This window comes from Solanum stenotomum, chromosome 5, assembly GCF_019186545.1.
Source record: "Solanum stenotomum isolate F172 chromosome 5, ASM1918654v1, whole genome shotgun sequence".
NCBI classification, from domain to species: Eukaryota; Viridiplantae; Streptophyta; class Magnoliopsida; order Solanales; family Solanaceae; genus Solanum; species Solanum stenotomum.
Window position 1 is genome coordinate 13152632 of NC_064286.1, and position 67338 is coordinate 13219969.

The 67338-nt window shown below is 36.4% G+C and overlaps 1 protein-coding gene, 1 long non-coding RNA gene and 5 pseudogenes across 3 annotated transcripts; 4 read left to right on the forward strand and 3 right to left on the reverse strand.

The window, feature by feature from the left end:
• Nucleotides 1–36245: 36245 nt before the first annotated feature.
• Nucleotides 36246–37419, reverse strand: LOC125863695 (F-box protein At3g07870-like; annotated as a pseudogene).
• A 1563-nt stretch (nucleotides 37420–38982) lies between these two features.
• On the forward strand, nucleotides 38983–40161 carry LOC125863696 (F-box/kelch-repeat protein At3g23880-like; annotated as a pseudogene).
• Nucleotides 40162–42793: 2632 nt separating this feature from the next.
• On the reverse strand, nucleotides 42794–43968 carry LOC125863697 (F-box/kelch-repeat protein At3g23880-like; annotated as a pseudogene).
• Nucleotides 43969–44474: 506 nt separating this feature from the next.
• On the forward strand, nucleotides 44475–45733 carry LOC125863698 (F-box/kelch-repeat protein At3g23880-like; annotated as a pseudogene).
• A 1278-nt stretch (nucleotides 45734–47011) lies between these two features.
• On the reverse strand, nucleotides 47012–53922 carry LOC125865847 (uncharacterized). 2 transcript variants are annotated; one of them, XM_049546109.1, is made up of 6 exons: nucleotides 53773–53922; nucleotides 53395–53693; nucleotides 48121–48267; nucleotides 47891–47996; nucleotides 47694–47808; nucleotides 47012–47262 (listed from the first exon to the last, which is right to left on the reverse strand). In XM_049546109.1, exons 2-6 carry the CDS (start codon nucleotides 53690–53692, stop codon nucleotides 47224–47226), a joined length of 705 nt encoding a protein of 234 aa, XP_049402066.1. In that variant the 5' UTR covers nucleotide 53693; nucleotides 53773–53922; the 3' UTR covers nucleotides 47012–47223. The 2 variants fall into 2 exon arrangements, with proteins under 2 accessions (XP_049402066.1, XP_049402065.1); XM_049546108.1 differs by having other exon boundaries at nucleotides 48121–48273.
• On the forward strand, nucleotides 48283–50916 carry LOC125865839 (uncharacterized; annotated as a pseudogene).
• On the forward strand, nucleotides 51159–51674 carry LOC125865854 (uncharacterized). The gene is made up of 3 exons (XR_007446407.1): nucleotides 51159–51267; nucleotides 51348–51452; nucleotides 51568–51674. It is a non-coding gene; the product is annotated as an uncharacterized LOC125865854 (long non-coding RNA).
• Nucleotides 53923–67338: the final 13416 nt, after the last annotated feature.

The following is a 67338-nucleotide window of genomic DNA, read 5'->3' on the forward strand; positions in this document are numbered from 1 at the left end:
ATGATAGAAAGGAATTGGTTCGAGATGTTCATAGATTGGCCCGGTTGGGTGTTTAATTAGTAGACTCTACCAAAGGTGGGTTATGGTTCACAATGGCTCAGAATCGTCTTTTGTGGAGGATGTGAAGGCCAAGCAAGGTCTTGATCTGACTTTGGTGGAATTAAAACAAGCAATGCTTAAGAAGTCCGTCGACGCTTTCTCCCAAGGGGCATATGAAGTACTTAGATATCAAGGTCGTTTGTGTGTTCCTAATGTTGATGACTTGAGAGAGCAGATCTTGTCATAAACCCATAGTCTCGGTATTCCATTCACCCGGGAGCCACCAAGATGTACCGTGATTTATGGGAGATCTATTGGTGGAATGGGATGAATAAGGATATTGCGGAATTTGTGGTTAAGTGTCCTAATTTTCAACAAGTGAAATTCGAGCATAAAAAATCGGGAGGTTTATCCCAAGATATTAGCATTCCTACTTAGAAGTGGGAAGATTTGAATATGGACTTTATTGTCGGGTTGCCTCTCACTCGGCGACAACATGACTCGATTTGGGTTATAGTAGATCGAAATACGAAATCGGCTCATTTCATTCCTGTCAAGGTTTCTTATTCGGCGGAGGACTATGCTAAGTTGAAGTTGAGAGATGGTTAAGTTGCATGGAGTGCCTTTATCCATTACCTATCGTGGTACCCAGTTCACTTCTCAGTTTTGGAAATCCTTCCAAAAGGGTCTTGGTACTCGTGTTAAGCTTAGTATGGTCTTTCACCCACAAATCGATGGACAAGCGAAGCGTACTATCTAAACTTTGGTAGATATGTTGAGATCTTGTATGATTGATTTCAAAGGTAATTGGGATGATCACTTGCCTTTGATTGAGTTTGCACATAACAATAGTTATCACTCAAGTATCGGTATGGCTCCATTTGAGGCATTGTATGATAGGAGGTGTAGATCTCCTATAGGTTGGTTTGAAGTGGGCGAAGTTGCTTTGATAGGCCCAGAGTTGGTACATGAGGCTATGGAGAAAGTTTAACTTATTAGAGAAGGGTTAAAAATGGCTCAAAGTCAGAAAAAGTCATATACCGATGTGAGAAGAAGGGATCTTGAGTTTGATGTTAATGATTGAGTCTATTAGAAAATCTCACCCATGAAGGGTGTAATGCGGTTTGGCAAGAAATTGAAGTACTATTTTCACCTATCGGTATAACACTTTAACATATATCAAAGTTTAACAAGTTTTATTGATGAAAAATTCATGAAATATCATAACGTCATCTATTTGATAAACAAAAATAGAGGATTGCAAGTGAAAAAGTCATGTGGGTAAATAAACACACAATAACAACCTAATTTCGTCGTTAGGGAAAAGTCAATGGGGAAAGAATTGGGGATAGAAAACTTTTGAGTAGTAACTTGGGAATTCCCATACGACTTTATGGAATCAAATTCGGGTGAGTAGAACTCCCAAAACCGATCTTAGCATGAAGGAGTTGTTTTTTAATGTCATGGGTTGAAGGTGTATTATGAAATGGAGGTTTGAAACTCTAATTTCGACGTTATGTCTTTGCGCAAGCCGCCAGGGCGGGGCCACTGTAGCGAGATGAGGTCCGCTGTAGCGGGCCAATCGCGATTTAAGTTAGGGAAAACCCCAATTTTGTTATTATTCTGCAAACTTCATTCTTAAGAGTTAGGAGACGACCCCAAGCGATTTCTTCACAGTTTTCCATGACTTTTAGTGCTAAAGGTAAGGATTTTACTCCCCTAATCCGTTTTACGATCCTTAGAACTTATATTCATGGGTAATTCTCGTTGGGGAAGGGTTTTGGCATGTAGTTGATGGTGGGTAAAAGCCCTAGCTGCACCTTAGGATCATGGGTTTGGTCTTGGGTTATTGGGTTTGTTATAATTCGGGTAAATTAGACTTAATTATTGATCCTTGCATTAAATTATCCGTTTGTAGACCAAGAACAAGCAAAAAGAATCTGGAAAGGGAAGGCCCATGTGTATTAGGAGGATTCAAGCTTAGTTTCGAGGTAGGTGATGGTTTGATTTCATGTTTGTGTGATGTATGTTAGTATTCGTTTCATTGTAATGCATGTATGTATGTGAATGAAGCACTATAGATCAAACCTAATGTAAATGAGTTTGAATCAACAATTGTTTGCAATGAATCAACACTTGATTGTATGATTATGAGAATGTACATTGTTATTGTGATTGTGGTATATTGATTAGATCGGGTGTCACATTCCGACACACAAATTAAGATCGGGTGTCACGTACCGTCACATATATTGGAACAGGTGTCACATTCCGACTCAGTAATTGGGATCAGGTGTCACATTCCGACACACTAACAGTTTGGTTACAGGTTCCATGAGAGGACCATTGGATTGAGTTATTTACGTGTATTGAGAATTTGGAATTGTTCATTGCTCGTAAAATGATAACCAATGTGTTTATATATTATGTGCATGTCATGTTTACTATGTTGTGACTACTTATATATATTTCGATTATTGGAATAGCCGTGTGATCCTAGTAATACATTGTGGTTGTGTACTGATACTGCACTTGTTCGTTCTTTGTTGAGTACATGCATCTTCAAGCAGCTACAGGCAGACCTCATTTAGGAGATCACTGATCGAGATCGAATTCAAAGGTAAGCCAGTTCTTCTGGGCTGCCATGAGTTCTCATTCTGTTTAGTCCATTTATGTCCGGACTTAGACTAGTACTTTAGATATTCGTTTGTTTAGTTTCGGGGTTGTACCCCTTATTCTTAGACTTGTCGTTTGTAGAGTTTTGGTACATTAACTTTCAAGTTCTAGGTGTTGTTTTATGCAATGTTTGGTAATTTTTTTGTCGAACTTCGGAGTTTATGGGAACTCCATTTTATTTCTGCATTTAAACTTGCTTTTGTATCTTTAAATGTATAGCTTTGGGGTTAGTTGGTTAGTAGTAATGGTTTTCACACCGGAGGGTTAGTGTAGGTGTCAATCACGATGGTCTGGGTCGTGACAAAGTTGGTATCAGAGCCTTAGGTTCGTTGATCTCATTGTACCAAAACAAGTCTAGTAGAGTCTTGCGAAACGGTACAGAGATGTTTGTACTTTTCTTCGAGAGGCAATAGGACTTTAGGAAATTTCTCTGTTTTCTCTTGTCTTCTGTCGTGCTATAACTCGATTCCAATTGGTATCTGGTGATCCAAATTGGTATCTAATCTCCTTCATTCTTCTGTTCGTAAATAGTTAACACTAGGTTTAAAGACGTCAGGCCCGTTGCTCCCATCAATGATCCACCTGAGGAATCCGCAATGAGAGGTCACGGTCGAGGTAGGGGTAGAGAAAGAGCAAGGGGCACATGCTGAGAAAAGGTAGCACCCACTAGGGGTGGATTACCAGTCGAGAATGCTTCTAGATATAAGGTTCCTCCCGCACATCAAGAAGAGGTAGATGAGAATGTGGAAATCGAGGATGAGAAGGATGTTGGACAGGAATAGGATGCACCGGTTAGGAATACCGACATTCCTCCCTTAGACCCAGTGTTAGCTCATCAGATCATGTCTTTTCTGAAAGGATTGGTTGGTCCTGGAATCCTTCTAGCAGTGCAAACTACTCAAAGTCCAATCAACCCCTATTATTGTTACTAGCGTACCTAATGCCTTTTTTCGTTGTTGGGTCCCGTTATGACTGGTAATGAGCATGAGATGTTGACTAAGTTTCTGAAGTTGAAGTCGCCTATGTTATATGGTTCTGAGAGCGAGGACGCCTATGAATTCATCTTGGATTGTTATGAGAGATTGCACAAGTTACATATTGTACACCATCATGGGGTAGAGTTCGTGACCTTCTAGCTTCAGGGTGAGGCTAAGCAGTGGTGGAGGGCCTTTGTGGACTGCAGATCATCAGTTTTACGTCCACTCAGTTGGACACAGTTTCATGGTCTGTTTCTAGAAAAGTATGTGCCCCGGACTTAGAGAGATCGTAAGAAGGATAAGTTTATGGCTTTGGAGCAGGGTGGTATGCATGTGGCTACTTGTGAGGCTAAGTTTCATGTTTTGTCTAGATATGCAACGTAATTGGTGACTACCGAGTAGGAGAGGATACATCTATTCGTCAAGGGACTAAACTCCGAGTTACAGGTATTGTGTGTTCACATGACCTCTTCGGGGAAATGTTTTAATGAGGTAACGGATTTTGTGAAGAATGTGGAAGAAGTTAGGCGTGATGGGCATGCTAAGGCATTGGCTAAGAATGCTAAGAGCACATGCAACTTTCAGGGTTCCTACTCCAGAGGTTCAGGGAGGCCGACACTTGTAGCCTGGTCAATTCAGTCTACCAGGTAGTTACTCAGGAACTCCACATCAGAAATTTATTCAGGATAGCCAGGTTGCCGTACCTTTGGTAGGCATCAGGCCGTCTTTTGACCGCACTTGTTATAATTGTGGAGAACCTAGTCATATGAGGAGAGATTGTCCCCACCCACATATATTTGACCCCACGCAGCAGCAAACTAGAGCAGTGGTACCCGCAGGCAACAATAATAATGGTAAAGGGCGTCCACAAGGTGGTCAAGGGGAAATTAGTGAGGCGTGGAGTCTGGGGAAATTGGAACACAGGAAGAGGAGCAGTGCAACTAGGCAAGGAGGTCACTCGTCAAGATGACATGACTCAGTGTTATGCCTTCCCAGGCAAGACCAAGGTTGAGGTGTCTGATGCAGTGATCACAGGTATTATTCTTGTCTGTGACCGGATGGCTTCTGTCTTGTTTGATCTAGGTTCTACTTATTCATATGTGTCAGTTCAGTTTACCTTGGGATTTGATATGGTTTGTGATATATTTGATGCCCCCATCCATGTTTCTACCCTAGTTGGAGAGTCTGTCATAGTCACCCATGTGTATCATGTTTGTCCTATCTTGTTTATGGGTTTTCAAACTTGGGTTGATTTGGTTATTTTGGATATGACTGAATTTGATATAATCTTAGGCATGACTTGGTTGTCCCCCTATTATCTTGTGTTAAATTGTAATGCTAAGTCTGTGACTCTAGAGATCATGGGTAGGGAAAAGTTAGAGTGGGAAGGGGTGTACAAGCCTAATCCAGCTAAGGTCATATCCTCCATTCGGCCTAGGTAACTGGTGGAGCAGGGGTGTTTGGCTTATTTGGCTCATATTCGAGATGTTGAGGTCGAGGTTCCCTCTATTGAGTATATTCCTCTGGTTTCAAAATTTAGAGAAATGTTTCCTACTGATTTGCCTGGTATGCCTCTGGATAGAGATATAGATTTTTGACTTGGAACCTGGTACTCGCCCCATCTCTATTCCTCTTTATCGCATGGCTCCGACGGAGTTGAAAAAGCTTAAGGCTCAAATTTAGGAACTTTTTGATAAAGGTTTCATCCGTCCTAGTGCTTCCCCATGGGGTGCTCCTGTCTTGTTTGTTAAGAAAAAAGATGGTAGTATGGGGATGTGCGTAGACTATCGCCAATTAAATAGGGTCACCATTCGGAACAAGTATCCACTGCCTCAGATAGATGATCTTTTTGACCAGTTACAGGGGGCATCAGTTTTCTCTAAGATTGATCTAAGGTCTGGTTATCATCAGTTAAAGATTAGGCCTGAGGATATACCAAAAATGACATTCAGGATCTGATATGGGCACTACGAGTTTCTAGTGATGTCGTTTGGGTTGACAAATGCGCCTACAGCTTTCATGAGTTTGATGAATGGTGTGTTCAAACCATTTTTGGATTCGTTTGTTATTGTTTTTATTGATGACATTTTGGTTTATTCGAAGAGTGAGGAAGCACATGTTGACCATCTTCGTATAGTTTTGGGTGTCATTGGGAGACAAAAGTTATATGCTAAATTTTCCAAGTGTGAGTTTTGGTTGACTTCAATTACCTTTTTTGGACATGTAGTTTCATGGGAAGGGGTAATGGTAGATCCCCAAAAGATTGAAGCAGTTAAGAATTGAGTCTGGCCTAGTTCTGTGACTGAAATTAGGAGTTTTATGGGGTTCGCTAGCTACTATCGTCGATTTGTGAAGAACTTTTCTTCCATTGCCATACATCTAACAAGGTTGATAAAAAAGGAGGTACCTTTCGAGTGGACTGACGAGTGTGAATAGAGCTTTCCAAAGCTCAAGACTCTTCTGACCACAACACTTATTTTGGCACTACCGGTGGAAGGTAAGGATTTTATTGTTTATTGTGATGCTTCATATGTGGGTTTGGGTGTTGTGTTGATGCATGATAAAAATGTCATAGCTTATGCATCGCGGCAGTTGAAAGTAACATGAGCGAAATTACCCGACACATGATTTGGAATTGGCAGCTTTAGTGTTTGCTCTCAAGATCTGGAGGAACTATCTTTATGAAGTCAAGTGTGAGGTATTTACTAATCACTATAGCCTGCAACATGTATCCACTCAAAAGGATCTAAATCTGAGACAACAAAGGTGGATGGAGTTACTCAAGGATTATGATGTAACCATCTGTATCATCCGGGTAAGGCTAACGTGGTGGCAGACGCGTTAAGCCGAAAGGCGGTGAGTATGGGTAGTCTAGCTTGCTTGGGTGTATCCAAGCAACCTCTGGCTAAGGAAATTCAAACCTTGGAGTCTAAGTTCATGTAGTTGGGCATTTCAGAAAGAGGTGGGGTGTTAGCTAGCATTAAGGTTAGGGCCACCTTCATTGAGGAGATCAAGGCCAAACAATTTGAGGATGAGAATTTGAATGAGCTTAGAAAGAAGGCAGTTTCTGGTAAGGCACAAGATATGGTTCTTGATGCGGGTGGGGGGGGGGGCGTGCTTAAAGGAAGAATTTGTGTTCTTCAAGTGGACGACTTAATTTAAAATTTATTAATAGAATCACATGGTTCAGGATATTCCATTCATCCAGGTGTGACCAAGATGTACCAAGACTTGAAGCGACTTTATTGGTGGTCTGGCATGAAGAAAGATATAGCAGAGTTTGTGGCTAAGTGCCAACAAGTAAAATATGAGCATCAAAGGCCTGCAGGTTTGCTTAAGAGAATGTCAATTCCGAAATGGAAGTGGGAAAGGATAGCCATGGATTTCGTGATTGGTCTCCCCAAGACTTTGGTGAAATTTAATTCTATTTGGGTAGTGGTTAACAGATTAACTAAGTTAGCCCATTTTATTCCGGTCAGAATAGACTATAATGCTCTGCAATTGGCTAAGGTTTATGTGAAAGAGATAGTGAGGTTGCACGAGGTTCCCCTTTCTATCATCTCAGACGGTGGTACGTTGTTCACATCCAAGTTTTGGAGGAAATTACACGATGAGTTGGGCATTCAACCCATCTTTAGCACCACCTTCCATCCGCAAACGGACGGGAAGTCATAGAGGACTATTCAAGTGCTAGAGGACATGTTGAGGGCATGTGTGATCGACTTTGGAGGACATTGGGATAAGTTCCTACCCTTATGTGAGTTCTCCTATAATAACAATTACCATTCCAACATTGCTATGGCACCATTTAAGGCACTTTATGGGAGGGGATGTAGATCAACCATAAGATGGTTTGAGGCTGGAGATGTGAAACCTTTAGGGGTTGACTTGGTGAAGGATGCTCAGTATAAGGTAAGAAGCATCCAAGCTAAGCTCCTAGTAGCCCAAAGTCCACAGAAATAGTATGCAGACCATAAGATAAGAGACATGACATTTCAGACTCGTGAGAAAGTTCTTCTTAAAGTGTTATCCATAAAGGGGTGATGAGATTCGGCAAGAAGGGCAAGTTTATTCCTTGGTATACTGGACCATTCGAAGTTCTTGATTGTGTAGGGCCAGTGGGCTATAGATTGGCTCTACCTCCAAACTTATCTGGAGTTCATCCAGTATTTCATGTGTCCATGGTGAAGAAGTATCATGGGGCCGGGGATTACATCATAAAATGGGACTCAGTTTTGCTAGATAAAGACATTCATTATGAAGAGGAATCGGTGGAAATACTTGATCGCGACATCCAAAAGTTGAGGACCAAGGAGATAAAGTCTGTGAATGTTCAATGGAAACATCGTCCGGTGGGAGAAGTTACTTGGAAAACCGAGAGGGACATGCGAGACAAGTATCCCTAATTGTTCAATGATTCAGTTACTACTCAACCCTTACTTTAGTCAGTCTTTCCTAGTTGATCACTCGAGGGTGAGTGATGGATAAATTGTATCTATTGTAACGACATGATTTCGTCGTTTGGGAAAAGTCAATGGAGAATGAATTGGGGCTAGAAAACTTTTGAGTAGTAACTTAGGAATTCCCAGCCTAGTCTAGATTTGGATGAAATCAGAGTCAGTGAGGTCTAGGGAAATCTGGTAATGAATGAGAGATTTAATAATTAATTTGATCATATGAATAGATAACTAAGACGCTAAGGAAACCGTATGACTTTACGAAATCGAATTCAGGTGAGTAGAACACCCGAAACTGATCTTAGCGTGAAGAGGCTATTTTTGAATGCCATGGGTTGAAGGTGCATTGTGAAATGGGGGTTTGAAACTCTAATTCCGACGTTCTTTCTCCGCTCAAGCTGCCAGGGCAAGATTCATTCCGCTAGGGCGGGATGGGGTCCGCTATAGTGGGCCAATCCCAACTTCAGTCGAGAAAAAACCCTAATTTTGTTATTTTTCCGCAAACTTTGTTCTTAAGAGTTAGGAGATGACCCCAGGCGATTTCTTGACAGTTTTCCATGACTTTTGGTGCTAAAGGTAAGGATTTTACTCCCCTAATTCATTTTTCGATCCGTAGAACTTAGATTCTTGGGTAATTATCGTTAGAGGAGGATTTTGGCCTATTGATGGTAGGAAAAATCCTTAGACGCACCTTAGGATCATGGTTTTGGTCTTGGGTTATTGGGTTTGTTATAATTCGGGTAAATTAGATTAATTATTGATCCTTGCGTTAAATTATTTGTTTGTAGACTAAGAACAAGCAGAAAGAATCCGAAAAGGGAAGGATCAAGTGTCTTAGGAGGATTCAAGCTTAGTTTCAAGGTTGGTGATGGTTTGATTTCATGTTTGTGTTATGTATGTTAGTATTCGCTTCATTGTAATGCATGTATGTATGTGAATGAAGTACTATTGATCAAACCTAATGTAAATGAGTATGATGAACGATTGTATGCCATGAATCAACACTTGATTGTATGATTATGAGAATGTATATTGTGATTGTAATTGTGATTGTGGTATGTTTATTGGATCGGGTGTCACGTTCCGACACACTAATTGGGATCGGGTATCACATTTCGACAGACTAACAGTTTGGGTACGGGTTCCATGAGAAGACCATTGAATTGTCTTATTAACTTGTATTGAGAATGTGGAATTGTACATTACTCCTGAAATGATAACCAATGTATTTATATATTTTGTGCATGTCATGTTTACTATGTTGTGACTGCTTGTATATGTTTCTTGAAATGACCCAAAAAGTTCTTAAAAATGTGCTTCGGAAGTTACCGGAAACTTGTTTAGCTATATAAAAAAAAATTTATTTCGTTTTTCGAAAATCCGACTTCATATTCTTGTTTAGGGGGTCAAATTGAGTGGGAAATGGGTCTAACCCAAATTTTAGAGCAACCGTATCAAAATCCGAAATTTCCAAGTGAAGCCTTTTTCGAGGGTCTACTTTGGAGGGTCATATCTCCTAGCACACAAATAATTGGGTGGCCCATAACATATCCATGGAAAGCCCTTTGAGTTAGCTACCTAACGCACTTCGTTTCACCTCATTCGGAGTTCGGACGAAGAAGTTATGCCCATTTTCGTAAAATCTGTCCGGCAGGAAATGCAATTTCCAGTGAGCGTTTTTACTGTTCACCCGCCTCATTTTTTTTTCTAAGTGTTGGACCATTTTTCCAAAGGGCATATGTTATTTCCTATATACCATTAGTTCAATTCCCATCTCTAAAACATTTCCCAAAACACCTCTCCCATACTTAGACACATTTTCTCTCAAGTTCTCTCAAGAACCCTAATCCAAAACCTTCCTCAAGATTGAAGAGACTCTTGCTCCAAGTTCCAAGCTTCCATTGAAGACACTCTCAAGACCTTCATAAGAACTCAAGGTATGTGGTGTTGAACTCATGGGTCCTTCCACCCATAGTGCCTAGACTCTATTCTACTCACTAATTCATGGTTTAAGTTAAGATTCATAAATTAGTCTTGTTCTTTGTAATAATTTCCTGCACATTGAATTTTAAACATGAAAAGTGATTGTTTTGAGCATGTTGTGACTCTAGAACTTGAATCTAAATTTGGAATGGATGTGGAGATTTTCATGTGGTATTGTGGGTGTTAAAAGGTGTTGTTGTAGGTTGTTCACTGGTTTGGCTGCATAATTACTACCCTATTTTCCATGCTCTTTGATTCCATTACATGCCTTCAAGGTGTTTGACAAAATGTCCAACTATGGAGAATTGATGAATCGATGCTTTAAAGCTTGAGTTATGAGATGTATGGCAATCCAGAGATGTGTTGATGACAAACTAAGCTTGTGTATATGTTCATTCCATACGTGAGATTGCATTAGAGCCTAATGGGAATTTCCTATATAAAGTGTTGCATGACCATGCCCGGTCCGGGGGAAAAGAACCGGACAACCATGTGAGAGGTTTATATCTCACCACCTAGGATGCTTGGGGTGTGACCAACATCAACCATGTGAGAGGTTTATATCTCACCACCTAGGATGCTTGGGGTGTGACCAACATCAACCATGTGAGGGGTTTATACCTTGCCACCAGGGTGTCCGGGTGTGAACGGCATCCCTCATCCTAAGTTGGGGTTATAGATTGGTTGGATCATGCATACACATATGATATCTACTATTAGTATAGATTTACTTAAACATGTTTTGACTTCACTTTGATCATGCATCCTCATATTGTTATTCATAATGCCTATGAAACTATTTCTTGTATTTCGATTGTGTCCTTGTCTATTGTTGTGTTGCACCCCGCATGCTTAGTGCATTCCAAGTACTAACACATATTTTGCCTACATGATGTCACCATGTAGGGACCGGAGCTACTCTTGATCCTTCTCTCCATTCACGTGGCTAGTACGGTGCTTATCCGAGTTTGTTGGTGAGTCCTCAATGATTCGAGGGTTGTGTTATGTTTCCTACTCCTATGTTTTGAGACTTTAGCTTGCAAATGTATTTTGACTATGAGGGGAGCCGGTAGTATGTCATGGCCCCCGTCCTATCTATGTATGTAGAGGTGTGCGTTGGACAAGAATTTTGTAAATGATCTTGACTCTTGTTCTATGATGTCATTTTGAAATGGTTTGCCCTTAGTCCCTATTTCCCGTTAATTAATGTTGAATGTGCTTCCGCGACCGATGAAGTGTGATGACAAGTTTGAGAGATTTGTTTGGGGTTCTTTCGGGTTCCTCATTCGCCATGTCATGTCTAGGCCCTAGGCTTGGGTCGTGACATTTCTCTTACTGGAATAGTCATGTGATCCTACCAGTACATTGTGGTTGTGTACTGATACTGCACTTGCTCCTTCTTTGTTGAGTACAAGGCATCTTCAAGCGGCTACAAGCAGACCTCATTTAGGAGATTGTTGATCGAGATCGAATTCAAGGGTAAGTCAATTATTCCAGGCTACCATGAGTTCTCATTCTGTTTAGTCCATTTCTGTCCGGACTTAGGCTAGTACTTTAGATATTCGTTTGTTTAGTTTCGGGGTTGTACCCCTTGTTCTTAGACTTGTCGTTAGTAGAGTTTTGGTACATTGACTTTCAGGTTCTAGGCGTTGTTTTCCGCAATTTTTGGTAATTGTTTTGTCTAACATCGGAGTTTATGGGAACTCCATTTTATTTCTGCATTTAAATTTGCTTCCGTATCTTTAAATGTCTATCTTTGGGGTTAGTTGGTTAGTAGTAATGGTTTTTCCACCGGAGGGTTAGTGTGGGTGCCAGTCACGATGATCTGGGTCGTAACACACACAACCAATAATTTAAAGTTCAAAACTTGAGTTAAAACGGTTACTGTTATTGCGAGTACAATTGAAAACAAAATCTTGAACAATAAATTGTACTTTAGAACTTAGAAATATTTTCTATGAAAAGGAAAATAAACAACCAAACTCTAAAGCAGCTGAAAATCCCGCAAAAGTATACCGAAGAAACAAGCATGGTAATTTCGTTAACTGAGGAAACAAAATCCTAAACTAATGGGTAAAATAAATTTAGAATCCTAATTGCCATATATTACTATATTTCATATTTATATTTTATAAAATAAATAATGAGAAAAGAAATCTACCTTAAAAGTATGTGCCAATGTAAAAGTATGTGCGGCGAGTTAATCTCAAAAATAATAATACCCAATTGGTAATGCTCTTTATTATTTAAGAAGAATATATTTTTCCTACTTTCCATTTTTATAACCTAAAACTAACTTTTACGAACTAAAAACCTTAATTAAAACCCAAAAAACCGATGCCTTTTTCTAAAATCCTCAATCACATAGTAAACACGTAAGTTATATTAAACCAAGAAACATTAACATAGGAGAGAATTCTATCAAAAAAAAATTAACAAATAAAAACATTCTTATTTATTCAAATGGTACCAATTTAGCATGTCAAAATCAAATATTAAGTACTAGCATCTTCACTAATGACTTGGGAAACTTTGACAAGAAATAAGTCATGATTTCAATACCCTTTACCCACAAAACCCATTATTCTTGGTTATCACTACCTTAACAGATTCAAATGCAACTTTCACCCCACCTTTCCTAATAATCACACTGAAACCAAATTGGTTCGGATACTAGGAACATTCAACACTTCAGTTAATGGCAACATTTTTTCAGGTGTAAGCTTAAGAAGAACTTTTTCATTTTCAAGGACTTGAGTGGTTGTGGAATCACCAAGATACACAACTTCTTCTCCTTCATTAACTAGGGTATAAGACACAAAATCTATTTTATTGGCACAAATATGTATAGTAGCACCTGAATCTATCATCCAGTCACTCACATTGACCACAATGTTCACTTGGGAAATGACCGTCACAATGATATCATCTGCTTCTGCCAGATTTACTCTTAGCTTAACAGGATTGTCATTTTTCCCAACTTTGTTTCTACATTGAGCTGCATGGTGGCCTGGTTTGCCACACACAAAACAATTGCCTTTTTTCTTGAAATTTTGATTGTTGACCCTTAGTTTGTAATCAAGTCTTTTCCATACATGTTATCTTTATTGCGAGACTTATTGTCTTCCACAAGATTGACTTTTGTAGTGATTTCTTTTTCTTTGGCAGAACTTGATTGTTTTCAATTGGTATCCTTAGTGATGATGTGTTTCACCAAATCATCAAGAGATAATTGTTTTTTTGTGCTGCAATTTTTTTTTGTAGTCATTCCAAGATTGTGGTAATTTTTCAATCAGCATACCAGCCACGAATTGCTCCGGTAAAATGTTTTTTTCCGACTCAAGATCTTCAACTAGTTTGTGAAACTTATTGATTTGTACCTTCACATCTTTTTCCTCGGTCATCTCCCATTTGTAAAAATTATCAATAACAAACTTTTTCTTAGTAGCATCGACAATATATTTAGCATGTAGCAATTCTCAAATCTCCTTTGATTCCTTATTAGAACAATACACATCGAACAATTAATTAGGAAAGAGTATTTAATATTGTGTGCTTACATACCTTACTTGCATATATCCACTGATTTAGTTGTTAAGACACAGATTAATCCAGTTGAATCTATTAGCACAGACGCCACTCCATACATGCAAGAGCAGAGAAAGTACATTCTTTCCATCTCTTAAAATTTTGTCCACTAAAAACTTCCACTTTTTGAACATCAGGGAAATATTTGGTAAAGTTGTGTGAAGGCACAACATGGACAACACAATGAGATGTTTGAGCAACTATAGTGGTACTATCAGTAACAATAGAAGATGGATTGTTTTTGTGAACCATGATAACAAAATAAAATATCATTAAGACTGTTGGAGAATATTAGAAATCACGAAAATATGGTAGCTTGAGGCGTGCCTATGGCAATGTCCTTAAGGATATTTCACAGGTTAAGGTGTATTCCCAGAATTCAACAAGCTCTTCTAGTATTTAACCTAGGATGCCAGAAACTAACAAAGAAGGTATTTTACTTAAAGAAAACCTAGCAAATAAAATAAGAAAGACAAGTTTTCCTTGTTATTCTTTTTCCACATCTTGGCTAAAACCATAAATTTATAGAGATCACAAATTGAGAGCTCCAAATTTGTGCACAAAATGACATTCAATGAGTAGTAATTGCCATAAAAGCGATTAATTCCATATATTTCTTCAAATCAGTGCACAATCAATTTCATAAATGCCATAAAGGCTATTAATTCACTCCCATAATAAACCAAATAATCATTGGCAACGTTTTGAAAGATACTTAATAGAATATCATCAAGACTAATATAATATGGGGCAATAATATATAATTAATTTTTTTTTTACTAAATTTAATAATAGATATAAAGAATTTCAAAGATAATTCTTATACTCTTTAAGATAATAAAGATATTTTATCAACATTTCTCTCATAATTTCAGGAGGAGTGTTCGAGGAGCCAGAATGAGTCATTGATCAATTTTGAGAGAATGAGAGATTGTTGAAGAAATATTTAGTGCTTGCTAATTTATATGACTCATTTTATGTTTTAGTCAGTTGAAAGAAAAATACATAATTAGCGATTTAATCCTTAGTTAAATTATTTATGGATTTCTTAAGTCACTACAACAGTAAAAAAAAATTCAAACAAAATAATTATATGCATCTATAATGCATTAAAACTGATTTTATTTTCAATAAAAGTACATAAATATTATTCGTACTATTCATTAGTCTATTTGTAGAACATTCTTATATACGGGAGGTAGCACTATCTCCAAGAAAGCTATGGTGTTCTAGGAACAATTATGTTTTCCATGAATAGCGGAAGGCTTAATATTCTACATGTCCAAACATGGAATAAAGGTGTGAAATGCAAGATGTTGTGGAATCTATGCTTAAAAAAGGAGGGCATGTTATGATTAAATGGATGCATACCTATTATATCAAAGGCCAACACATATGAGAGTGCTGAGTAAATCAAGCCTTATGGATGCTTAAGAATATTTTAAAAGTTGCTCAAGTAATGGAGGAAGTAGGTTTACCTATGCACACATACTGCATCAACATGCTTCTCTTTGAAACAGGTGTATGCAAAACTTAGATGTACTTATCAGAAAGTATATTTGTGGAGACTTGTATGCAATAATTTTGTAACGACTGGGTTCCGTCGTTATAGAAATGCCAACGGGGGGAAAATTGGGGCCGGAAAAACTTTTTCGTAGTACTTGAATTTTCCCAACCTTGTCCAGATTTGGACGAAATCGGAGTCCTTGAGGTGTGGCGAAATATGGTAACAATCGGGTGGAGTAATTATAGTTTTGATTGCATGAGTGATTAGATAACATTTTAAGGAATTCGTACGACTTTACGAAATTGAATTCGGCCGAGTAGAACTCCCGGAATCGGTCTTAGCGTGAGAGGTATTTTCTGATTGTCGTGGGTTAGAGATGTGTATTGAAAGGGGATTTTGGAATTTCTTCAGTTGACTCTCTGGTTCCGTTTGTGCCACTTTGGCGGGAGTTTGGCCGCTAAAGCGGAACCGCTACAGCGGGACATGGGGCACTATGACGGGTACGACGGGACTTAAAATCGTACAAAAGGATGGATAGCTCACTGGTTCGAAAATGCCACTCTGTCGGGACTTGATGTCGCTCTGGCGCCGCCGCTACAGCGGAATAAGGGCTACTGTGGCGGGCCAAACGCGACTTAATGTCGTTAATAAACCCCTAACGACCTTATTTGGCACTTTTCGACTTTTAGAGCTAAGGAACGACCCCCAGGCGATTTCTACTCGCTTTTCACCATTCTTGAGGCTAAAGGTAAGCTTTTCACTCTCTGAATCCGTTTCTCGATCTGTAGAATGTAGTAGAATGGGTGAATATTGATGGGGGGAGGTTTTGTTATAGATTCTATGGTGGAAACAACCCTAATTTGGATGTTTGGGATCATGGGTTTGATCTAGGGTTCGTAGAATTGTTATAGTTTTGGGTAATTAGCGATTGTTTGTTGATTTTCGTGTTATTGTGATTGTTTGTAGATCAAGAACAAGCGGAATGAATCAGAAAAGGGAAGGACCAAGTTTCTTAGGGTTTCAAGCTTGTTTCGAGGTAGGTGATGGTTGTTATTCTATGTTTGTGTGATGTATACTTGTTCTTCCTTAATTAGGATATTTGTGTATGTATGAATGTTGCAATGTTGATCACACTTGGTGTAAATGAGATAGATGAATATCATTGCCATTAAATCATGATGTAAATGTATGATCTTGATGATGTACTTGTGATTGTGATTGTGGTGTGTGAATGAGATCGGTTGTCACATTCCGACATAACTAACTTGGATCGGTTGCCACGTTCCGGCATAAAAATGGGATCGATTGCCATGTTTCGGCATAAATATGGGATCGATTGCCATGTTCCAGCATGCTAACTTTTTGCGTTTGGGTTTCGTGAGAGGACCAATGATTTGTGATAAATGTATATTGATGAGCATGTTGTTAATATTGTAGATGTTGATATATATGCATGTGATTGTAATGTTGTTTGACTTGTTTATGTTGCACTAGTGGGATAGCCGCGTGATCCTACCAGTACATTGTGGTTGTGTACTGATTATGCACTTACTCTTATTTTTGTTGAGTACAGGGCATCTTCACGCGACTATTGACAGACCTCGCTTAGAAGATCAGTGATCGTCGCTTCGAATTCAAGGGTGAGCCAATTCTTCCAGGCTGCCATGGGATTCTCTTTCGTCTATGTCCATCATTTTCGGACTTAGATATTTGTTCTAGTTAGTTGATTAGTTCATTAGTTGGGGATTTATCACTTCTTGTTTAGACTTGGATAGTTTGTTTAGATGTTTTGGTACATTGACTTTCAGGTTCTAGGTATTAAATTTCCGCATTTGTTAGTTAATTAACTTACGGAAGCAAGTTAATTAACTAACAAATGCGGAAATTTAATACCTCGAACCTGAAAGTCAATGTACCAAAACATCTAAACAAATGATCCAAGTCTAAACAAGAAGGGATAAATCTCCAACTAATCAACTAACTAGAACAATTATCTAAGTCCGAAAATGATGGACATAGACGAGACATAATCCCATGGCTTCTTGGAAGAATTGTCTCACCATTGAATTTGAAGTGACGATCACTGATCTTTTAAGCAAGGTCTGTCAATAGTCGCGTGAAGATGCCCTGTACTCAACAAAAATAAGAGCAAGTGCAAAATCAGTACACAGCCACAGTGTACTGGTAGGATCACGCGGCTATCCCACTAGTGCAACATAAACAAGTCAAACAACATTACAATCACATGCATATATATATCAACACCTACAATATTAACAATATGCTCATCAATATACATTTATCACAAATCATTGGTCCTCTCACGGAACCCAAACCCAAACAGTTAGCATGCAAGAACGTGGCAACCGATCCAAGTTAGTGATGCCGGAACGTGGCAACCGATCCAAGTTAGTGATGCCGGAACGTGGCAACCGATCCCATTCACACACCACAATCACAATCACAAGTACATCATCAAGATTATACATTTACATCATGATTTCATGGCAATGATATTCATCTATCTCATTTACAATAAGTGTGATCAACATTGCAACATTCATACATACACAAGTATCATAATGAAGCAAGAACAAGCATACATCACACAAACATAGAATCATAACCATCACCACCTCAAAACAAGCATGAAACCCTAAGAAACTTGATCCTTCCATTTTCTAATTTATTCCGCTTGTTGTTGGTCTACAAACAATCACAATAACACGGGAATCAATAAACAATCACTAATTACCCGAAACTATAACAATTCTATGAACCCTAGATCAAACCCATGATCCCAAACATCCAAACTAGGGTTGTTTCCACCGTAGAATCTATAATAAAACCTTCCCCTATCAATATTCACCCATTCTATTACGTTCTACGAATCGAGAAACGGATTCGAGGAGTGAAAATCTTACCTTTAGCCTCAAGAATGGTGAAAAACGAGTAAAAATCGCCTAGGGTCATTCCTTAGCTCTAAAAGTCGAAAAGTGCCAAATAATGTCATTTAGGGGTTTTTAAACGGCATTAAGTCGCGTCTGGCCAGCCACTGCGGCCCTCATCCCACTTTAGTGGCGGTGCCAGAGCGACATCAAGTCCCGCCAGAGCGGTATTTTTGAACCAGTGAGCTATCCATCCTTTTCTACGATCTTAAGTCCCGTCGTACCCGCCACAGAGCCCCATGTCCCGTTGTAGCGACCCCGCTAGAGCGGCCAGACTTCCGCCAAAGAGGCACAAACGGAACCAAAGAGTCAACTGAAGAAATTCCAAAATCCCCTTTCACTACACATCTCTAACCCATGACGATCATAAAATACCCCTCGCGTTAAGATCGATTCTAGGAGTTCTACTCACCCGAATTTAATTTTGTAAAGTCGTACGGATTCTTTAACAAGTTATCTAACTACTCATGCAATCAAAACTATATTTAATCCATCCGATTGTTACCAGATTTTCCCACACCTCAAGGATTCCAATTTCGTCCAAATCTGGACAAGGTTGGGAAAATTCAAGTACTACACAAAAGTTTTTTCGGCCCCAATTTTTCCCCCGTTGGCATTGCAATAACGATGGAACCAGGTCGTTACAATAGATACCATTTTGCCCATTACTCGTCCCCGAGTGACAAAACTTAGGGAAAGTAGGACAAGGAAAGAATGAAGTAGTACCTGATTCTACGAACAATTGGGGATACTTGTCTCGCATGTCCCTCTCGATTCCCCAAGTAGCTTCCTCAACTAGATGATGCTTCCATTAAACTTTCACGGACTTAATCTCCGTGGTCCTCAACTTACGCACATCACGATCAAGAATAACAATTGGTTCCTCTTCATATAGGAGGTCTTTGTCTAGCACAATTGAGTCACACTTAATGATATAATCTCTATCACCATGATATCTCTTCAACATAGAAACATGAAATATCGGATGAACACTAGATAGATTAGGGGGTAGAGCCAATCTATACGCCACCGGCCTAACATATTCAAGAACCTCAAATGGACCAATGTATCTAGGACTTAGCTTACCCTTCTTGCCAAATCTCATTACCCATTTCATGGGTCATACCTTAAGAAGAACGTTCTCACCAATCTAAAATTCCATATCTCTTACCTTATGATCTGCATACTTCTTCTGTCTACTCTGGGCTGCTAGAAGTTTAGCTTGAATACTACTCACCTTATCTTGAGCATCCTTCACTAAATCAACCCCCAAAGGTTTAACATCCCCAGCCTCGAACCAACCTATGGGTGACCTACATCCCCTCCCATATAGTGCCTCAAATGGTTCCATATCAATGCTGGAGTGATAACTATTGTTATAAGAGAACTCACCCAAAGGTATGAATTTATCCCAATGCCCTCCAAAATCAATCACACATGCTCTCAACATGTCCTCTAACACTTGAATGGTCCTCTCAGATTGTCCATCCGTCTGTGGATGAAAGGTTGTACTAAAAGTGAGTTGTTTGCCTAACTCATTATGCAATTTCCTCAAAAACTTGGAAGTGAACTGGGTACCACGATCTGAGATGATAGAAAGGGGCACCCCGTGCAACCTCACTATCTCTTTCACGTACACCTTAGCCAATTGTTCAGCGTTATAATCTGTTCTTACCGGAATGAAATGGGTTGATTTAGTCAATCTATCGACCACTACCCAAATAGAATCAAACTTCCCCAAAGTCTTCGGAAGACCAACCACAAAATCCATAGCTATTATTTCTCACTTCCACTCCGGAAGTGGCATTCTTTGAAGTAAACCTGCGGGCCTTTGATGTTCATATTTCACTAGTTGACAATTTTGACACTTAGCCACAAACTCCGCTATGTCTTTCTTCATGCCCAGCCACCAATAAATTTGTTTCAGATCTTTATACATTTTGGTCACACCCGAATGAATAAAATATCGCAAACCATAAGATTCTACCAACAATTTTTGAATCAAGTCATCAACTCGAGGAACACAAATTCTCCCCTTAACACTGAGTACACCATCTGCATCAAGTGTGCTCTCTTGTGCCTTACCATTCGCCATCTTCTCCTTGAGTTCGTTCAAATTTTCATCCTCAAATTGTTTGGCCTTGATCTCCTCAATAAATGTGGCCTTAACTTCAATGCTAGCTAACACCCCGCCTCTTTCAGAGATGCCCAACTGCATGAACTTAGACTCTAATGTCTGAATTTCTTAGGCCAAAGGTCGCTTGGTTACACTCAAGTAAGCTAAGCTACCTATACTTACTGCCTTTCGACTCAAAGCGTCTGCCATAACTTTAGCCTTACCCGGATGGTATTGAATGGTCACATCATAATCCTTAAGTAACTCCATTCATCTTCACTATCTCAAATTCAGATCCTTTTGAGTGAACACATGTTGCAAGCTACAATGATCAGTAAACACTTCCCACTTAACACCATAAAGATAATGCCGCCAGAACTTAAGAGCAAATACTACCGCCGCCAACTCCAAATAATGGGTTGGATAATTTCTCTCATGCACCTTTAATTGGCGCGATGTATAGGCTATAACATTCTTATCATGCACTAACACAACACCCAATCCAGAATGAGAAGCATCACAATAAACTATAAAGTCCTTCCCTTCCACTGGTAATGTTAGAATGGGTGCGGTGGTGAAGAGAGTCTTGAGCGTTTAAAAGCTCTCCTCACATTTTTCAGTCCATTAAAATGGTATCTCCTTTTTGGTCAAGTGAGTAACAACATAAGCAAAATTCTTAACAAATCGACGATAATAGTTAGTGAGTCCCACAAAACTCCTAACCACCGTCACAGAGCCAGGCCTAACCCAATTCCTAACTGCTTCAATCTTTTGAGGATTTACCATTACACCTTCTTTTGACACTACATGCCCTAAAAATGCAACTGATTTCAACCAAAATTCACACTTCAAAAATTTAGCATATAACTTTTGCTTCCCAAGAACACCCAAAACAGTACGAAGATTGTAACATCCCGTATCCGAAACAAACCAAAAATGTAGATTTTGAGAAGTTGCAGGTGCAACCCACATTTGCCATCCACTTAGCATAGGTCAGACCACGGCCCGTGCTGGTGGTCCGTGGTTCACCACTGCAACCCCTCCCTAACCCTACTTAGAAAATCGGCTAAGTCTCGACCCACAGTCCATAGGTAAGACTATGGTCTGTGGATCGAGGCCCCATTTACCCAGCCTCTGATGCAAATGACGGCAGACTAGCACGGATCGTCGTTTGATCCACGGTCCGTAGGTCTGACCGTAGGTGAGGGTCTGCAACCAGTTAGAGGAAAATTGTTGATTGTGTCAACTTCAGATGGTCATAACTCTTACCACAAAAAGAATTATGTGTCCCGCGACCTATGATATGATAGATAATTGAATCATCTTTCCAACGCTACTAAGTTTGCTAAAATTTGACCTCCGAGTAAAAGTAATGCTCGTGTTAGTGAAGCCCTATCTGATAGACTTGACCTATGACCTCAATCTAGGGACCGTAGATTGACCTACGGCCCATAGGTCCCGTAGATTGACCTACGGCCCATAGGTCCCGTCTGTCGATCACTCCGACAACAGTTAAGTCAGGGGTCTTTTGGTCTTTTCCTATTTCGTTAGACCTCTAAGCTACGTAGTTTAGACCCTAAATTTTGAGGTTTTAGTCAGTTTAAGCCTAGAAACGTAACTAGAACTTACCTAAGTCAAATCATTCTTCAGAACTTAGAAAATTAGAAGCGTAAGAAGAGAGAGAGACGACCAACCCTAACTCCAAGAACTCAACAAGTTTTCTTCAGTTCCAGCCCTGATATCTAAAGATTTCTCCGTGGAATTCGTCACCAGGTATGTCGGATTTCACTTGTGGGTTCCTTTCACCCATCGGGTCCTTAGTTTTCAGTCAGTTTCTTGATTCCCTTTTCATGACTAGACCTAGGGTTTCTTAAATGTTGGAATTATTAGGTTCTTAGCTATTAGAATAATTCAAATCAGATTAGTATGTTAATATTCAGTTTATTGCATGAATTCCAGAACCCTAGCTATGTATTTCTTTAGTTATTGAATTACACATGTTAGGCCAGATATTTCAGTTATTCAGTTATACATGCCTCAGTTATTAATGCATCAATATCAGTTAATTGTTGCATACTCAGTTTGTATGTCCAGTTGGAGCTATCTAATAACTTACAGAAATTTAGTCATAATGTGTTAATCACTTAATCCATTGGGAGTAGCATAATACCGAGTTGGACTAGGGTTCAGCGTACCTATTAGTCCCAGAACTACTAGCCACGTAGGTTGTAAGTCCCCTCTGTGGGCATCATTTCAGTGATCATGCCAGCATGCCTCTATACCTTTGGCAGGTTATATTGGGTACTCTCGATGGGACCTATACATCAGACTCCACATTTAGCTCATGTGGTTTTATTATCGATTATTAGTAGCTCCCACAGTCCAGTCAGATTCTATTGCATAGACCATTTATCAGTATATCCACTATTCAATTTCAGCATGTTATAAATTGGTCACTACATTCAGTTATCTCAGCATTCAGTATCTATATCATGTTCAGATTATATCATTGCTTATTTGCTTTGTTCAGTTATATGTTATTTCAGTCGTATTATATCCTGCACGCTTAGTACCTTTAAAGTACAGACGCATACTCCGTGCTACATCTTCTCGTGATGTAGGTTTAGGTTCTCAGCATCCATATCACGCTTAGATCGGTTCCCGATCTCTAGTTCAGCAGAATTAGTGGTGAGTCCTCATTCTACGAGGACAATAGTCATGAGTTTCTTTTCAGTAATTTTAGTCCTTTAGTTTCAGTTTTGCTAGATTTAGTTGGGGCTTGTCCCAGCATTTCTAGTCAGGTAGAGGCTATTTTCAGACATAGATAGATTCAGCTTAGTATTGAATTAATATCTTCCTTTTATTAAACTCATCAGTTTTCATATATCTTAGTTATAGTATATGGGTATTCCCCATCTTTTCATTTTGTTATTATTATAGCTTTCACACAATTTCTATTATTCAATTTATATTTAGTATGCTCATGATCATGCCAGCAGGGTTAGCTTGGAATCACTTGTGGTCCTAGGTCCCGTGTCCGCGTCTCAGGGGTAGCTCGGGGCGTGACAAACTTGGTATCAGGGCATTAGGTTTAAGAGTCCTAGGATATCTAAAAAGCCACACTAAGTAAAGTCATTTTCATGAGTGTGAAGTGCACCACATCTAATGAAAGGGAGGCTATGAAGTGTTTTAGGAAAACTTCACTTTCTTGATATTCTTATCGTGCGTTGGTATGATCTCCTTTCTAATCCATCGTTATGCGCTTAGGATCATGCCTCCTCGTAGACCTTACGCCAAGAATGTGAATGCCAGGAATGCAAACACAACTCCTCCAGTACCAGGTCAGTAAGTTTCTAATGCAGAATTCAAGAACGTCATTCAAATGTTGGCTCAGAGTGTGGCCAACCAGAACAATCAGCAGGTTTCAGTTCCTACTAATAGAAATGTTGGATCAGTGGCAGCTAGAGTTTGAGATTTTATTAGGATGAATCCGCCTGAGTTTTTAGGGTTGCAAGTTGGTGGGGACCCACAGAACTTCATTGATAAGGTTATGAAAATCTTTGGAGTGATGCAAGTGACTGGTAATGGTAGGGTTGAGTTGGCATCCTACCAACTTAAGGATGTGGCTCACATATTGTTCACTCAGTGGAAAGATAGAAGGGGCTACTTTGTCTTTTGTAACTCCTTATATAGCAGTCCAATTCAGTGTTATCCCAGAAACTCTTTCAGAACCCTTCTCAGTATGTACTCCAGTCGGTGACCCAGTTATAGCTAGATGGGTATACATAAATTGCCCTGTCACGGTCTCTTAGAAAGTCACCTCAGCAAATCTTGTAGAGTTAGAAATGGTTGACTTCGATGTCATTCTAGGCATGGATTGGTTACATTCCTGTTATGCCTCAGTCGATTGTAGAACTAGGATTGTTCGTTTCCAGTTTCCACACGAACTAATCCTAGAATGGAATGGTAGTAGCTTAGTGTCTATGGGTTGATTCATTTCTTACCTTAAGGGAAGAAATATGATCTCTAAGGGTTATCTCTATCATCTAGTTTGGGTTAAGGATTCAAGCTCCAAAACCCCAACTCTTGAGTCAGTTTCTGCAGTCAATGAATTCCGAAGATCTTCCCCGAGTTTCTCTCGAAAGGGAAATCGACTTTGGAATTAATCTCCTTTCAGATACCCAACTTATTTCTATTCCTCCTTACATAATGGCTCCAACAGAGCTTAAAGAATTAAAAGAGCAGTTGAAAGACCTTCTAGATAAGGGCTTCATCAGACCTAGTATTTTGACATAGGGTGCACCAGTGTTCTTCGTAAAGAAGAAAGATGGTTCTCTCAAAATGTGCATTGACTATAGGCAGTTGAACAAGGTCACAATCAAGAATAAGTATCTCATCCCTAGGATTGATGACTTGTTTGACCAACTTCAGGGTGCTAGTCATTTCTCAAAGATAGACCTCAGACCGGGTTATCATCAGCTTAAAGTCAGAGATTGTGACATTTCGAAGACAGCCTTCAGAAATTGGTATGGTCATTATGAATTTGTAGTCATGTCATTTGGACTAACCAATGCTCCTGCAGCTTTCATGGATTTGATGAACAGAGTGTTCAAGAAGTACTTAGACTTGTTCACTATCGTCTTTACTAATGATATCATCATTTACTCTAGGAATGAAGAAGAACATGCGAGTCATTTGAGGGTTGTCCTGCAAACTCTCAAAGATCGTCAGTTATTCGCTAAGTTTAGCAAATGTAAGTTTTGGTTACAATTTGTTGCTTTCCTTGGGCATATAGTATCCAACGAAGGGATCCGAGTGGATTTTCAAAAAATAGAAGCAGTGAAACAATGGCCCAGACCTACCTCTGCTACAGATATCAGAATTTTCTTGGGTCTAGAGGGCTATTACAGTAGGTTCGTGGAAGGATTTTCGTCCATAGCCTCACCATTGACTAGGTGACTCAGAAGATGGTCAAGTTTCGATGGTCAAATGATTGTGACAAAAGCTTTGCAGAATTGAAAACTAGGTTGACTACAGCTCCTGTCTTGACTCTACCAGAGGGTTCAAATGGTTATGTGATCTATTGTGATGCATCCAGGGTCGTCCTAGGTTGTGTGTTGATGCAGCGAGGTAAGGTTATAGTTTATGCTTCTAGACAACTTAAGGTACATGAGAAGTATTATCCGACCCATGACCTCGAGCTTGCAGCAGTGGTGTTTGCACTCAAGATTTGGAGACACTACTTGTATAGTGTTCATGTAGATGTGTTCACACACCATAAGAGCCTCCAGTATGTATTCACCCAGAAAGAGTTGAATCTTCGCCAAAGAAGGTGGCTTGAGTTCCTCAAAGATTATGATATGAGCGTGCATTATCATCCATGTAAGGAGAATGTAGTAGCAGATTATCCATGAGTGGTGTAGCACATGTTGAGGAAGAAAGAAGAGAGCTAGCAAAGGACGTTCACAGACTTGCTCGCATAGGATTTCATCTTATGAGCATATCAGATGGTGGTGTAACGGTTCAAAATGGGGAAGAATCTTCTTTGGTAGTGGAAGTTAAGGAAAAGCAAGACAGCGATCCGATATTACTTGAACTGAAGGGTGCAGTCCACCAATAGAGAGTTAAGGTTTTCTCCCAAGGGGGAGATGGTGTGCTTCACTACCAGGGTCGATTATGTGTTCCTAATGTGGGTGAGTTGAGATAGCATATTCATGCAGAGGCCTATAATTCCAGATATTCTATTCATCCAGGTGCCACTAAGATGTACCGCGATCTGCAGGAAGTCTATTGGTGGAATGTTATGAAAAGAGATATAGCAGATTTTGTGGCTAAGTGCCCCAATTGCCAGCAAGTCAAGGTAGAACATCAGAAACCAAGAGGCATGACTCAAGAGATTTACATTCCTACTTGGAAGTGGGAAGTGATCAAAATGGACTTCATCACATGATTACCTCGTACTCACAGACAGCATGACTCCATTTAGGTGATAGTTGACAGAGTACTAAGTCTTCTCACTTTTTGGCGGTCAAGACTACAGATTCGGTGGAGGACTATGTCAAGCTTTACATTAATGAGATTGTGAGGTTGCATGGGGTTCCTTTGTCTATTATATCAAATAGAGGTCCTCAGTTTACCTCTCATTTCTGGAAGTCATTTCAGAAAGGTCTTGGTACTCAAGTTAATCTTAGCACAACATTTCATCCCCAGACGGATGGCCAGGTAGAGCGTACCATTAAAACCTTAGAGGACATGTTGAGAGCTTGTGTGATCGATTTCAAGGGGAGTTGGGATGATCATCTTCCTCTCATTGTGTCCGCCTACAATAATAGTTACCATTCCAGCAATCAGATGGCACCTTATGAGGCATTGTATGGGCGTAAATGTAGATCTCCAGTTGATTTGTTTGAAGTAGGTGAAACAGTCTTGATAGGACCAGATTCAGTCCTTGATGCTATTGTGAAAGTGCAACTCATTAGAGATAGACTTAAGACTGCCCAGAGTCATCAGAAGTCTTATGCATATGTGAGAAGAAGGGAACTAGAGTTCCAAGTTGATGATTGGGTTTTCCTGAAAGTGTCACCTATGAAGGGGGTGATGAGATTTGGCAAGAAAGGAAAGCTCAATCCCAGATATGTAGGCCCTTACCAGATCTTAAAAAGGATTGGTAAATTGGCTTATGAGTTAAAAGTTGCCAGCAGACTTAGCAGCAGTGCATCAGTCTTTCACATTTCACTTTTGAAGAAGTGTGTGGGTGATCTAACATCTGTAGTACCATTAGAGATTGTGGTTATAAAAGATAGCATATCTTATGAGGATGTACCAGTTGAGATTCTTGATCGTCAAGTTAGAAGGTTGAGAAACAAAGAAGTCGCTTCAGTCAAGAGTTGGTGGAGGAGTCAGTCTGTATAGGGAGCTACTTGGGAAGCAGAAGAAAGCCAAGTATCTTCACCTCTTTCCTTCCGATTCCACTCCAGCTTGAGGTAATAGTTCCTCTTCAGTTTTTCAGTCATTCATGCGTAAATTCAGTCTTAGAATCATGTTCCTTCAATTTGTACTTGCATTTTCAGCGTATTTGCATGTTGTTGGAACTCAGTTCAGTTAGAAATTTGGTCCTCAGTGTTTAGTGGTAGGGATTGCAGCCCTCTCTCTCCATTTCAGCTAGTTTAGTCTTCATTCAAAGACGAATGGTCCCAAGGAGGAGATAATGTAACACCACGTATCCGAAACAGAGCAAAAATGCAGATTTTGAGAAGTTACAGGTGCAACCCACGATTGCCAGCCACGGACTGTAGGTCAGACCACGACCCGTGCTGATGGTCCGTGGTTCACCACTACAACCCCTCCCCAACCCAGCTTAGAAAATTGGCTAACTCTCAACCCACGGACAGACCTACGGTCCCTTGGTCAGACCACAGTCCGTGGTCTATGTCTGTGGATCGAGGCCCCCTTTACCCAGCCTTTGACGCAAACGACAGCCAACCAGCATGGACGGTCATTCGATCCACGGTCTGTAGGTCTGACCGTAGGTGAGGGTCAACAGCCAGTTAGAGGAAAATTGTTGATTGGGTCAACTTCAAATGGTCATAATTCTTAGCACAAAAGGAATTATATGTCCCATGACCTATGATATGATATATAATTGAATCCTCTTTCCAACGCCACCAAGTTTGCTAAAATCCGACCTCCGAGTAAAATGTTATGCTCGTTTTAGTGAAGCCCTGTCGGGCTGACTTGACCTACGACCTCAATCTACGGACCGTAGATTGACATCCAACCCGTAGGTCCCGTCCGTCAATCACTCCGACAGCAGTTAAGTCAGGGGTCTTTTGGTCTTTTCCTATTTTTTGTTGGACCCCTAATCTACATCGTTTAGACCCTAAATTATGAGGTTTTAGTCAATTTAAGCCTAGAAACATAACTAGAACTTACCTAAGTCAAATCATTCTTCAGAACTTAGAAAATTAGAAGCGTAAGAAGAGAAAGAGGCGACTAACCCTAACTCCAAGAACGCAACAAGTTTTCTTCAGTTCTAACCCCAAAATCTAAAGATTTCTCCGTGGAATTCGTCACCAGGTATGTGGGACTTCACTAGTGGGTTCCTTCCACCCATCGAGTCTCTAGTTTTCAGTCAGTTTCTTGATTCCCTTATTATGACTAGACCTAGGGTTTTTTGAATGTTAGAATTATTGGGTTCTTAGCTGTTAGAATGATCCAAATTAGATTAGTATGTTAATATTCAGTTTATTGCATGAATTCCAGAACCCTAGTTATGTATTTCTTTAGTTCTTCAATTGCACATGCTAGGTCAGATATTTCAGTTATTCAGTTATACATGCCTTAGTTATTAATGCATCAATATTAGTTAATTGTTGCATACTCAGTTTGCATGTCCAGTTTGAGCTATCTAGTAACTTACAAAAATTCAGTCATAATGTGTTAATCACTCAATCCATTGGAAGTAGCATAATACCGAGTTGGACTAGGGTTCAGTGTACTCAAATAGTCCCAGAACTACTAGCCACGTAGGTTGTAAGTCCCCTATGTGGGCATCATTTCAGTGATCACGCCAGTATGCCTCTATACCTCTAGCAGGGTATATTGGGTCCTCTCGATAGGGCGTATCCATCAGACTCCACATTTAGCTCATGTGGTTTTATTATGGGTTATTAGTAGCTCCCAAAATCTAGTCAGATTCTATTGCATTGACCATTTATCAGTATTTAGTTTCAGCATGTTATAAATTGGTCACTGCATTCAGTTATCTCAGCATTCAGTATTTATATCATGTTCAGATTATGTCATTGGTTATTTGCTTTGTTCAGTTATATGTTATTTCAGTTGTATTCTATCCTGCATTTTCAGTACCTTTCAAGTACTGATGCATACTTTGCGCTACATCTTCTCGTGATGTAGGTTCAAGTTCTCAGCATCCAGATCACGCTTAGATCAGTTCCCAATCTCCAGTTCAGCATAATCAGTGGTGAGTCCTCATTCTCCAAGGACAATAGTCATGAGTTTCTTTTCAGTATTTTTAGTCCTTTAGTTTCAGTTTTGTTAGACTTAGTTGGGGCCTGTCCCAGCATTTCTAGTCAATTAGAGGCTATTTTAAGACATAGATAGATTTTGTTTAGTATTGAGTTAATATCTTCCTTGTATTAAACTCATCAGTTTTCATATATCTCTGGGTATTCCCCATCTTTTCATTTTTTTATGACTATAGATTCCGCACAGTTTCTATTATTCAATTTATATTTAGTATGCTCATAATCGTGCCAACAGGGTTAGCTTGGGATCACTTGTGGTCGTAGATCCCGTGTTCGCGTCTCGGGGGTAGCTCGGGGTGTGACAAAGATGGTTGGTATGCTCTTCTTCACTTTTCGAATAAACCAAAATATCATCAATAAAGATTATCACAAAGGAATCAAGAAATGGCTTGAACACCCCATTCATCAAACTCATAAAAGCTGCAGGCGCATTGGTCAAACCAAAAACTCGTAATCCCCATAATGAGTTCTAAACGCCATCTTAGGCACATCTTCAGGCCTAATTTTCAATTGATGGTAACCGGATCTTAGATCAATCTTTGAGAAAATCGCTGCACCTTGCAATTGGTCAAAGAGATCATCTATTCTAGGCAAGGGGTACCTATTCCGAATAGTGACCCTATTTAATTGATGGTAGTCTATACACATTCTCATACTACCATCCTTCTTCTTAACAAACAAAACTGGAGCACCCCATGGGGAAGCACTAGGGCGAATAAATCCCTTATCAAGGAGCTCTTGGATTTGAGCCTTAAGCTCTCTTAATTCTGCTGGAGCCATTTGATATGGAGGGATAGAAATGGAATGAGTACCAGGCTCCAAATCAATGAAAAAATTTATATCTCTATCCGGAGACATACCAAGCAAGTCATTAGGAAACACTTCACTAAATTCAGACACCACAAGAATAGACCCAATGGATGGAGCCTCAATCTCAACATCCCTAACATGAGCCAAATAAGCCAAACAACCATGCTCTACTAATTTACTAGCCCGAATGGAGGATATAATCTTAGCTTTCTTAGACTTGTACACCCCTTCCCACTCTAATTTTTCCCTTCCCGAAATTTCTAGAGTTACAGACTTAGTATGACAATTAAGCACAGCGTAATAGGGGGACAACCAAGTCATGCCTAAGATTATGTCAAAGTCAATCATATCCAAAATCACCAAATCAACCCAAGTCTGAAAACCCGTAAACACAATAGGACAAGCACGATAGACATGGGTGACTATGACTGACTCTCCAACAGGGGTAGAAACACGAATGGGGGCATCAAGTATATCACAAATCATCTCAAAACCAGAGGCAAACCTCACAAATACATACGAATAAGTAGAACCCGAATTGAATAACACATTAGTCATCCGATCACAGACAAGAATAGTACATGTTATCACCGCGTCGGACGCCTCCGCCTCATTTTTGCCCGGGAAAGCATAATATTGAGCTCTATCATCTTGACGAGCCACCTCCCTACCTGGTTGCGTGTTACCCCTACCTCCATTACCATTACCATTTCCTATACCTCCACGGCCTCGCTGATTACCTCCTCGCCCACCTTGTGGACGTCCTCTACTATTTTATCGTTCCCCGCGGGTACCACTGCTCTAGATTGTTGCTGCTACATGGAATCTAACACATGTGGGTGGGGACAATCTCTCCTCATATGCCCAGGTTCACCACAGTTGTAGCAAGTACGATCAAAAGATGGTCTGCTACCCGCCTCTACAGGTGACTATTCGGGTTGGTTTTAGTGGTGGTTCTCCCACCGGATGGTTAGTGTGGGTGCCAATCACGAATGCCTGGGTCATGACAGATTTTCGAAAGACCCAAATGAAATTTCATACTTTACCTAGCAATTCTCAACATGCACACTAGTGATCGACTGTTGAAGTGGAAGTTGATAGATCAGAATGTCTCCTTTTATGTGAAGCACAAAAGCAATCAATTGATTACTTGTTCTTTAAATACTCCCTTTTGGCTGCAATTTGGAACAAACTATTGTGTTGTCAAGGACATAACAAAAACACAATAAATGGACATAGGAAGTGTGTTGGATTGAGACTCATGCTAATGGGAAGAATCCACATGTTGAACAACTTAGGACCACTGTAGTGGATGCATTAATGATATGGTAGGAAAGGAATTGTCGGGCCTTTCATACCAAGAAGAATTCAGATTGTGGTTATGCGCGAAGTAGTTGAAGTCCAAGTTAGCGAGCCGAATCGCAGAACTTAACCACTATCCTTGAACTATAGCTCATGTTTAGTTGCTTAACTGCTGGTATGTTATGATTATGTCCTACTTTGTACATAATTTCCTAATTTGGTATATAAAATGTCTCTATTAGTTATAACCAAAAAAATAGCCATTAATCTTTTAGAGATAAATATATTTTTCATGAAAAAATATATAAAATATTTATAATTATTTATAAAAATTTAATATTATATATATTATAAAATTTGTGTATGTAATTTCTTATTTTTGTTGAAAAAGTCATCTTCGAGAGGTTGAATTTGTAAAAAAAAAAATTATAAAAAAATACCCGACCTTAGGAGGCCAATTTGTTTGAAATTTTGTTTTTTTTTTTCAATTTTTTATGCTAAAAGAATTGATCTCTGAAAGTTGGTTTCGTTAATTTTTTTTTAAAAAAAATTACCTTGCAAAGTCAAATATAATCCCAATGTAGGATTGGGAGAAACGCCGGTTGAACTTGGAATTTAAATATCTTCTTGAAAGTGAAGAAGAGGGGGGGGGGGTAGTCGATTAATAGTGGGGTTTAGAGGAAAGTGGTAGGAGTTGAGATTAAGCATTGCATGGTGGAGAATATGTTGTCTCAGGCGTTTTTTAATGGAGTTGTACATTGGATTGTGTATGATGTGGTTCTGAATGGTTGTGGAATTCGAAGTATAGTTATATCTTTTAGTATAGCGGATGAGGTGTTTGAGGAGATTATGTTGCTGGATGCTTTAGCTGGTGTAACTCCAACAAATTTATCGATTATGTTGTTTGAGGAATTACTTGTTGTTAATTATGGGAGGGAGATAGATGGCGCTTGATCTGAAGTATGGGTGATGAAGCAGTATAAAGTTTTGGAATCTTGGAGTGGATTGTACTATATGATTTTGGTTGCAGGTATGAAGAAAGTTATTGGATTTAGGAACAACAGTGACGTTTTGTTTTCAACTAGGAGGAATAACCTGGTTTCTTATGATCTAAATAGTGGACAAAATACAGATCTTGATATTCGAGGAATCTCTCACTCGTTTTATGTTCAGAATTACATGGAATCACTTATTTTGCTCAAAGGGAACAATGTCATTTTGGGTTGGTTCTTGGGAGGAATGGAGGTTTATGGATTTAATGAGTAGCTGGACTACATAATTTATTACTACAATAATGAAGAATGTGATCAGAAGGTAGGATATTTCACCAAAGTTCATAGTTGTTTCAAGGTAGTGGAAGTGAAAGATATTTTATCAAATTTGATATTTGATAATTATAATGTTCTGAATGTTGAACTTTTGTTTTCCATTTACTTGCATTACATTAGTTGTTACTGTACTCTTGTTGCTTTTTGATATATTTTCAATTTAATTGTTGTGATTCCTTATCTTTATCAGTCGATTGTCTCTTGCAGTTACTGTGATGTTACTATCTGATTGATTTCATTGTTTTTAGTTTTTATCATATATTTATATAGGGGTCTTCTAAGAATATGTTATCTTATTATCTTAACGAAATAAATGCTTTTTTTAATTTGCCCAAATCGAGACCAGATGAAAATATTATTCTAGAGAGATTATTAATTAACCGAGTATTAATTTAGTTAGGTTTTACTAGATTATTAAAATATATTTCATAGAATTATATTCACAACAATTCTCAACACACGGAGTCGTTTTGCTATATATTTTGCATTTGCTAGGAGTGTGCAAATATCGAACCGATCGATAGATCAAATTTTAAAAAAATATTATGTGATACGTCATAAGTACCCCCCCTAGACTCTGACCGAAATCCCACAGACACACCTTAACTAAAGTAAGGCCTATTACCCCCGAACCCATTTTTTGTAATTTTATACACCTTTTTGGCTTCGTGGCATCTAAATATCTCCCACGCACCTCAGCTATGTGGAGTCACAGAGTGCGTCACGTTAGCTAAAAGGTGTACAAAATTACAAAAAAGAAAGAGTTTGGGAGGGGGGGGGTAATAGGACCTTAGTTTAGTTAAGGTGTGTCTTTGGGATTTCGGTCATAGTGTAGGGGAGTACTGGTACCTTATCCCAAATATTGATTTCGGTCATAGTCTAGGGGAGTACTTGAGCCTTATCCCAAATATTATTGATTTATTGTTATTGGGTTTTTGGATTAATGAGTTTTTAATGATTTTATTTAAAAAAATTGTCGGATTAGCGATTCGATTTTGTTTTTTGAATATTTGTTTAATTGGTAAACGAAAAACCCATTAAGACTATAGTAATTTACTATTTTAACCCTACATAAATACTCCATTAAATATTAATATCATTACCTTATTGGTTACTATATTTGTCCTTTAGCTTCCAATTCAATTATAGTCCTAGTTCTTCTATTTGTGTTGTACTTATATAGTTTTTTTCATGTTAGTTACTATTGTTTCTATTTTATGAACATTAAATAAAGTTATATTATTGTTTTGTCACTCTAAAATGTTGGAGAAGTCATATATTTGTTTTATCAACATTTCCTTATTGGTTAAACCGAAAATTGAACTGTTAAGGACTAAAAACCAATTAAAAATATCTTGTTGGTTTGGTTATTGATTTAGCGTATTAAAAATCAAAAACCGAAAACTGATAAACCGAATCGCTAATACATAAAATCGAACCTAACTGACCGATGCACACCCCTAATTCCAATTCAATTGTGATTATTCGTCTTCTGATGATTTTATTTGTCATCAAGTTGGATTATCTAGGAATCATCGTTGAAGAATTAAGCCATTAATATATATATATATATATACTCACATTCATTGAGCCCTAGATTTGAGGTATCGGTGATATATATACAAGTTCAAGTGAAGTGCGTACCTATAAAGTTTGGTAAGGCTGACTTTTATAGCAGGCTCTTGTGAAGCTGCTTTTAGCTCTAATAAGAAAACCCAAGAGTATTTCTTTTAATCAAGAATTTATATTGATTCCTTGATTGAGTATACACATCCATTGGTATATATATTTGCATTCATTGGACTTAACATTCATACAACATCAGTTGAATCAGAATGGCCTCAAGCAATTCGGACTATGTTGCTTGAATCATATCGAACAAGCTACTATATTGAGTACTTGTAACAAAATTGAGATATATGTTATCGCGCTTTCCCAGAATTGCGGAATTAAAGAAGTGACTAAGTAAATGTCTAAGTATAGTAGAGTTTCAGAGCTCCACCAACAACGATTTTTGTTGTACAATAAGGAAGCCACACAAAATTGTCCAACTATAAAAAACCTGAGGAAGTGAAAAATTTGAAGCACTTAAAGACTCCCTTGAGACCATTTCAACTATCAAAAAGCTAAAAGAATTAGGTCTTCTGAGGTTGTAAAGTGTTTGTCAAAGATAGGTGATGATCATCGCTTCGAAAAAAGCAAGAAGACGATCTATGATCTCAGTCTAGCGATAGTAAACAAGTTGCTACATGGATCAATGTTGCATCTGAAATCATGTGATGGAACTCGAAATCGGACTTTGAGTGAGATATATACTTGAAAATATGCAACAAAATATTTGATCTTGAAAACTGCAACATGACAACTAAAAAGGAAATGGGAATCATAAATTTTTGTTGTACAACAAAGTTGCTACACAAAAATATCCAACTATCAAAAAGCTGAGAAAGTGAAATATTTTATTTTGATACAAAAATGGAACAAATTATTTTATCTTGATACAGAAATGGAACACAAGTTATAATACAACAAAATCAAGACCAATCTTCTTGAGTTCAGCCAAGTTCAAAGAGAGGATGCAATTTTACTAGTTTTTTTTTTAATATGACATATTTTTTCAATATATTAGGGGCTCAATGGGTGACACCATACTCGAATGTATCAAGAAGATAAGGAGAACTATCCCCGCTTGTTTTGTTTAGACAATCTGAAATAATAAAAATAGAAGACATTTGGAAGACAAGGTCGCAGCAATGCATACCAAGTATAGATCCTTAAGACTTTTGGCCCTTTGCAACACTGATATTTACCCCCCTCTCTCTCTCTTTCACTATTGCACAGGGTCCATTACTAGCTTAGTACTTGGTTTACAAAGTGAAGAATGTGCACTTGGCTTGCTAAAAAACCAACTAGTGTGGGTTGAGCTAAATTGGGCATTATGCATTTACTTCATCACGCCATTTTCGACATCAGGGAGAAATATGGAAATTATGACAATCAAATCACACTAGAACCAATGAAATGGTAATAATGTGCATAAGTGCATATTCAACCAAATAGTTAGAGTAGTGCAACTGATGAGACACAAAACACCTTATTGCTAGATTTGGCAACCTTGAAAGGACTAGCCATATTTAGCTCAAAAAACCAAAAACAATGAAATCGATTAGATAGTAACATCACAGTAACTACAAGAAGATAATATAAAAATCAACTGATAAAGATAAGGAATCACAACAATTAAACTGAAAATACATCAAAAAGCAACAGGAATACAATAACAACTAATGTAAGGCAAGTAAATGGAAAACAAAAGTTCAACATTCAGAACATTATAATTATTAGATACCAAATTTGATAAAAACATCTTTCACATCCATTACCATAAAAGAGCCACGAACTTTGGTGAAATACGCTACCTTCTGATCACATTATTCATTAATGTATCGATAAATTATGTAGTCTAGCTACTCATTAAGTCCATAAATCTTCATTCCTCCCAAGAATCCACCCGAATTGACAACGTTCCCTTTGAGCAAAATAAGTGATTCCCTGTAATCCTAAACATAAAACAAGTGAGAGATCCCTCAAATACAAAGATCTGTATTTCGTCCACTATTTGGATCATAAGAAACCAGATCATTCCTCCTAGTTGAAAACAAAACGTCACCGTTGTTCCTAAATCCAACAACTTTTTGCATACCTGCAACCAAATTTATACAGTACAATCTACTTCAAGATTCCAAAACTCCATACTACTTCATCACCCATACTTCACATGAAGTGCCATCTATCTATCTCCCATAATTAACAACGACAAGTGATTCCACAAACAACATAATCGATAAATTTGTTGGCGATACACAAGCTAAAGCATCTGGCAACATAATATCCCCAAACACCTCATCTGCTATACTAAAAGACATAACTAAACTCTGAATTCCACAACCATTCGAAACCACATCATACACAATCCAATGTACAACTCCATTAACAAAAGCCCGAGACCACATAACCTCCACCATGCAATGCTTAATCTCAACTCCTATCACTCTCCTCCAAACCCCACTATTAATCGAATATATTTCAATATCAGGAGGACCATTATACTCGAACACAATATTCATATGACACACAAGTCTAACCAACTTATAGTCATCAGTCTAAGGCAAATCAGCACCAAATCCAAGAACAAACATATGAGGTGAGTAATTGAAGACATAGGTATACTTATAAACTTATGAATAGAAGGGTTCCATAGAACAAGACTCCATAATTCACCAAGAAAATCATCTAACAAACACACGAAGCCATTGCAATTGCCAACAATTTTGAAATACCCTTGTTGGCATTCGAAAGGAAAATTCAGTTCCAATGTAAATCCAAGGAAAAGGGTCGATTCTTAGATTCTTGAAACAACGAATAGTGCTCTGTTTTACGAGTTCTAATGTAACGCCTCACAAGAAAGGTGTTGGAATGTGGGGTTTGGGCGAGGTGAGCGGAGATGAAAGAAAAATTGGTGATGAGTGAATGTTATGATTTGCAAACAACTGTGAATCGAATTAAGGATTTAGCACGTAGTTTCAATAGGATTTCTCTCAGAAGTTCGGAACCAAAGTAGGCAAAGTCAAAATCAGTCATTGATAAATTTTGAGAGAAAGAGGGAAAGACAGGAAGAACCCTAGTTGTGGCAGACAATTTCGGTAAAATTTGCTTTAAATATAGGGATGTCGACTCGACTGGCCGAGGTGGATTTAGCTTTTGATGAGCAGGGCGGGATGAGGCGGGACAGGACAAATTTAGATATTTTTTTAATAAAAATCATGCGTTGCAGGGCGGATTGTGGGTTTGGGATAAATGCTAAAATCGCTAAGTTGTTACTTTCACTTATCTTATGTTTAGGACCTTTAGGCCAAAAAATCCAGCAATCATATACTTGCCGATTAACCTTTTATTTATTTTTTTATTAGCTTAATCCTATAACTTATTCTTAAAGAATCGGTAATTATGTTTCTTTTATCCTTGTGTTATGTTAAGTGAGAATCCACTGCTTAGCTATTCTTGGGGATTACTTCAAGTCTATTTTCAAATATGGGTGAGTTTATAGAGTAATTATGTGGTAAGTTAAGGTTGGATGATGATTAATATATGACATTTATGATTTATGAACTAGAGCTCTCCATCATTATTTTATTACAAGTTCAATTTTCAATTATGGCAAATGATTGTAAAACTTCATCTCCTCCTCAGATGATCGTTAAACATCTAATATTTTCTAACTTTAATTATTTGGTATTAATTGTCCTTTTGTAATTAGTGTTAGCCCCTAAATACTTGTAAATTAGTTTTAATAATAAAAATTTCACATATGTGCTTCTTTCCTTAATTCTTTGGTATTAATTGTTCTTTGGCTAATCTTCTTTCCTTCTTTTCCTTGGGTGAATTTCACATATGTGCTTCTTTCTATCTTTTCTTACAAAGATACTTTTTAGGAAAGAATTAATTTTCACTATTAAAACTGATTTACAAGTATTTAGGGGCTAACACTAATTACAAAAGAACAATTAATACCAAAGAATTAAAGTTAGAAAATATTAGATGTTCAACGATCATATGAGGAGGAGACGATGTTTTCCAATCATTTGTCATAATTGAAAATTGAACTTGTAATAAAATAATGATGGAGAGGCCTAGTTCATAAATCATAATAATCCTCATCCAACCTTAACTTACCACATAATTAATCTATAAATTCACCCATATTTGAATATAGGCTTGAAGCAATCCCAAGAATAGCTAAACAATGGATTCTGACTTAACATAACACAAGGACAAAAGAAACATAATTACTGATTCTTTAAATATAAGTTATAGGATTAAGCTAATAAAACACAAATAAAAGGTTAATCCAGTAAGTATATGATTGCTGGATTTTCTGGCCTAAAAGTCCTAAACAAAAGATAAGCGAAATAAATAGCTTAGCGATTTTAGCATCTATCCCAAACCTGCAACCCACCCTACACCGCATGATTTTTATTAAAAAATATCTAAACGTGTCTTGCCCCGCCTCGTCCCGCCTTGCCCCTCAAAAGTTATACCTGCCCTGGTCCGTTGATGTTCCTATATTTAAAGGAAAATTTACAAAAACTGTCTTCCACAACTAGGGTTCTTCCTTTTTCTCTCTCTTTCTCTCAAAACTGATCAATGACTGATTTTGACTCGGCCTACTTTGCTTCCAAACTTTTAAGAGAAATCCTACTAAAACTACCTGTTAAATCTTTAATTCGATTCACAGTTGTCTGCAAATCATGTCATTCACTCATCACCAATTTTTCTTTCATCTCCGCTCACCTCACCCAAACCCCACATTCCAACACCTTTCTTGTTAGGCATTACGTCAGAACTCGCAAAAAGAGCAGTATTCGTTGTTTAAAGAATCTAAGAATTGACCCTTTTCCTTGGATTTTACACCAAAACTGGATTTTCCTTTCAAATGCCAACAAGGGTATTTTAAACTTGTTGGCAACTGCACTGGCATCGTGTGTTTGTATGATGATTTTCTTGGTAAGTTGCGAAGTCTTGTTCTATGGAACCCTTCTATTCATAAGTTTATAAGTATACCTATGCCTTCGATTAAGCCTCAATTGCCTCATATGTTTGTTCTTGGATTTGGTGTTGATTTGCCTGAGACTGATAACTATAAGTTGGTTAGACTAGTGTATTATATAAATAATGTGTTCGGGTATAATGGTCCTCCTGAGATTGAAATTTATTTGATTAATAGTGGGTTTGGAGGAGAGTGGTAGGAGTTGAGATTAATAATGCATGGTGGAGGTTATGTGGTCTCAGGTTTTTGTTAATGGAGTTGTACATTGGATTGTGTATGATGTGGTTTCGAATGGTTGTGGAAATCAGAGTTTAGTTATGTCTTTTAGTATAGCGGATGAGGTGTATAGGGAGAGTATGTTGTCGGATGCTTTAACTGGTGTAACTCCAACAAATTGATTGATTATTTTGTTTGAGGAATCACTTGTTGTTGTTAATTATGGGAGGGAGATAGATGGCGCTTCATCTAAAGTATGGGTGATGAAGCATTATAAAGTTTTGGAATCTAGGAGTAGATTGTACTATATAAATTTGGTTGCAGGTATGGAGAAAGTTGTTGGATTTAGGAATAACGGTGACATTTTGTTTTCAACTAGGAGGAATGATCTGGTTTCTTATGATCTAAATAGTGGGCGAAATACAGATCTTTGTATTCGAGCAATCCCTCACTTGTTTTATGTTCAGAATTACATGGAATCACTTATTTTGCTCAAAGGGAACAATGTCAATTTGGGTGGGTTCTTAGGAGGAATGGAGGTTTATGGACTTAATGAGTAGCTGGACTACATAATTTATTGATACAATAATGAAGAATGTAATCAAAATGTAGGGTATTTCACCAAAGTTTGTGGTTGTTAAGGTAGTGGAAGTGAAAGATGTTTTATCAAATTTGGTATTTGATAATTATAATGTTCTGAATGTTGAACTTTTGTTTTCCATTTACTTGCATTACATTAGTTGTTACTGTACTTCTGTTGCTTTTTTATGTATTTTCAGTTTAATTGTTGTTATTCCTTATCTTTATCAGTTGATTGTCATATTATATTTTTGTAGTTACTGTGATGTTACTAGCTGATCAATTTCATTGTTTTTGGTTTTTTGAACTAAATATGGCTAGTCCATTCAAGGTTGCCAAATCTGGCAATAAGGCTGACGTTTATAGCAGAGGCCCTGGTGAAGTTGCTCTTAGCTCTAATAAGAAAACCCAAGAGTATTTATTTTAATCAAGAATTTATATTGATTACTTGATTGAGTATACAACATCCATTGGTATATATATTTGTATTCATTGAGCCCTAGATGTGAGGTATCAATGGCAGAAAAGGAATTAAGTCTTACGAGTTTGGATCGTTTTGAAAACATCTGATCGATATACAAAGAAGAGTAGCATCATTATGTTAATTGGACTTAACATTCATACAATACCAGTTGAATCATAATGACCTCAAGCAATTTTCGAACTATGTTGCTTGAATCATATCGAAGAAGCTACTATATTGAGTACTTGTAACAAAATTGAGATATATGTTATCGCGCTTTCCCAAAATTGTGAAATCAAAGAAGTGACTAAGTGAATGTTCAAGTATAGTAGAGTTCTAGTTATAGAGCTCCGCCAACAACGATTTTCGTTGTACAATAAGGAAGCCACACAAAATCGTCCAACTATCCAAAAACTGAGAAAGTGAAAAAAAATTAAAGCACTTAAAGACTCCCTTCAGACCATTTCAAGTATCAAAAAGCTGAAAGCATTAAGTCCGCTGAGGTTGAAAAGTGTTTGTCTAAGATAGGTGTTGATCATCGCTTTGAAAATAGCAAGAATACAATCTATGATCTCAGTCTAGGGATAGTAAACAAGATACTACATGGATCAATGCAGCATCTAAAATCATGTGATGGAACTCGAAATCGGACTTTGAGTGACATATATACTTGAAAAATAACAAAATATTTTATCTTGAAAAGCACAACATGACAACTAAAAAGGAAATGAGGAATCATAAATTTTTGTTGTACAACAAAGTTGCTACACAAAAATGTCCAACTATCAAAAAGTTGAGAAAGTGAAAAAAATTGAAGCACTTAAGGACTCCCTTGAGACCATTTCAACTATTAAAAAGCGGAAAGAATTAGGTCTGCTGTGGTTGGAAATTTTTTATCTAACATAGGTGATGATCATCTCTCCAAAAACAACAAGAAATTCGATCTATGAGATCATGTTATGGAATGCAGAATCTGACTTCGTAACATATATACTTGAAAATATGCAACAAAATATTTTATCTTGATACAGAAATGGAACACAAGTTTTGATACAACAAAATCAAAAGCAATCTTCTTGAGGTCAGCCAAGTTCAATGAGAGGATGTAATTTACTAGTTTTTTTTTAATATGTACCTATTTTTTCAATATATTAGGGGCTCAATGGGTGACACCATACTCGAATGTATCAAGAAGACAAGGAGAATTATCCCCGCTGGTTTTGTTTAGACAATCTGGAATGATAAAAATAGAAGACAAGGTCGCATAAATGCATACTAAGTATAGATCCTTAAGACTTTTGGCCCTTTGCAGCACTGATATTTACAGGCCTCTCTCTCTTTCTCTATTGTGCAGGGTCCATTACTAGCTTAGTACTTGGTTTACAAAGTGAAGAATATGCACTTGGCTAGCTAAAAAACCAACTAGTGTGGGTTGAGCTAAATTAGACATTAACTTCATCATGCCATTTTCGACATTAGGGGGAAATAGGGAAATTATCACTATCAAATCACACTAGAAGCAATGAAATGGTAATAATGTGCATAACTGCATATTCAACGAAATAGTTAGACCAGTGCAATTGATGAGACACAATATGAGCTTTACTGTTGGAGAGAAGTGTATTATTTTATTAATATGTATGTGTACTTATACAAGAGAGCAAACTACAAATAAGGAAAGATTTAACTACTAAAGGATTGTGATCTTCACCTAATTATAATAGAAACTAAACCACTAATGAGATACTAAGTTATGGAATATCAATCAAGAGATATCACTAATACACAAAACACCTTATTGCCGGATTTGGCAACATTGAAAGGACTGGACAAATTTAGCTCAAAAAAGCAAAAACAATGAAATCGATAAGGTAGTAACATCACAGTAACTACACGAAGATAATATGACAATCAACTAATAAAGTCATAAAGATAAGCATCAAAAGGCATCAGGAATACAGTAACAACTAATGTAATGCAAGTAAATGGAAAACAAAAGTTCAACATTCAGAACATTATGATTATCAAATACCAAATTTGATAAAAACATCTTTCACTTCCACTACCTTAAAACAGCCACAAACTTTGGTGAAATACCCTATCTCCTGATCACATTCTTCATTATTGTATCGATAAATTCTGTAGTCCAGCTACTCATTAAGTCCATAAGCCTCCATTCCTCCCAAGAACCCACCCGAATTGGCATTGTTCCCTTTGAGCAAAATAAGTGATTCACTGTAATTCTAAACATAAAACAAGTGAGAGATCCCTAAGATCCATATTTCATCCACTATTTGGATCATAAGAAACTAGATCATTCCTCCTAGTTGAAAACAAAATGTCACCGTTGTTCCTAAATCCAACCAACTTTCTCCATACCTACAACCAAATTTATACGGTACAATCTACTCCAAGATTTCAAAACTCCATACTGCTTCATCACCCATACTTCACATGAAGCGCCATCTATCTCTCTCCCATAATTAACAACAACAAGTGATTCCTCAAACAACATAATTGATAAATTTGTTGGAGTTACACCAGCTAAAGCATCCGGCAACATAATCTCCCTAAACACCTCATCCTCTATACTAAAAGACATAACTAAACTCCAAATTTCACAATCATTCGGAACCACATCATACGCAATCCAATGTATAACTCCATTAACAAAAGCTTGAGACCACATAACCTCCACCATGCAATGCTTAATCTCAACTCCTACCACCCTCCTCCAAACCCCACTAATAATCGAATAAATTTCAATCTTAGGAGGACCATTATACCCGAACACAATATTCGTATGATACACAAGTCTAACCAACTTATAGTCATCAGTCTCAAGCAAATCAGCACCAAATCCAAGAATAAACATATGAGGTGACTAAGGCTTAATTGAAGGTATAGGTATACGTATAAACTTATGAATAGAAGGGTTCCAAAGAACAAGACTCCGCAACTCACCAAGAAAACAATCATACAAACACATGATGCCATTGCAACTGCCAACAATTTTGAAATACCCTTGTTGGCATTTGAAAGGGAAATTCTGTTCCGATGTAAAATCCAAGGAAAAATGTCGATTCTTAGATTCTTGAAATAATGAATAGTGCTCTCTTTTGCGAGTTCTAACGTAATACCTAACAAGAAAGGTGTTGGAATGTGGGGTTTGGGCGAGGTAAACGGAGATGAAAGAAAAAATGGTGATGAGTGAATGCGATGATTTGCAGACAACTGTGAATCGAATTAAGGATTTAACAGGTAGTTTCAGTAGGATTTCTCTCAAAAGTTCGGAACCAAAGTAGGCAGAGTCAGAATTAGTCATTGATCAATTTGAGAGAAAGAGGGAGAGACAGGAAGAACCCTAGTTGTGGCAGACAATTTTGATAAAATTTGCTTTAAATATAGGGATGTCTACGGGCTTGGGTGAATATAGCTTTTGAGGGGCGGGGCGGGACGAGGCTGGGCAGGATAAGTTTAGATATTTTTTAATAAAAATCATGCGGTACAGGGCGGGTTGCGGGTTTGGAATAAATGCTAAAATCGCTAATCCATTTCTTTCACTTATAGGAAAAGAAAGCAAGAAGATAAGTGAAATAAATAGCTTAGCGATTTTAGCATTTATCCCAAAACCGCAACCCACCCTGCACCGCATGATTTTGATTAAAAAATATCTAAACTTGTCCTACCCCGCCTCATCCCGCCCCGCCCCTCAAAAGTTATATCTGCCCTGGCCCGTTGACATCTCTATATTTAAAGCAAATTTTACAAAAAATGTCTTCCACAACTAGGGTTCTTCCTGTCTCTCCCTCTTTCTCTCAAAATTGATCAATGAATTATTCTTACTCTACCTACTTTGGTTCCGAACTTTTGAAAGAAATTCTACTGAAACTACTTGTTAAATCCTTAATTCGATTCACAATTGTCTGCAAATTGTAGCATTCACTCATCACCAATTTTTCTTTCATCTCCGCTCACCTCGCCCAAATCCCACATTCCAACACCTTTCTTGTTAGGCGTTACGTCAAAACTCGCAAAAGAGAGCACTATTCATTGTTTCAAGAATCTAAGAATCAACCCTTTTCCCTAGATTTTACATCGAAACTGAATTTCCCTTTCAAATGCAAAAAAGGGTATTTCAAAATTATTGGCAGCTGCAGTGGCATCGTGTGTTTGTATGATGAGTTGCTTGGTGAGTTACGAAATCTTGTTCTGTGGAACCCTTCTATTCATAATTTTATAAGTATACATATGCCTTCAATTAAGCCTCAGTCACCTCATATGTTTGTGTTGATTTGTCTGAGACTGATGACTATAAGTTGGTTAGACTTGTGTATCATATAAATTATTTGTTTGGGTATAATGGTCCTCATGAGATTAAAATTTATTCGATTAATAGTGGGGTTTGGAGGAGAGTGGTAGGAGTTGAGATTAAGGATTGCATGGTGAAGGTTATGTGGTTGGGGCATTTGTTAATGGAGTTGTACATTGGACTGCGTATGATGTGGTTTCGAAAGTTTGTGGAATTCGGAGTTTAGTTGTCTTTTAGTATAGCGGATGAGGTGTTTGGGGAGATTATGCTTCTGGATGCTTTAGATGGCGTAACTCCAACAAATTTATCGATTATGTTGTTTGAGGAATCACTTGTTGTTGTTAATTACGGGAGGGAGATAGATGGCGCTTCATGTGAAGTATGGGTGATGAAGTAGTATGGTGTTTTGGAATCTTGGAGTAGATTGTACGGTATAAATTTGGTTGCAGGTATAGAGAAAGTTGTTCGATTTAGGAACAACAATGACGTTTTGTTTTCAACTAGGAGGACTAATCTGGTTTCTTATGATCCAAATAGTGGACGAAATATGGATCATGGTATTCGAGGGATCTCTTACTTGTTTTATGTTTAAAATTACAAGGAATAACTTATTTTGCTCAAAGGGAACAGTGTCAATTCGGATGGGTTCTTGGGAGGAATGGAGGCTTATGGACCTAATGAGCAGCTGGACTACAAAATTTATCGATACAATAATGAAGAATGTGATCAGAAGGTAGGGTATTTCACCAAAGTTTGTGGGTGTTTCAAGGTAGTGTAAGTGAAAGATGTTTTATCAAATTTGGTCTTTGATAATTATAATGTTCTGAATGTTGCTTTTTGATGTATTTTCAGTTTAATTGTTGTGATTCCTCATCTTTATGACTTTATTAGTTGATTGTCATTTTATCTTCTTGTAGTTACTGTGTTACTAACTGATCGATTTAATTGTTTTAGCTTTTTTTGAGCTAAATATGGCCAGTCCTTTCAAGATTGCCAAATTCGGCAATAAGGTGTTTTGTGTCTCATCAATTGCACCGGTCTAACTATTTGGCTGTATATGCAGTTATGCACATTATTACCATTTCATTGCTTCTAGTGTGATTTGATAGTCATAATTTCCATATTTCTCCCTGATGTCGGAAATGGCGTGATGAAGTAAATGCATAATGCCTAATTTAGCTCAACCCACACTAGGTCATTGCTAATACAAAGGGGTTCACACGAGATATTTAAAAACAACAGGACCAAATGTTCCTCATTGGCTGATTCTTCAAGAAATTTCCAACTTAACATATTATAGGCCTTTTTGACATCAACTTTCACGAGGCATCTAGGAGTTGTCTTTCTATCATATTGTTTGAGCAAATCATGGCATATAAGCAGATTATGAATCATAGATCTTCCTAGTTTAAAGATTGCATGATTATCTGCTACTATATGAGCAACAGCCTCCTTCAGTCTACTTGAGCATTATTCCTAATACAACCTACCAAACGACGACTACATTGCAACATGATATTTGTCTATATTGACTAGCATTTTCTTGGACAATAAACTTTTGGAATGAGAGAAATATTAGTAGAAGTGATTTGTTAAGAGCAGTTCACCATTCCTGAAAAAATCAACGACTCTTTCATTCTTCTCAATCAAGCAGATTTGAAATCTGGCTCAGGACTTTTATTCTTCTCAATCCCAAACATCCAATCTTCACATCCTTGTATGTGTGACCTCTGTTAGCTTTGACTCTACTTGAAGTTGTCTACAAACACTTTAGTAATGCTTTCAGAATTAGTTTTCAAGTTTCCCTGTGCTTGTTAGCAGTCATTTCTGTTACAGGTTTTATTGGAATTGTTAACGCACATCTCCAAAATAAACAACTTAGTTAAATCTGGACAAGGACAGTGATCTGGATTGCTAGTGTTATTTGTTCACGCACGATTAACCAAATGATGATACATCTGTCAAATATTATCCGGAGGACAACCAATTAAAGATTTTGACTAGATGAGGGGGCTCTATTAATGCTTCTATATATATATATATATGTTGATTAGTATGCCAGACAAAGGACAATCATATAAATAATATCAATTCAGCTACATAAATACATGAACGGCTGTATTTCACAAAAATAGACGAAGAACGAAAGTAGCAGCTCTGGCGAATCTAAAACATCATACCAATTTCACAGCTTCAAAACCCAATATCGTACAGTTAGGAACTATGGCCACAAACACTTGTGAAGAATCCCAGACAGCAGTAAACAAACTAGTCAGCATTCACCGAAGTAATATCTTTGTTCACAATCTGCAAAGGGATAGTTCAAGGTTAATTGGTATTTGGAGTCGACCAAATGGAAAGTTTGTCAAATTGCAACAAGCATCAAGTATTAATGTAAATTAGACACACTTTCTATTTGTAGGATTGGTTGCTAGAGTTATCACCCAGCTTCCCAAATAGGGAGAAACAAATCATATATTTTATTGATGCACAAATTGTGGTACGTTGGAAATCTAGTGGATACATTTCTTGCAACAAATAAATGATATCCACACAAATCTACTCCAGCGACCATAGGGACGCAGCAAAAGCTTATTACTACAGTGATTCAATTGACGGTTCAGTTCATAATCCAGGTGAATGCAACTCTCTTCAGCTAGAAGTACCCTTGCAGCAGACTAAAATAGGAGATAATTGTATACTAAAACCATTAGATGCAACAAAAGTCTGAATGATACCTTTGATATATGCTCTTTCATTCCATCATTAATTGGCCCATCTAGTGACCTCTCAGCAAGTTCATAAAACGTTGCATTACCTTCTGGACCATTAACTTTCTCTTTGTGCAAGTATCTGTGGATGTGCAAAAATCAGAACACCAGAAAGCAGAACTATATGACATGGACATGGAATCCTCTGTTTTGTCGGTTCTAACCTTTGTTGAACAATTGCTTCCAATGCTAGTTTGAGGTTTCCATGAACAGGATGACTTTCATCAGTTTCAGACAATCCCAGTCGTCTCAATTGATGCCAAAGATTTTCTTCAACACATTGATAGCAGCAAATGTAAGCTTCATTCCTCTCATTAGATATTAGGAAGTAAAAGACATGGAATAAATAGGAATTGAAAAATATGTTCAAGCAAAAACGAAATTGCAAATATACCTTCATTAATTTTGCCTCCAGCAAGACGAACAATGCTAGTAACGACAAAAGTAAGAGCAGTGACGTGTGATTTATTTTCATCCTCCACAAATGCCTTGTATACATCTGCCGGTAGCTGACTTCTGAGAATATATGACTTTGCATCAGCTGTCACTGTCCATCATGAAAAAGTCCATGTTGAAAATACACAATTCAACAACAAAATACACAGCCTATGGTTCCGAATAGATTAACAACACAAATAGTTTGCAGCTTAAAATGAAGAATTCCATTTTGCAAGCCTCAATCATGAATACTACTAACTAATACCTATCTTATACAATATACATCACAGTTCCAACTTTAGTTTGTTTTTGAAGATTACTTATTACAAGTAGCAAATATCCACACTTTGTACTATGTATCTAGGGATAATCAGATGGAAAATCCAAGTGTCGCTCATAAAAACCTCATCCCCCACCCCCCAACATTCGCAGATTGATTTCCCTGTTTCATTCAAACACACAGATGCATTTCCACAGCCTCTCAAGGAGAGAATTGAAAGCTCTCTGCAGGAAGAACCAGTCTTATCAAAGGAAAAAAGTGCAAAAAGCTCTAAGGTCCGTGGAGGCTTTAAGCCCAAAGCACAAATAAAGTGTGGGCTTTAATTAAAAAAAGCACAAAGGGAGAAAAGAATATAAATATATATTTTTAGTCCAAGACTAATAATTATAAACATGAATGACAAATATATGACCAAAGAAATTGAAAAAAATTTATGATAAAGTGAAATATCTATTATTTAGTGTCACTTCTTCATAAGAGGCTCATTGGAAAAGAAACGTTTGCCTTAGACCCTTGATGACGACATTGAAGCGCACCTAAAGCGAGGTGAAGCGCTCAACATGTTTTGAGCCTCACTTCAGGGCTTAAGTGCACTTACAGCGCGCCTTTGATAAACTGAGAAGAACAAAATCTTAGCTAGCATCACCAATGTCACCAAGGCCGATTCTCTTCAATCTCTTGAGTTTGGTGATGGGATTAACGAGGTCTTGAAAACATGTGAATCTGATATAGCAAACCCATCCATGGAGTCTCCTGGGAGTCAGAAGCAGTAACAAGTGTACCTCAGACTGGTTCCCAAACTATACAACATAACATGACTTGGAAACTTTGGTGACCTTGACAAGGAATCGCTGCAGAACAAGAGGAGCATTGGTCAGAGACTTTGATGAAGGCGCAAATGATATGCACGAGACTCCTGCATTACCAACTACCAGAAGGAGGGGTGTAATAACTTCACTTCGCACTTAGATGGAAACAGAAATGAAGGAGTGTGAACCAAAAGAGAAAACCGGGGTGGATTGAAGAAGAAAAGAAAGATGTTCCAAAGACACCAGCAACTGTTCTCACTAGCCAAAGAAAGGAAGTGAAGGCAAAGAGTTCAGTTAGGAAAGTCTATAGCACTCATCAATCAGTGAGGTTAGCTGGAAACCTATCCAGGAATCAAGCACACAAGAGAATGAAGAGTCAGGAACCATCACATTTGATGTGCTTTTTGAAGAAACTTATGAAAGTTTAGAGGTGGACTCTGAGCAGTATTCTGTTCACAAGACTGAAGAATTAGACAAAAATGGTTTTGATTTAAAATCATCTGAGAGTTTGAACATCAAGAATGAATCAGATACTGTATCAGGTCAACAACATGAAGTAGACATGGAAGATGGTTTTCAACAAGACAGTGGCAGTGCCCTGGTAGTTGTTGCTTTAGATACATAGCAGAAGAGGGCTCAAAGGAAGTAGCACTTGGTCACAATAACAACAGATCTGAAGAGGAAACGATGGAAGTATCTGAAATCAATCATGCTGAGGCTAAAAAGGAAAAAGATTTTCAGAACAAAAACTGAAACTTGGGTGATGATATGACGAGGAATTCAGATGGTAATGTGACCAAGAAGCCACATGAACAGGATGAGCCCCATTGTGGTGATACATCTGATTTTGTGGCAGAAAATGGAGATGAAGAAGATAATTTTAATCAGATGTTTGAATGTCAAGTGGATGAGGCTGCAGAATGTAACTCTGACGTTGCAAGAAAACAAGAGTTGATGGAAGAACCTGTGAGTGCCAATCCAGAAACAAACATAGATTTCCATGAAGAGGTGCAGTGTCTGAAAGATATTGCCAAAACTAACATGGAAGACACTGGAGAAGAAGAACCCATGGAAGAATATGAAGTTTATCATTCTGCATTGTGTCAACAATGCAGCTCATGGTCTGGAAGTTGCTGGAGAAAATCCCATGGAAGAATATGATGTTGATCATACTGAGGCTAATGTGGATGCACCAGCTGCTGCTATGGAAGTTATTGGACAAGAAGAATCCATTGAAGAATCTGAAGTTGATTATGCTGAGGCCACTATGGAGAGTGAAGCTCATAGTCTCCAGCCCTTGTTTCTCTCATACCTGATGCTTCCCAGGATAGTGAGTGTGAGATTAAGGTGGGTGGAAGTCACCAGTATTTTCATGTTTCAGACACTAATATAGAAGTTGTTGGAGAGAACAGTCAGTAATTGATCATGATGAGGCTAATGTGGATGGTGTTGCTCATGCTCTTCGTCCCTTGGTGTATCTCATACCTAATGCTGCCCCATACATATTCTTCACTGGGGAACTGAATACTATGCAAAATCCTTCAGCCTTGGCAAGAAGAAGCCAGAATGTATCACTCAGACAAGCTGCCTGACACCAGTGAAAAAGTCTTCAAGCAAGACACCACTTAACAATCCATCAGCAGTGACAAACATAAGGCAGATATATGTTCACTGTGCCAGTTAGGCCAGGAGGATTTTAGAATTGCAGATATGTCTAGGAGCATGCACATATGATGACTAGGATATGCTTGCAGCGTATAATCATGCTCTGTTTTCCCACTCTTTATTAAAAAAAAATGCTAGACTTTGTAGTTCCATAAGCACAGTATTATTTTCTAGCCATGTTTACTTTTTATCTTTTGTTTTCTTTTTTCTTTTATGAATTGTGCTTTTGGTACTCACTTAACTTCATCATCGTGATCAAAACAAGTTTGTTTTCTGGTATACTCACTTTGGGGTTCGCACACAAACATCGTACGAGGACAATATAAAGAAAATTGTTGATTTTAGTACTGTAAGTCAATTTATTTATGGTCTTTGGCTTTACGTGAATTTGACAGCCTTTTTAATCTACTATGTGTTCATCATCCAGAGGTTGAAGGTTTTTGGGTTTGCTACTGCCACTTGGCTCGTCCATCAGCATTGCTCAGCCCAACTTATTTGCATCTTTTCAAGGAGGGTATTCGTCCTTTATGGGAGGTTAGTTTTGGTGCTCTTGCTAACTATTGTTTTTCTGTGTCTTCAATTTTGTTAAAGTCCTTAACTATGTATATCTCTTACTGAGTTAATTTACTGATTATATTTGTCTGTGAAGGATGCTGTTAACTCCCATGGTGGGAAGTGGATAATTCGTTTTAAAAAGGCTGTCTCAGGACATTATTGGGAGGACCTGGTAAGCTAGCTGCCCTGTGATTGTTGTTTCTGTCAACTTAGCTGGACTTTTATGGCTACAAAATACTAAGTGCAGAAATAAATTTTTCACTCAATCCAATGGGTAGCCATGACGAAATTTAGATCGTAAGCTTCAGACAATATAAAACATGAATACCTAAACAGAGAGGAAATTTCTAATTCCGTTTTATGCAAGGAATGCTGAGATACCCCTTAGCAAACAATCTCACATAGGTTTCCATAAGTAAGCACTAGAAGCTGACAAAAGAGGATAGTCTAGTGAAAAGGACTCTCTATAACCACGACAGGGGCCTCATCAAGGGGGGAGTTGGAAAAGATGCTGGTTATCCAAGTGGGGTTTAAGGAGCAGGGTCTACCATATAAAAGAAAAGAGAAGAAGAAGAAAGAGCACTAGAAGCTGCTTTTACATCAGTATATAATCTGTCTCCTAAAGAGTATGCTGTTGCATTGATGTTACTCCTCAATTTTTTGTCAATAGCTGGATTTTTCATGCTGCCTTAGATTCCCAGTATCTAACCAAAAAGTTGAGTTAGTTTGAAGTATTCTCATCTTGGAGTATATGCACTGCTGGCAAAGGCAATAAACTATCTTTGAAAGATTTACGCTTGAGGAAACTTTTAAAAATGTTTACAAAAGATCTTAGTGGAAACGGTGTTGCTAAAATCAAGGTAGCAATCTCAAGATCAGCCTTGCAGACCTTCTTGGTTTGCTACTTCTAAGAAACATGTCTAAATTTTTGATGATTTGTATTTATTGAGTTTTTCAAAAACTTGTATGAAAACTAAAATTACTCAAAAAGATATTCAGATAGAATGCAAGAGGAGTTTTGAATGGTATGCCTACAGATTATTTATTTTTTCTTTTTTTGGATAAATAAATTAACTAACCTAAAGAAATATTCAACACTGCAAGATTTTAGTTACTCAGTACAATCAACAATCAACTAAACCCTAATCCTAAACAAGTTGACGTTCTATATGAATTCACGGGATCTGTTCTGCCATTTTAAAACCCTCATTTCACACAACAAATGGATGGAATGTATCCCTTCCTAGATGGGTGCATTTTGAGTAACCTAATATTTTTCTTTTCTATTTTTACATTGTCCATTAACTTAGTGCAACCCATCCTCCTTTACCTGGCTAATGTTTTGCAAGTCAAGAAGAGGCTCTACTTTTTTCTTCTTGAAGTCTGAATGCCCTCCTAAGTCCTATGACATCCAGTAGAAGCTCAGGAATGCATCAAATCTTCTCTATCTACTCCAAAACTAAAAATAGAAAAGAAAAATATGGGAGAAAAATTGTGTACTGCAGGTTGTATCCATTTTTTTATGACTGTGGTGTCGGGGCCAGCGACTAATTTTACGGGATACCCCACCAGTAACAGTGGCCTAAATAACTCTATCCATCAAAGCTAGGACATATAGGAAGAATCACCTAGTGTTTTTTTTGTTTCTGCTAGGATTTGAACCTAAGAACTCAGGCCTCTCAATCACTTCATGGACCACTAGGCCACAACGTTGGGTGCTACTGCGGACTATACTTGAGGAAGGCCTTTTCCCTAAATATCTGGGGAGGCGAATAAACAACAAGCTCTTTCTAATCCGCCAAAAAGATAACAAGAAACGGCCCATGCTACATAGAGTACACATTATTGGGAGTTTTAATCCAACTAAAATTTTGAAATAAAAGAACGTTCAATAAAATAAGAAGAATAGTTTAAAGAAAACCTTGCTGAGATGAACGTGGGTTTTGAGGAGCAGAAGAGCGAGAGCGTTGAAGTTCCCTCATTTCAAAGCCAAAAATGGAGGAAAGTTTCAATTTTGCCTCATTTATAACAAAAGCAGGGAGATTTCTTTGACGATAATTCTTGCCAGTGATCAACTGGGTTAGCTCCTCCCTCTTTATTGGGCAGCCTGAACTCTGTTCACTCTTGAATAATACATACCGAATCACCTCTGCTACAAGCTTGTCTTTCTCCTCAACAGAAATACCAAATTGAGAAAAATCTTCCCCAGAACTAGACATACTGTAATGAAAAATTAGCAATAATTTCAGTTAATTCGATTTTCTGAAATTGGGTTTTGGGGCAAATACTAAATTCGTACCTTTTTGCTTCCTTTTCAACAATTTTTCGATAGCTCTGCTTGTGTTTTCTATGTCAAAAGAGAATGAAAGAACAGAATGAATTGTGAGGGTTTTATAGTTGGCGGGTTGAGATTCGGGAATTGTTTTCCCGCTATAAAATGTTGGATTCTAGGGCATGACCTGATACGGTATATATATCCAATATCATATTGATTGAAATCAAAATTTTCTATATCGCACTAGGGATATTATGGTATTTGGTATGCATTTTAAATTAATCTGGTATTTAATATGATATTGGTATTTATAATAAATATAATACTGAAATATCGTATATCGTACCAAAGTTTTATAATAATACAAAAAAAACTCATATATATTATATTTTATACTCCTACACGTAAATCACCCGCGCTTAAACTACATCAATAAGCTTATTCATGATCATTCATTCGATTTTGTTTTCAAGTGAATACATTGAATTGTCAAGAATATTTTATCCAACTACGAATTAAATAGTGTTTTAATTCTACAATAAAAAAGATTTAATTTTAAGTCTTAATACATTTTATTATTGATCGTTCGTTTTACTCTAACTTTTTCATCACTTTAGATATGAATCCTCAGATAATAAATCTATTCAAAGAAAATGACATATTTTTTATTTATCATTCTCTATATTTATCTTTTCAAAAATTAATATAAACATTTTATCCATCAATTTCAAGTGTTTTTTCTTATACAAGGTCTTTGCATACATAATACAAATGGTATGTATCTTATTGAATCTATATATCTATATAAATCTAGATGTGAATAAGATGATGTGGCATATTTCTTTGGCCAGCATTCCTATTTGTCTTTTTTTTTTTTTTTGCAAAATTTTAAATATTTTTTGCATTTAATTTAGAAAAATAGCTGCACTACACTTTCTCTCTTCCCATTATTACTCCACTATTAATGTCTTCCTAATAACCTTCCATTTACCTTTATTGTCATCCGTTTTTTTTCAAAAATAATTGTTTTTTTGTCTTCTCCTATTTATTTGATTCAAAATATTCACAAAAATATTTAATTAAAAATTCACAAACATAAATCTATATCTATATATATCTAATATATATTAAAGTTAGATATAGACAAAGTGATGTGTCACATTTTTATGATAATAAAAAACTCATTTATCTTTTTTCTCATTTTAGTGACTTTTCTTCTTTTTTTAAAAAAAATAATGTGCTATATTAAAAAGTCCAAAACACATATCTTATATCTTTAATTCTCATATGTCTAAATCATATCACATTTTTGTGATTCTTCATTTTTATTTTTTTTTAATTCGTGTGCTATATTAAAAACTCCAAAATACACATCTTAGATTATACATTCCCATAATTCTATATCATATATATTCATACTAATTAAACATCATAATTTCAAATCAGCTACAAAACTTTTTCCTTTCTTCTCATATTCCATAAATTGACATAAAATTTAAGGAAAAAGGTTTGAAATATATCTGAATTTTGACCGAAATTGTTGTAACGATACCGAACTTTGGAAAGGACCTTTTACCCCCTATACTATTTAATAGTATATTTTAATGGTATATATGTGCTCACGTGGACATCATAAATATTGCATCATTATAAATAGTAGTGTGTCCATGTGGGCACCTATATAGCTTTAAAATACACTATTAAAATAGTGCATGGGGTAAAAGGTCCTTTCCAAAGTTCGGTATCGTTACAGCCATTTCGGTCAAAGTTCAGATATATTTTGAACCATTTTCACTACGAATCATACCCGCTCGACCAGGATTGTTTCTATTATACATCCAACTATGATCAGGATCCATCTACACAAACAATAATGATAATTTTAATTCCAACAACTAAATAACATTTGAACTTATTTAAACAACTTTCTAAGCCTAACTAGTTTTGACTTATTTATTTTAACTTATTTAAACAACCTAACAACTTTTTAACTTTAACTAGTTTAGTTTAGACTTAATTCCAACAACTAAATCCACCAACTAAACCACATTATTTATTTAAACTTATTTAAACAACTTAACAACTTTAACTAGTTTAGTTTTGACTTAATTCCAACAACTAAATCCACCAACTAAACCACATTATTTATTTGAATTTATTTAAACAACTTAACAACTTGAACTAGTTTAGTTTTGACTTAATTCCAACAACTAAATTCACCAATTAAACCACATTATTTATTTTAACTTATTTAAACAACTTTAACTAGTTTAGTTTAGACTTAATTCCAACAACTAAATCCACCAACTAAACCACATTATTTATTTGAACTTATTTAAACAACTTAACAACTTGAACTAGTGTAGTTTTGACTTAATTCCAACAACTAAATTCACCAACTAAACCACATTATTTATTTTAACTTATTTAAACAACTTAACAACTTTAACTAGTTTAGTTTAGACTTAATTCCAACAACTAAATCCACCAACTAAACCACATTATTTATTTGAACTTATTTAAACAACTTGACAACTTAACTAGTTTAGTTTTGACTTAATTCCAACAACTAAATTCACCAACTAAACCACATTATTTAATTTAACTTATTTAAACAACTTAATAACTTTTTAATTTTAACTAGTTTAGTTTAGACTTAATTCCAACAACTAAATCCACCAACTAAACCACATAATTTATTTTAACTTATTTAAACAACTTAATAACTTTTTAACTTTAACTAGTTTAATATTGACTTAATTCCAACAACTAAACCACATTATTTATTTGAACTTATTTAAACAACTTAACAACTTGAACTAGTTTAGTAAAATTCACCAACTAAACCACATTATTTATTTTAACTTATTTAAACAACTTAACAACTTTAACTGGTTTAGTTTAGATTTAATTCCAACAACTAAATCCACCAACTAAACCACATTATTTATTTGAACTTATTTAAACAACTTGACAACTTAACTAGTTTAGTTTTGACTTAATTTCAACAACTAAATTCACCAACTAAACCACATTATTTATTTTAACTTATTTAAACAACTTAATAACTTTTTAACTCTAACTAGTTTAGTTTAGACTTAATTCCAACAACTAAATCCACCAACTAAACCACATTATTTATTTGAACTTATTAAAACAACTTAACAAGTTTTTCAATTGAACTAGTTTAGTTTTGACTTAATTCCAACAACTAAATCCATCAACAAATATATTATTTCTAAATTTAAAGCTAAGTGTCAACACTAGATGGACAAAAATCGATGTTGCAAGAAAATCACTCGATGGACACAAACAAGTTATGACAAAATTAAAGCTAAGTATCAATACTAGATTGACACAAACACTTATAGAAAACAATTGTACTTGAACTTTAGAAATTTAGAAGCACCAAACCTTATCTCCTACTTGATGAAAGAAGCAATATAGTCTTGTAACAACTTTTTTAGATGTTGAGCTTCCTCAGTTGCCTAGCACGAAAAGAAACAAATGTTAATCAGCTTATTGAAAGTTTTGTTAACTCAAACTTAATACTCACAAAATAATAATACCTTGAAAGCAAGTTGCATTTGTGGTTGGGGTGATTTTGTTGGGGAAATGTCCTTTTCTGTTCTTGGTTATGTGAAGCAAAGAGTGGACAATACAAACAGAGGAAACTTGTAGAGAACTCATGTTACATTATGTATTTTTGGTCTATAGGTATATGATTATGTTTTTCATGAATGAAGCTTGTAGTAAAATTGTCCTTTCCCCACATGCTTTGAAATGGAGTTTTTTTGTTTGGGTCTTTTTCCAACTATTTTTTGCATAAATAAATCTAAATATTAGTATGAATATTGTTAAATAATTAGATTTTAGAGTTGAGTTATCCTCATATTATTATGTTTTATTTTTCAGAAAAAGTGTAGCCATACTTTGTGTTAAAATAAGTTAGTATCCCTTTCAAACTCCATTTTTTTCTGAATGGAGTCTTACTCAAGTTGTACAAACAGTGGTCAGAACAATCATACTCAAGTTGTTCTTGAAGACTTTATGAACATATCCCTTTCAAACTCCATTTTTTTCCGTTTCTAGATTCGCACTGTACTAGTAATTAATCAATACCCATAAAAAAATCAACAACAATTTGCCCAATGAACAAGCATTTCATATAGTTGAAGAGAGAAGTGAGTGGGTTGGTATTGCTGAGAAAATAAACAGAACAAACCTTATGGAGGCGGCGCCGGTTGGGATGGAGGAGGCGCCGTCGGGATGGAGGCGGCGCCGATCGGGATGGAAGCGCGAACTGAGAACCTCCTCCTGCTGCTGCGACCACCCTCGATCTGCTGATGCGACCTGCTGTTGAGGCAGCATCGGTCGGGCTTGGTGGTGTGGCGTGGCGCAAGGATGGGTGAGGATGAGCGTCGATGGGGGTGGGTCGAGGTGAGAGAGGACTGAGTACCTGAAGGGAATATCACAACATGATGTTTAAAAAATATCTATTTTATTATATGCTTATAACTTAAAAAAATATAACTATTTCTATCAGAGCCTATCAAGATAATTAAACTTAATCAAAATGATTAAACATATATGGTATTTAGATGACCAAACCTTAGTAACCATATTAAAGGTAACAAAGTTAATAGAGACCTAAAAGAAAAAATTCTACAAATAATCATAGATGAAAAATATAGAGAAGAATTTTCAATGGAATTCATACTATTTGGTTATTCAGAATATGAAATGGATTATCTAGATACATCTGATTATTATATATCATATTAAAAGAAAAATGAGTTTAAAGGAAGCTATAGATTTATTAAATAACCTAGTGGAAAGTCATAAGCAAATAACCCTAAGGCTAAAGTTAATAGAGATAGAAATTATATCTCTTAGAGAAAATATTCCTAGAAGAATTACAAACTTAATAGAAATAACAAAAAAATTTGACAAAAAAGTAAGTCAAAAATATATAAATGACCTCTTAGCTGAAAAATTTGCAAACAAAAGTTCATATAAAAAAGGAAGCCTTGATGAGAAACTCATTCCAGAATTTTTTAAAAACCAAAAAATTAAAGAAATAGAACAGTCTAGAAATGAGACTCTAGAAGAACAAACTGAAGATGAACAAATCGAAACATGTGAAAACCCTGAACAAAGAAATGAATGAACAAGATAAACTAGTTTATGCGTTAGAAGACCTTGATCTTTCAGATCAAAAACTAAAAGTTCTAATGAACAAAGGAGATACAGGAGGACCCCAAGGAAAATTTGAAATCGGGGATGGATCAAACTCTATAAAAGAAGAAATCTTGCAATAAGCAGATATGGAAAAACAGTTTACACCTAAAGCAAAAAAGAATAAGGACTTCATGAGTCAATACCATAATAATAATAAATCAAAATACATGCCTAACAGACTCCCAACATGAGATGTAGGAACAACCCAATTCTTAGATCTAAATTGTAAAAGAGAACCAGAATTAGATCTAGATATATGGGCTCAGAACATATTTCTCTTCTTCCTACTAGGAAAAGGAGTAAGTTATTCTGACGAAGAAAAATATATCATTATGATAAACACTTTCACTGGAAAAGTAAGCAACTTGTATACATGATTTTCAAATGATGCAAAGGGAATCATCAAAAACAATACCATTGAAGGATTTAAAAAATTCCTTCAAGAGGGAATAAGAAACCTTGTGCAATTCATAGGGAATGAATTTGTAGGTGGCAAAGGAACCACCACCTAAAATAGAGAAAAAGTAAGGATAATCGCAAAAGAGCAATTAGAAAAATTACAAATTCGTAAAATGAGTCATACTCAAGAATACACTTGTGAATTCGAAGAATATTATTACAAAATATTTGATAGTAGCAAGGAAATGCTACCATATCTTGAAAAATATTTTCAAAAATTACCAGGCTTTTAGACTAAATATTTTAGAGAAGAATATGAAAAAGAAAACAAATAAGGTGATACCCTTGGGCAAAGGATATTTTTTCTAAATAATAGACTTGGACAATTATGTATGACACATAACATACAAAGGAAGGCCAAAAGAATTAACACCCAATTATATTGTGTAGATACAAATGCAGCAACCCAATGGGGATGCAAGGACAGGCCTTATAAGAAAAGAAGAAAGCTCAAGAAAAGCTTAATCAAAAGGAAAAATATTTCCAAACAAACTATATACCTAAAAGAAGGTATAATAGAAAGAAAAATAACTTCAAAAGAACAACAGAAAAATGTAAATGCTACAACTGTGGCGAAGAAGGTCATAAAAGTTATGAATGTAACAAGAAAAGAGTAAAAATATCCAGAATTGATAGACTAGAAATTGATTCAGATTTAGAATCTGTAACATCAATAAAAAGTGAGGACTTCTATGAAGAACTCTATGAGGAATACTCAACAAGCTCAGAAGAATCTGAATAAATGAATAAAGAAATAAAAAAGAAAAAGACAATTCAGTTCAAATTTTGGAAGCTAAAGAAGATCAGAGGGGATACGCCCTAAAAGCAACTTTCGATGGAGAGTTATTTAAGAAAATCCAAGGATTACGATTAAATCTAAAAACTGAAGATAATATATTTAACAAAATGCAAAGAATGTTTGCAAGAAATAAAATTTCCTATCATGAATATCAAGAAGTAGAAAAGGTAATAGAAATTACTCAAACAACAGGAAGACATAAATTAAACTTGTTAACTAAACCAATGATAGAACAGATTCTTAGGAAAATCCCTGAAGGGAAAAGAAAGAAAATGAATTATGTCCATTTAGGAGGAATTCAAATCTTAGTCAAATCGACTTTTAAAGAAGGGATTTGAAATAGGAGCATTTACATCTAGTAAAAAGAAGAGCATTCATATGTCTATTATTTAGAAAAGATATCCTTTGCCCAAGAGTATCACCTTCTTTGTTTTCTTTTTCATATTCTTCTCTAAAATATTTAGCCCAAAAGCTTGATAATTTTGAAAATATTTTTCAAGATATGGTAGCATTTCCTTGCTACTATAAAAAATTTTGTAATAATATTCTTCGAATTCACAAGTGTATTCTTGAATATGACTCATTTTACAAATTTGTAATTTTTCTAATTGTTGTATTGCGATTATCCTTACTTTTTCTCTATTTTGGGTGGTGGTTCCTTCGCCACCTAGAAATTCATTTCGTATGAATTGCACAAGATTTCTTATTCCCTCTTGAAGAGATTTTTTAAATCCTTCAATGGTATTGTTTTTGATGATTCTCTTTGCATCATCTGACAATCCTGTATTCCAGTTGCTCACTTTTCCAGTGAAAGTGTTTATCATAATGATATATTTTTCTTCGTCAGAATAACTTACTCCTTTTCCTAGTAAGAAGAAGAGAAATACATTCTGAGCCATATATCTAGATCTAATTCTAGTTCTCTTTTACAATTTAGATCTAAGAATTGGGTTGTTCCTACATCTCCTGTTGGGAGTCTGTTAGGCATGCATTTTGATTTATTATTATTATTATGGTATTGACTCATGAAGTCTTTTTTCTTTTTTGCCTTAGGTGCAAATTGTTTTTCCATATCTGCTTGTTGCAAGATTTCTTCTTTTATAAAGTTTGATCCATCCCCGATTTCAAATTTTTCTTGGGGTCCTCCTGTTTCTCCTTTGTTCATTAGAACTTTTAGTTTTTGATCTGAAAGATCAAGGTCTTCTAACGCATAAACTAGTTTATCTAGTTCATTCATTTCTTTGTTCAGAGTTTTCACCTGTTTCAATTTGTTCATCTTCAGTTTTTTCTTCTAAAGTCTCTTTTTTAGACTGTTCTATTTCTTTAATTTTTTTTTTTTTTAGAAAATCCTGAATGAGTTTCTCATCAAGGCTTCCTTTTTTATATGAACTTTTGTTTGCAAATTTTTCAGCTAAGAGTTCATTTATGTATTTTTGACTTACTTTTTTGTCAAATTTTTATGTTTTTTATATTAAGTTTGTTATCCTTCCAGGAATATTTTCTCTAAGAGATATAATTTTTATCTCTATTAACTTTAGCCTTAGGGTTATTTGCTTATGACTTTCCACTAGGTCATTTAATAAATCTATAGCTTCCTTTAAACTCATTTTTCTTTTAATCTGATAGATAATAATTAGATGTATCTAGATAATCCATTTCATATTCTGAATAACCAAATAGTACGAATTCCATTGGAATTTTTTCTCTATATTTTTCATCTATGATTATTTGTAGAATTTTTTCTTTTAGGTCTCTATTTAACTTTATTACCTTTAGTATGGTTACTAAGTTTGGTTATCTAAATACCATATAGGTTTAATCATTTTGATTAAGTTTAATTATCTTTATTGGCTCTGATACCAATAGTTATGTGATGTCAATGACAGGGTATGCGGAATTTGAATGCAAGATTATGATTATGCAGTGATATATGCTATGTTGTATTACAAACATTTCTTTTTAATATGCTTTTTGCATGTTTGTATTCAAAATACTCTTGTATTCTAAGATTGACGTAGGCTATGTTGTATAAAGAACATTTCTTTTTAATATGCTTTTTGCATGTTTGTATTCAAAATACTCTTGTATTCTAAGCATTTTCATTTCATGTATAACTACTATGATCTTTGTAGATCTTAAACTAGTATGCAAATATGCTTTTTTCATTTATGAAATTGCCTTATCGATATGATGTAAGACTAATTTAATAAATTTAATTTTATTGATCAAGTTAATTTTATAATATATAAATATATATATAATTTAATTTAACTATACATCAACAGAAGTTTAATTTAATAAATTTAATTTTATCAATCAAGTTAATTTTATAAATTTAAATTATATACCTCCTAATTATATAAATTTAAGTTTATCGATCAACAAATTAAAGTTTATCAATATCAAATTTAATATATAAATCTCCTTGAATTGATCATCGGTATTTCTTTAATTGATAATGTATTTCATATCTGAATCATTAATATATGACTTGATTTGCTAAACTACTCGAGGAGTATATTCGTTCAAGATCGAACGTTTATAATAATATTACCTCGCATTTCATACTAGAATAAATTATATGTTAGCTCTTCACCTCTACATCATGACATGATATATTAAGTTCATGATTTAACGATGGACTGATAGAATTTGTACATTACTCTAGAAATATAAGTATAGTTATCTCTTAATTCATATCAACGTAGTTTCATACTCTAAATATGGATTATAGATATTTTTTGTTTATACCACGAATTGTAACTTTTTATTTATAAAAGTATACGAAATTGTTACACTTTTTTAAACAATTAATTGTAGGTGTAAAATGAAATTTTAGTATTATGCTAGCAAAATTATGATTTATAGGAATATTTTAAACAAACCAACCTCTGGATGTCGCTTTTATTAAAAGTAATTAGATGAAATAAAAATATCGACCTCATGAGGTCGGTATTTTATATTAATTTATTTTTTAACTTATATAAAACCGTCATTCGGATGACGATTTATTTAAAGTTAATTGAAAATATTTATTTATTAATTTTCTGGAAGCCGCTATATAAATATTTTAATGAAAATTAATTTAATTACATAATATTTAATTTACCAACTTCTGAAAGTCGGTATTATAATATTTTTTATTTTTTATTTTACACAAAAATGTCCTCCGAAAGACAATTTAAATAAAATTAAATCAAAATATTTCTCAATTTTTTTTTTATATTTAATTGAGAAAAAATAAAATATTGTAATTTATTTATTTTATTTAATACTGACATCAAGAGGTCATTTTTATTGTAATTCATTTTTTTCGGGAAAAATTCTGACCTCCAGAGGTCGAACGCTTTATTTTGCATAAAAAGTTTTCTAAAGTTTTTTTTTTTTTTTTTATTCTTTTTAACAATACCGACCTCCGGAGGTCGGAAATTACTGACCTCCATTCGAGGTCGATAATTTTTAGGTCGGTTTTCACTTTTTTTTTTAGTAGTGGATGTTTTTCAAGTCACACAAAGCTATACTACACTATTCGAGTGAAACCCGAAAGTTGAAGATGAATTTTAGTAATAGTTAAAGATATACTTTACAAAGGAAAAAATTGTCTACTTTTGTAAGAGAGAAGAAATCTGAAACCTCAATCATATATAGTTAATTGGTAACATGATCTTTTGTTTCCCAAATAATAAACGAAAAGGAAAGAAAAAGCTATAAAATATACATGAAAATAGACAACTAAGACTTTCCAAATCTAAAAAAGAATAAGAATTGAATTCTTACCACAACTACACTGTAGTAATCTGGAGTCGTGCACAAATAACACTAAAGTGACCAACACTGTTGCAATATTTTTCTACCCTCTACTCCTAAGATAGCTCCTAAACTAATTTGGTCGTCGGCAAGTCTCTTTATGTGTCCATCATCCTACATTAACTTTGGTCATTTCTTACTTAATCCTCTTATCTTTTTCATTGGATGTCCTTAAAGAGAGAGATGTCATTTTATTCTATGTTCCGTCTATGCCTTCGATCGAATTTAAGCATTTCTAATCTTATATAACTGCACACCCTTATTTATATGTATTTTATGACTTTCATCTAGCAAACATATTAAGCTAAGAGACTCAATATTCACTCACATGCATGTAAGATTATCGGACTAACAATTGTACTATAAAACTTACCTTTAAATTTTATAGATATCTTCCTATTACACAATTTTACATAACCTACCTCCTATTAAGTCATCAACTGCTGAAATTCACGTGTTACATCTTCAGCTATTTGCATCAATATGCCTAGACATTCAAATTGTTTGTATTTATCTTGGCACAAAAAATTCTGTCTAATACCACTTCAACTTCATTCTTCTTAAGGGGCTAAACTTGAAGTTTGTCTGCTCCAAACAAATAATGTAATCAGACAGGAATTTTAGGACTTACTGTGTAAGTACCAGAATATGACGGAATTCACATAGAAAGTGAATGAGCATCGTTTTAGGTAAGTTGATAGAAATGTTCTACGAAGTATATGTTGTTTTGTGAAAAACATTTAGCTTCAACTCGACTCAACAAAAGACTTATCCCATGTTGCAAGTTAAGCATTCTATCAAAATTGAAACAATGGAAGCCTTGACTACAATCAGTAAAGAAGAAGAGCAGAGAAGATAACTTGTAGAATGCAAAGCTTGAATGATTTTATTTCATCAGTGAAGTATATATACACATCAGCTGGAAGCTTCTAGACTATTGCACTTTGAGCTAACTAACTATACACATTGAATACATGAGCTAACTAACTCTCTAACCAATTCTATAACTAATTGTGTGAGCTGTACAATGCAATACGTGAGCTGTGCAATATAATACTTAATACCCCCCCTCAAGTTGGAGGTGAAGATAACACTGCCAACTTGTCAAGGATAGAAGAGTGCTTGATTCCTGTTAAGGCTTTGGTCAATATGTCAGCCAACTGGTCTTGTGTAGCAATATGATGCAATGTGATAAGTCCTTGTTGTAAGACATGTCTCACAAAGTGACAGTCTACCTCGATGTGTTTGGTCCTTTCGTGAAAAACAGGATTCTTGGCAATGTGTAGGGCAGACTGACTATCACAAAAAACTGAAATAGGCTTTGGATAGGGAACACCCAACTCAGTAAGCAGTCGACTTAGCCAGACCAATTCACCTACTACTTTCCTGAGTGATCTGTATTCAGCCTCTGCTGATGATAGAGAGATGGTTTCTTGCTTCTTTGATTTCCAGCTTATTGGACTGCCCCCAAGCAATACTATAAATCCACTCACAGACTTCCTGGAATCTGGACATGAGGCCCAATCTGAATCACAATAGCCTTTCATAGAAAAATCTGCATCTTTGGACAAAAACAAACCCAATGTAGGATCAGACTTCAAGTATCGTAGGAGGTGAAAAGCAGCTTGCAAGTGTGGCTCTCTAGGGTCCTGCATGAACTGGCTTAAGTGTTGAACACTAAAAGCAATATCCAACCTTGTGTTTGTAAGGAAGTTAAGTTTTCCAACTAACTTTCTGTAGTAAGTACTATCACTTAGAATTGGACCTTCCTTAGCTCGCAGCTTGGTATTGGGATCAAGAGGGGAAGATAAGGAGCTCAGATGCAAACAATCATACTCCTTTAGTAAGTCAAGCACAAATTTTCTTTGTGAGACAATAATTCCCTGATCTGTGTGAAGTACCTCCATTCCCAAAAAATAGTGAAGTAATCCCAAATCCTTAATTTTGAATTTGTTGTCTAGATAAACTTTCAGGTCTGCTATCTCATCAACATCAGTACCTGTAAGAACTATATCATCAACATACACAGCCACATAAACTGCTGAATTTGCTTTCTTCTTGTAGAAGAGAGAATAGTCATACATAGAGTGAGCATATCCCCTAGAACATAAAGCTTCAGTGAGCTTAGCATACCATTGTCTACTAGCCTGCTTGAGTCCATAAAGGGACTTGTTCAACTTGCATACCAAATTAGGAGACTGGACTGCAAGTCCAGGTGGTACGTCCATGTACACTTCCTCATGTAGATCACCATGAAGGAAGGCATTATTTATGTCCAGCTGATACATAGTCCACCCTTGTTTAACTGCTGTGATTAATAAGGCCCTGACTGTGGTCATTTTCACTACAGGGGAAAAAGTTTCAATATAATCAATCCCTGCTTGCTGTGTATAACCTTTGACAACAAGCCTGGCCTTGAGCCTCTCTATGCTCCCATCTGCCTTGTGCTTCACCTTGTAGACCCACCGGCAGCCTATAGCTTTCTTCCCAGGGGGAAGGGGAACTAAATCCCAAGTGCAATTTGAGTGCAAGGCATCAAACTCTTGTGTCATGGCTAGCTGCCATGCAGGATCGATGACAGCTTCCTCATATGAAGTCGGTTCCTTGTCAATGCAAACATTTCTAACAATATCTTGACTAGCAGGAATTAGAGCACTATGAGCCAAGTAGTGGTGATTAGAGAAAAGGGCTTGGAGGGAAGGGTTGGTGCTTGAGTTTTGAGGAACAGATGGTTTAAGTTGAGGTATAGAGTGAACATAATCATTCAAATGTTTTGGAGGTTTGTGACATCTAGTAGATCTCCTAGGTTCAGTTTGTTGGAGAGCGTGAGGTTGGTTAACAGATAGGGGTGCAGGAGGTACAGATGGGGAAGGCATGGATGCAAAGGGATTAGGTGACAAGTCACATGTAGCAGTAGGACCATTTGAACTATTTAGAGTATCCTGTGTGCCATCTTTAACAAAACCATCCAAAATATCAATGAAATAAGGTGACTGCAACAATGAAATAGGTGAAACAGTCGTATTTGAAGGGGTATTATTAAAAGGAAAAATATTTTCATGAAAAACAACATCTCTGGAGATATGTATCTTACCGGTAGACATATTTAGGACTTTGTACCCTTTTGTCTCATGAGGATATCCAATGAAAATATGAGGAGTAGTTCTTGGTTCAAACTTAGCTCTATGAGGTATGGGTACAGTAGGATAACAAAGACATCCAAAACTTCTCATGTGTGAAAAGAGGGGTTTTCTGTGGTATAAAATTTCATAGGGACATTTTTT

Bases quoted from the DNA above. Each gene is read 5' to 3' on its own strand.
- LOC125865847 (XM_049546108.1), bottom strand. From the start codon at position 53,692: ATGTCTAGTTCTGGGGAAGATTTTTCTCAATTTGGTATTTCTGTTGAG. The intron at 47,997-48,120 runs GTATATTTGCAA...AATGTGTTGAAG, and splicing joins TGGAGGCAAAATTAATGAAG to AAAATCTTTGGCATCAATTG. The intron at 47,809-47,890 runs GTTAGAACCGAC...GCACATCCACAG, and splicing joins GAAGCAATTGTTCAACAAAG to ATACTTGCACAAAGAGAAAG.